This window comes from Myxocyprinus asiaticus, chromosome 26 (assembly GCF_019703515.2).
Source record: "Myxocyprinus asiaticus isolate MX2 ecotype Aquarium Trade chromosome 26, UBuf_Myxa_2, whole genome shotgun sequence".
Classification (NCBI taxonomy): domain Eukaryota; kingdom Metazoa; phylum Chordata; class Actinopteri; order Cypriniformes; family Catostomidae; genus Myxocyprinus; species Myxocyprinus asiaticus.
Window position 1 is genome coordinate 43,414,224 of NC_059369.1, and position 51,390 is coordinate 43,465,613.

The window sequence follows — 51,390 nt, forward strand, 5'->3', positions numbered from 1 at the left end:
TTTGAATGCAATTTGAGTGCTAGCAACACCAAAGTCATGGGTTTGATTCTGCATGTATTGATAAATTGTATTGCTTCAACACTTTGTAAGTCCCTTTAAATAAAACTGCATGGCAAATGCACACACTTGAACATGCACTGCAATAAGGATTAATTTGCATATCTTAATCTATATTAAACAATACAAATAGATATTTTTTCCTTGAGCTGGTACTTGGTCTTTTCATATTCCTTCTAAGTGTTGAGAAACAGTTGAGCTCTGCAGTGCTGTAGGAATGTAGTTACTTGTATTGTTGAAATTAGTTCAATATGATTGTAATATGATTTTTTGAAATATAAGTGCAAATATGCAAAAACATTCAAGGGATGGGCAAAGTACTGCACATGTCATAATCTAAATACCTTTAGTGCATAATGTAAGAAGTGTACTGAGAAACCAAAACTAGTAGCGGAATGGAAAGTAAACTTCTCAGTCTGTTGCTATGGTTGTAAACATCACCTGATACCACAGTAACTGCCCTGATAAGTCTGATTTTCTCTCTTTATCAGCCATGATTAGATATAGGTGTGAAGATGCCAAAACTTTCCAGGACAACCTCTGCTCCTACAAGAGGTGGAGGAGTGTTGTAGTATAAATTCAGTTCTTTCAAGCCTGATCTGTTCGTTCAATTATTCCAAGCCTTTTGCTAAAAAAACCAACATGGAAATTCGTTTTTCAGTTTTGTTTTTTCGAATTCATTTTTAGTTGCCTATCTGTGCTTGACGTTTTACTCAATTGTTTTCTTTAAGCTTCCATCACACCCTTAAATGAATATGCATGGTCAGTTTTGCTTGTCACTGTATAATCTGAACAATCATGAACTACTGTAGCTTCACAGGTCTGTGGTGATAAATCTCTGAAGAGGCCATGAAAAATAAACCTGTCTGCTAGCACTTATGGGTGAGTATAGTAGAACATTCACCAAAAAACTTAAGATCAGCCCTGCATACATTGGCATAGCCAAGGGTGGACCAGGATGGGCTTAGGCCCACCCAAAATAGACTCAGGCCCACTCAGAATATTAGACATTATTCTTTGACTTCAAATATATATTTATAAAATAGTTAAAAAAAAAAGTGTGAAAGAACTGTTTGAATGTGCCGCATCTCTGTTGCTAAGAAAAAATTGGTAAAAAAAAATAATTGGCCGAAAACTTGGCCCATCCATTTTTTTTATTTTTTATTTTATTCCCTTTTCTCCCAATTTGGAATGCCCAATTCCCACTACTTAATAGGTCCTCATGGTGGCACAGTTACTCACCTCAATCCGGGTGGTGGAGGACAAGCCTCAGTTGACTCCGCTTCTGAGACCGTCAATCCGTGCATTTTATCACATGACTTGCTGTGCATGACACCGCGGAGACTCACAGCATGTGGAGGCTGATGCTACTCTCCGCGATCCACACACAACTCACCACACGCCCCATTGAGAGCGAGAACCACTAATCATGACCACGAGGAGGTTACCCCATGAGACTCTACCCTCCCTAGCAACCAGGCCAATTTGGTTGCTTAGGAGACCTGACTGGAGTCACTCAGCACGCCCTGGATTCGAACTCGTGACTCCAGGGATGGTAGTCAGCGCCAATACTAGGCCCCGGCCCATCCATTTTTATTGAGGCCCACCCAAAAGTTATTTCCTGGCTTAGTGCTTGTCTGCAAAGTCAAAACGGTAAACAAAACAGTATGTTTCAGTGTTGCCGTAGTTAAAGTGTTTTAGCTTTTTTGGGCAGTAGACATGGGTAAATGTCATTTAAATTTCAAATACATTATCCAATTACATAATTTACAAAATGTCTGATTAAAATGCTGCCTGCACTTTCTGTGCTGCTGATCTTGTTTGTTTGCTCTGTTAGATGGAAGAAGTTCCTGTGACCAGGGGCAGGATATCTGGCCTAGTGCCCATCAAAGGAAGACCTCAGCACTTTCATGAATCTTCACCTTTGTTTTGCGCTGGTGTCCTGATGCGCAGAGACCATTGATGCTATTGCGTGAAGTCTTATGCAAAGAGCGAAGAAGCTCTTTAAATATGTGAAGCACTGATACATGATGATATATGTTTGATATACTGTTTAATTGATATACAACTTAATTAAATATTGTGCCCAGGGTGCAAATTACACAGTGACTTTTGCGACATTTGTCTAATAAACTATAATAAATGTAAATGACTGTCTGGACGATAATACAACATAAAATCCACAAAATGTAACCTGACATGTAATCTTGTTCTCTTCCTGCACAAAGGTACTTAAAAAAATGTAAAGAGAAAACAAAAGTCTGGTTTGAGTGACTGAGATTAATTGTATGAGGTGCTTGTATTGTGAAACCGAGACTGAGAGCAGAGGTGAGAAGTGGGGGAGTTTAACATGATGAAATGCTGACGGGATGGGTGTAGTTTAATTAAAGCACAGAGGAAGCTAGTATGCTGTGGAATAACAGGGTTCAAAACAGTGTTAATATGAATGCAAACTTTAATATAGTGAAAAAGACACTCTATTAGCATAACATAAATATATATAAATAAATACAAATTTCCAACATTCTTTTGAATGTCCATGTACTAAAATAAAATATTTGATGCCATGAGTGTACCTTCATTTACTATTACTATTATTTTGAATGGCCATGGAAAATAAAGCAATGTGATAACAATTTTACCTGGTCGCAAAAAGTAGTCCGTTAATTTACCTGATGAAATTTCACCTTTTGCTGAACGTTTATGCTTCGCAGAGCTAATGTGTGCTTCTAAATCACTTGCACCTTTATTAGCAACTGACACATAAGTGCCAGCTTTACATGTCATACATTCTGCTTCCCACGGATCTCGACCTGGATGAAAGCATGGGAATTTTTTGTGCAAATCTTCTGTAAATTTGCACTTTCGTTTGGGCATTGTTTCCACTCAGCTGTCATTTGCTGCTACTGTCAAGCAGCTGTTTGATGCCGAACACAATGGTGCTTTGAGCATTCGTGGAGAGACTGGCTATACAGGATCTTCTGATGTACTATCTCCCACACCATCACCTTTCGTATGACTGGAATGTCACACTACATAGAAAGAGAGAACAATCATGTATAGAAAAACTTTGATGGCTTTTAAAAAAAAAAAAAAGGTGTTGGAATCCTATTAGCTAGAAAGCTACTGACATGTAACACAAATCTAAAATTGACTTTTTTTGCCTTTTACAATGTGACAGGACATTATTCTTGATTATATATGAGAAAAATTGAGACAAACCTTTGATTCTTTCTGCTGATCTCAGATGCTGTTTGTTTGAAGTGGTGCTTATAAACTGTGCATGCCGAGTGACCCCACCTGACAATACATCTGTAAAATGAGACCGCCGTCTAGCGGTAGCTGCTTTTATTACACAAAGTTACGTGTAGATCGTGCAAGGCAAAACCAGCGGAAAGGAAGTCTCAAAATTCAAATGAATGAAACAGAAAACACACAAAAAGACGTCAATGATTGCACGCGTGTCACTTGATCCACAAATGCACATTCACTGCTTCACAAGACCATTTTGTGTTTCATTTGGAACATCTTCATTTGGTTGCATCCCCAAACTGTGATTTATTTGAACAAAAGGGAACATTTATATTCTCAAATATGGCTCTATTTGTACAAATAGCTGCATATTCATTTAATAATAAATTACACAGACGCAAGTTGAAAGGCATTTGTGTGTGGATATTAAGATGCATGTATGACATTTACCAAATTGATGTATAAGTGTTTATGCATTTGTGAATAATTTTGATAGTATGTTCATGCCATACAAAACAGGCATATGAAAGGAGCCGGGTGTGTGCACATTTCAGCACATGAAGGTTTGCTGTAGTTGAACAGTGAAATGTGTCAGAGGTGAACTATCAGTGGAGCTGCTTTGTTAAATATGAGCATACAAACATACATGTTAAAGGAAAGTATGATTAATATATAATAGCTAATGCTGTATACTATAAAAGGACAGTTTGAAGAATATTTGTATAATTTATTACATGGTGGTATGCATAAATTGGTTCTCATTCGGCCGATGGTCCACATCTGGAAGCCTCCATGATGCAGCCTTTTTTGATTTTGTACTCCTCCATGAGGTATTTCCTGTTAATTAATCGCACATGAGACATGCATACAGGTGCATCTCAATAAATTAGAATGTCGTGGAAAAGTTCATTTATTTCAGTAATTCAACTCAAATTGTGAAACTCGTGTATTAAATAAATTCAATGCACACAGACTGAAGTAGTTTAAGTCTTTGGTTCTTTTAATTGTGATGATTTTGGCTCACATTTAACAATGCACTGTAGTACTTAATGGGGGGGGGGGTTTCCCCTTGTTCTCCCAATTTGGAATGCCCAATTCCCAATGCGCTCTAAGTCCTTGTGGTCGCATAGTGATTCGCTTCAGTCCGGGTGGCGGAGGACAAATCCCAGTTGCCTCCGCGTCTGAGACAGTCAACCCGCGCATCTTATCACGTGGCTTGTTGAGCGCACTGCCACGGAGATATAGTGCGTGTGGAGGCTTCACGCCATCCACCGCGGCAACCACGCTCAATTCACCATGCGCCCCACCGAGAACAAACCACATTATAGCGACCACGAGGAGGTTACCCCATGTGACTCTACCCTCCCTAGCAACCGGGCCAATTTGGTTGCTTAGGAGACCTGGCTGGAGTCACTCAGCACGCCCTGGGATTCAAACTAGCGAACTAGCGAACTCCAGGGGTGGTAGCCAGCGTATTTTACCACTGAGCTACCCAGGCCCCTACTGATTTTGACCCCCTCTTTGTTCAGGGACACATTATTCCATTTCTGTTAGTCACATGTCTGTGAAACTTGTTCAGTTTATGTCTTAGTTGTCGCATCTTTTTATGTTCATACAAATATTTACACATGTTAAGTATGCTGAAAATCTATGACAGCCAACATTACAGCTTTTTAAAATGATCAGATTAAGCAGACCAATGCCAATATGTAAAGAAATCAGGGGTTATTTTGTCTAATTCAACTATTCACAGTACATCAGCTTTATTTTTACTGTACATTGTTTTGATGTCTGTGGGCTTTTAATGCAAACAAGCAAAACAGTGTAGATTTATAACAAAGACTGTCTACAGTATTATCAGTATTATTTTTCCTAATTTTGTCTCTCTATTTATTGCACCTTCAAAAGCAAGGCAAGTTAACTAAAAGAATTATGCTGGACGAACTTAAGTCAAAATGAATAATACCCAATTACAACTGATTTTACTTCTATAAAGTTACTTTCCTGAAGGAAAAAAATAATAATAATTTAAACAGAAAAAAAAAAATGGCCCTGAATTTAACAGATCATGAAAAGTGATGTACTTAACTGGGATGGTAGTTGGTCAGAGGGGAGGGGTTGAAAAAGTGTAATTTGTGCAGTCATCCAAAAAAGAAAGCCACTTCTGACATCAAGCAAGTAGATGCATTTTTATTCATTACGAACAGAAGCATTTTTATTTCTTTTTTGAGAAAAAAAGTGGACTGAATATTCATTCAAATAAGACAAATAATGTGAATAAGGGTCATTTTTTCATCTCATGTTCACTTTCACTCTTACCATGTCATTGAGCCAGCAACCCTCCTCCAGCGTTGCCAGGTCGCTCTGTCTAATGCATAGATTGAAAGCTGTGCTTATCACCATGTTTGGGTTATCTTGTTCCAGAATATGTCTCACCTCTGATGCCATGTCCCAAACATATATGCAACATACATATAAACAAGCTCAAAGAATTTGCTCAGTGGAGAGACTTTATTGACAGAACACATTATTTTATTTCACGATCACATTATTTCACTTTTGTTAACCTAGGTAAGTTTTCACTATGGTTCACAAGAGAACTTTTGTCAGCGTGTATCAATGTGGATGCTTTCTTTGTTTCATCCACAGAGACCTCCACACCACATGTCTGTTTCAGCTGAAGAGAAAAACACAGATTAGATTTCATGCAGTAATAGCAGATACATTAATAGTATAGTAACTGTATATTGCCTGAAGCAAGTCTTTGTCCATAACTGTGTCTTCTGTCCTCTCTGTCTTTTTAGACTTTTTATGGAAATACCCATCCTCTGACAAGGAAATGAAAAGAATATGAAACTGAATAAATAAAATGAAGCATAGAGAAAACACAGCATTTGTATAGCACATATAGCCCTTTTCAACAATGAACTATTAAAAGGTTGCCAAATGCCAACACAAGACAAGTGTACTATACAAAATGTTGACAGGTCAACAAAACAAAACAGCTAAGTAAATAGTACATAATTTACAGAAAACTTTGGCAAACATTGTATAGCAATAAAATTAATTAACATACATTTTTTTACCATTGCATTGTAATAAAACAAACCTTTGTTTGCAACTTCCATCACTCTCATTTTGCGTTTTCTGTCAGTTTTTTGTTTGGCCTTCTAACAGCGACTTGGTAAAGCCAGAAGGTTTTGCTTGATAGCTTCTTCCTGCTGGAGAACCAGGCCATGATCCTTGAGTAAACTGGATTTCAGTGTTTTACAAAGGTCATGAACAACACAAGGCAGGCAGAGGACTAACACAAAAGTCAGTAGAGACATCTTCTTGAGTGCTGTTTTCAGTGATTGGTGGATTGGTTAGAGCAGCACTGAAATCCAGAGTTATATATGGGCTTCGACAGTACACTGGGCTAAGGTCTCCCCATGTTTTGTCAGAGTGACTAAAAACAGCAAAGAAATTCTTGCATGGTAAGAACATTCTTTTGAAGGACACACATTCACAAGATGGGTACCTTTCAGAGTCACCGAGTTCAACTCTGTACCATGCAGAGGTTGTCTCACTCTTTACCTTAGAAGATTCCTTTCCAAGTACCTCAACATATTCTTTTGAATAGATGGAAGCTGCTTAGATACCGTTTAAGCAATGTTTGACAAAACTCCTGGGTCTGTCTCTCAGGAACGTTGGAACATCTTGATTGTATGTCTTGCATTCACTACTGTAGAAGAAGTTGAGTCTACTGTACGATAGCAACTGTTCTGGGATGAACTCGCATATCATAGTTTCAAGCAGAGATGAAAGACTTCCTGTTCCAGAAAATTTGAGGTAGAAGCTCTTCAATGATTTATTGAGTGCCTCAACTCCATTGTTGGTGGTAACTGCCACAGAGAATCCTTGTGGTACATAGGCCCTACAGCACCACTGTAAAACAAAATAACATATTACTTTGATGAAGGTAGTTGATGCAGAAAGAATGGTACATTACACCCTGTCTACACTGGATGCATGAAAGTGAACATCCTAAACCAGTCCATTTGTCTTGCTGGCAGGAATAGTGCCAGCAGACACAGTGCAAAATAGATTGGGGCATCTATTTACTGTCGGGTAGACTGGATCAGTGACGATAATGACTTGCTTTTGTTGTGTCTGTCTGGTGTTGACAGGGTTTAAGAATTTCAGAGAGAACTAAATGCTGGCCTGTACTTTTACACCAATCTAAATGTACTGTACTGACAATTGAACATGTGGAACACAGAACATGTCCAGTGCAGTACCTCACCTCCTGAATACATAGCCACCTTGTATCAACATAATGCCTGACTTCAAATGACTTGTAAACTTTGCTCTCTTTCAGTCTGTCAACCTCCCTATCACAAGATGATTCACTTGGGGCACTAGCTATCTCACGAAGGTGTCCAAGAAGTTCATTTTGCTCAGAGTGGGACAACTTGTTCTTGGCTGCCAGAAAGAGAGTGCATGGGATATTAAACACTATAAGAATAGGGTTTACCTAGATGTTTCATATTACCAATTTACAGTACAGATGAAAAGTAAATATAAATGAAACAACTAAACACTACCCACTAAGAAAAATATGTAATAGTTTAGTGAAAGTACTTTTGAATGTTGAAGATTTTTTGGAAAACTGTAAAGTAATTTTAAGGTTGTATTGGTTTACTTCTAATGAAAAGTAAAAAAATCAATCAATCAATGCAAAACATACATTATCTCACATATCCAGGATTAAAATGAAAAACAGAGTAAGATGATAAACTGGTAACAAATAAAACGGGGAAAAAAAATTTCACTCCAACTGGACCGTCCATCCTATCCAAGCTTGCTCACGATGGAATGAGCATAAATACTTCTGTGCATTTGGAAATGTATTGTCCAGAGCTTGGTATTCCTGTTGTGAATAATCAAGCATGTACTTCCAATGCAGATTCCATTGTTTCAAGAAGTTAAGAGCTTCAGCTATTGCTCTGGTTGTCTCATTTTCACATATAAACTTAGCAACGGGTTTGTAGCCAACATTAGTTTGAACAACAATGAGAAACAAGGGCAGTGCATATTTGATGGTTCTGTAATTTCTATAAAGTGTTTAACTTGTTGCAAAATCCACTTAATTTTAAATTATCCACAAAGTAACATTATCTAGCTGAATATTTATGTATTTTTGAAATTGTGAGAATCATTTTTTATACTCTTGGAGTCATCAGTAGGAATGTGCTGAAAATTGAAAATTACTGATGAATGAAGTTATGACCTGCCTGGGACATCAACAATTAAAACTTAAAGGGGTCATGAACTGCCTTTTTTATTTTGTACTGTTCTCTGAGGTCCACTTATAATGTTATCAAGATTTTTACATCAAAAAACATCATAATTTAGAAGTAATAGGCTATTTTCTGTCCTATTTTGACCCCCTTCATCGTAACACACCATTTGAATAGGCGTGGCAGATTGTAGTCTGGGAAGTAAACGCCCACTGGTATGATTGGCTAATAGTTTTGCATATTTAAAAAACCTTTGCTTTGCTTCTATGATTAGGTTCCAAAGGACAGCTGTGTGCCCACCGATGTAAACTTCTGCATGTATGTTTGACAGCCTACATCCTTCATAGATGGACGCTGCTGTGATTTAGGTTAAAAACACATAAATACTCAGTGCATATCAAACGATCTGTAATAACAGACAAAGCAATAGTGACCAAGTAACAAAAACAGTTACTCACACTTGTGTGGTGCGACATTATTGTCGGATCCAATATAGTCGGCACAGCATCGTCTTTTAGTTTCAATCTTTCTGAAAATCCTGCGTCGAATTATGCCTTGTTTGTAAAACAAATGAAAGTAAAATGAAGTGAACAAAGGACCAAGTTCTTACTGATGTGGTCTGGAACTTCATTAAAAATAAAGTTCATCCACTCTTTCCTAATGTTGGGATCAGAAGGAAGGCAATGCAAAGACTATGTTTTTCCACAACTTGGCAATGCACAGCGTCTTGTTGTCTTCGGAGCCATCTTTATCGTTTGGTTTCTGCGTAGACCTGCGTTTGCCTCTCTGGTTATTTACCTACTACATGCGTGAATCGGTGGGCGTGGCTAAACAGGCAGTGATGTAGAAGCAGGCGTTGCTCTTCTTCTGCGGAGGCGGTGTTTAGCCACACTATTACGTAATAAAGTGGCACATTCCACATCCTGTCGTTTTGGCAGATTGGCTTCAATATAAGCTGTTTTTAGACTAAAGAGAAATTTTTGAGTTCTGAAACTTACAGGATGTTTTTATAGTACAATGACCTCTTATATGTCAAAAGATCAAGGGCATTTTGATTTCTCAGTTCATGACCCCTTTAATGTTAAACCCTGTCAGAGCACTGCATATCATGAAATATCATATTCGCTACAGGACATGGTTATTATTTAAAACCTGGAAAACACAATTTCAAAATTCCTTTATATTTCCAGGGTTTCCATGACCGTGGGTACCCTGCTAACTGATTTTGTTTAACATGTTCTTAAAAACCTCCCGAACTAAAGGTTTATACATTAATGCTTGAATTTTTTTTTTTTTTTTGCAGTGTTATTCTTTACAAAACCTAACTTTTTATATATATATATAATTTTATAGAAATTGAGGATTTGCACCAGATAGTTTAAGAAAAGCAGTCAACAAGGTTTAAAAAGCATATAAGGTTGAGCCTCATGACATTGCTTGTGAATGAACAGTGTGTGCAGAGCTAGAATCCAGACAAAAGGTATAAAGTTTTTATTTGTTTATTGATTTGTTGATTATTTTTGGTCACTAGTTCTGTACTCCCATTTTTTTCCCATAGTTTTAATGACTTCAATATTAATCTAAAATGTAAAAAATAGTAATAATAAAAAAAAAAAATAGGTGTGCCTAAACTTTTGTCTATAAGTAAATGTATATTTTGCCACTCTCATACAACATACATTAAGCTCATGAAAATGTGTGCTTTAGGAACATACCAACTCATCTGTTTTGGTGTCTTTTTGTAGTTTTTTCCATGCTGGCAAGCATATATCACTCTTCTTTTAACAGAGAGAGGAATGTGTTCTGAATAGTCTTCCAATTTCCAGAGAAATGGGTGTCACTTTTTTTTTTTTTTTTTTTTACTATCATCCGACCTGTCACCAGGAAATGAGAGAGAGAGAGAGAGAGAGAGAGAGAGAGAGAGAGAGAGAGAGAGAGAGAGAGAGAGAGAGAGAGAGAGACATTTATAACTTATTTAAAACTCATTGCACATTCCCTATTCCCTTTCTCTTACTTACTTGGGAGTGGTGGTGGTGTAGTGGACTAAAGCACTGAACTAGTAAGTAAAAGGTTGTTGGTTTAATCCCCACAGCCACTACCATTGTGTCATTGAGCAAGGCACTGTAAGTCACTTTGGATAAAAGCATCTGCCAAATGCATAAATGTAAATGCTCATATTTCATACAAATGGGGTTCAATTGTGATCAAACTGTAAATAAAGCATTGTTTAATGAAAGTAGCTGTCTTATGTGCATTTTTATACAACTTAACATAAATGTTCTTCATAGGCACATGAAAAAATAAAATAAACATTCAGTTAATTTAGAAACTGATAAATTACCAAACAGTGTGAGATGTGCCAGTTGTCCGTTTGTGGCTTTCCAGAAGGTGTTTCAGCTCTTCTTCTGAAGATGTACATATTTGAAAAGATGATGGAAGCCAGTCTGGTGGGAAACAGCAACCAGAGGATATTCATTTAAAATGGTTCAGTACTTTAGTCTACATTTTTCTTTTTTATTGTTTATTCACTCCATTTAGTTCATAGACTGATGATTTAGATGCGTTCATATGCACATATCACACAATGGGGACAGGTCTATCGCTCGAAACCCCTGTAAACACAGACAGGTATTTGATGCACATGTAATTCAGTGGGGACAGGCGTCTAGCTCGAAACCGCTGCAACCACAGACAGGTATTTCCTGGACATGTCATTTTTACATTAAAGGTGCAAAAAATTTGGTACGATTTATCTTTGTTTCATGTTTTACATCACAAAAACCTACTGTTTTAACAGGGGTGTGTAGACTTTTTATATCCACTGTACATGTACTACATGCCAAATTCTGGTTAAACATATTTGTGGAAAACAAACTTTAAACAGGATCTGCAGTTCAGTAAGCTGTCGAGACAGAAACAGGCATGATGTAGTAAATATCTGTGTTTACTATGCTTAACTGTTGCCCAGCAATGAATTGAAAATAATATTGTATAGACAGTACTGTGTATGAAAGACCCATACAGTAATGAGTAAAATATTACTATTACATATAGGTGTTAGTTTTTGAAGAGTGAATATGTTTTGTGAAAGTGGGGTGTTATGACAGCTGAAAATACACTATATAGGTTTGTGTTAACAGTGGTAGACCGTTAATCCGAGGGACACTCCTGTACTGTGATAGCCCGCCTGTATTCCACTATAGTAAGAAAAACACAAGCTGCCCTTGCTCCCAGCAAATTGAATTAAAAATGTTTTGTAAATATCAGTTAAAGACAATGACATGATCATACAGCAATATATTTAACTCCCTACTGAGTACCTACAGGTTTAGGTGAAGCATTGCCCTGCTGACTACTTGATGCAGTTAACCTCATGTTACAAATAACATCATAACAAATGTTCTATAGTCAACTTTTATTAAGTTAATCAGAAGCACATATTTCTTTATGTAATGTCATTAATGTAGTATGTATAAATGTAGTACATTTCATCTGTACATTAATATGTTTGTTATAATATAAAAGTATACAAAGTTTAATTGGCACAGTTTCCCCCCACCAGATTCAGTGCAGTACCTACGACCGTTGGTAGCACTCCTTCTGTCAACTTGACGAAAAAAGACACCATCAAATTTAAGAGAACAAAGTGGTTGTGTGTGATCTGTGTGTAAAAACTTAAGCACATTTAAAGATTGTATAAGAAATAAAAAGGTGTTATTTTCTATACAAGATTCTATACTTAATTGCAATTAATTTGAAATGCAGACAATACACAAGCTGTCATTTATGGTTTACCCATGCAAGACAATCAGACAATCAGAAATATATGAAGATATATAACCCTTGTGTGGTCTTCAAATATTGAGTATTCACCCAGTGTTTGATGGACACACAACATTACTGGGTTTTTAAACCCTTGAGTGGTGTTAATTTTTATGTTATTCACCCAATGTTTGTGGGTCTGATAGAGCCACAACATGTTTGTGTTTTTAACCCTAAGTATGCATGTAAATGAGTTTGGTCCATCTCCTTCCATCTCTCTCCAAAAACACAAATTCTCTCAAAGTTAGTGCAGTGGAAGATTTTCTATATGGTGTTTTGGATAAAAATGTCAAAAGAAGACTTTATGTCCTGCACATAAGTAACCGCCATCCGCATCAGCCCTGGTTGCATCCTTATAACATTGTCAGCCATGCGGGGCGGCGCATTCCTTGGGCCAGAAGACCATTCAGTTTCACCATCCATATTCCTGCTCCTGCAGGCTGCTGATGAGCTTGTTGTAGACAGGCTGGTCCTGGCTGCTGATGGGCTGGTCCTGGGGCTGACTGAGGATCAATCACATCCTCTTCTTCCTACTCACTGTCTGACTCAGAATGGACAGGGTCATGACACTGGTTTCGTGTCTCTATGTTCTTTAACAAAAAATCTATTACAAAAAGAAGGTTTATATTGGACATGCAGTTCCGTATTCAACCACTAGGGGTAAAACGAAAGGTTGTGAAAGTTGTGCACTGTCCTCCTCTATTGAATGATGTTGGTTTCGTGTCTCTTCGTTTTTCAACAAAACAGCTATTACAAAAAGAAAGTTAATTTTGGCCGTGCAGTTCCCTATTCAACCACTAGGGGTAAAATTAAAGATTGTGAAAGTTGCGCACTGTCCTCCTCTATTGAGTGACGTTGGTTTCGTGCCTCTGTCTCATACAGCAAAAAAGCTATTACAAAAAGAAAGTTAATTTTGGCTGTACAGTTCCCTATTCAATCGCTAGGGGACAAACGAAAGGTCGTGAAAGTTGCGCACTGTCCTACTCTATTGAATGTCGTTGGTTTCGTGTCTTTATATCCTTCAGCAAAAAAGCTATTACAAAAAGGTTTATATTGGACATGCAGTTCCCTATTCAACCACTAGGGGATAAACGAAAGGTTGTGAAAGTTGCGCACTGTCCTACTCTATTGAGTGACATTGGTTTCGTGCCTCTATCTCCTTCAACAAAAAAGCTATTACAAAAAGAAAGTTAATTTTGGCCGTGCAATTCCCTATTCAACCACTAGGGGTAAAATTAAAGGTTGTGAAAGTTGCGCACTGTCCTCCTCTATTAAGTGACGTTGGTTTCGTGCCTCTATCTCATACAGCAAAAAAGCTATTACAAAAAGGTTTATATTGGACATGCAGTTCCCTATTCAACCACTAGGGGACAAACGAAAGGTTGTGAAAGTTGCACACTGTCCTACTCTATTGAGTGACATTGGTTTCGTGCCTCTATCTCCTTCAACAAAAAAGCTATTACAAAAAGAAAGTTAATTTTGGCCGTGCAATTCCCTATTCAACCACTAGGGGTAAAATTAAAGGTTGTGAAAGTTGCGCACTGTCCTCCTCTATTAAGTGACGTTGGTTTCGTGCCTCTGTCTCATACAGCAAAAAAGATATTACAAAAAGAAAGTTAATTTTGGCCGTACAGTTCCCTATTCAACAAGGAGTTTAGGGGTAAAACGAAAGGTTGTGAAAGTTGGCACTGTCCTACTCTATTAAGTGACGTTGGTTTCGTGCCTCTATCTCATTCAGCAAAAAAGCTGTTACAAAAAGAAAGTTAATTTTGGCCGTACTGTTCCCTATTCAACAAGGAGTTTAGGGGTAAAACGAAAGGTTGTGAAAGTTGCGCACTGTCCTCTTCTATTGAATGACGTTGGTTTCGAGTCTCTATCTCCTTTAACAAAAAAGCTATTACAAAAAGAAGGTTTATATTGGACATGCTGATTACACACCAAGCTATTACCAAAGAAAAAAAAAAAAAAATAGGAATTGCACTTTCTCCACGGTCCCTTACTTGCAGCTGAGACAGGAAGACCTTTTTCCGGGACTCACATTGCGACGGCTGTCATAATAACGAGTGCAAATAATGAAAACAAGCTTGAAGAATAGTATTAACTTTCCATGTTTTACAGTAATACTGTTTTGGAATATATTTTCTAAGCCGTTTATTGCTGAATGTTTCCGGAATACCAAAAACAAAACTTAACCTCGCTTGATGACAGCAGAGCACACCCCGAGAGGGCGTCACAACATATCTGAAGGGTTGTGCCCAATCCAAACTATAAAACACCCATCTCTCCATCATGAGAATACAAATGAGCAACGGAAGCAAATTAACACGAGACAAATTAAACTTAAAAGGTTTAAAGGACAAAGAGGTATTTAAAGAAAACATCATCTGGGGCAGGAGCACCGATAGTGGTGCTCCTGCCCCGGGTGCTCCTGTGAGGCCAGACATGGTGAGTTATTATGATCAATTTGAATTGCATGAGTTTTGAATATTATGCTAATGTTTAAATACATTTGAAGTTTATATTGAGGTTAAAAATACTTAACTAAAATAAAAAATTAAATTCTGTCATTATTTATACATCCTGTTATTAATTTGAACCTAAAATGTTAATGTTAAAAAAAGTTCATGCCCATGTCCATACAGTAAATCTAATTTCTTACCTTATGATCTTATCTTTCTCTTCTTTATTCTGTAATGGAAAAGGTATCAGAAACAATCTTAAAAACCTGTTGATACGCATTATAACAGCCACGGGCTTGACGTCACTCTGCTTACATTTACAATACAATTTACTGTGCATAAATGTTATTAATATCAAAAACTATACATCTTTTGAAAGGACTAAGTGTTCAACATCGATATCTGGTCTCTGGTTCACGATAGAAATGCTCCAGCAACAGTAATATAGTTATTTGTGTCAGGAGTACAAATCAAAACAGGATGTCGTACCTTTATTATAAAAAGTGATGGCCAGATAATAACCCATGACAAGCATCCAGTGAAAAACATCCAATAGCAGTTTTATTCATTATAGCCAAACAGTGCAGTCTGATTTTGTGATGTCATAAAAGCCTATCGTTTTCTCTGTACACCACCAAGCATTGGCCTTTTGGTAAATTGTTGGTGGACAGAATGATTAGCCAATGAGAAGACAATCCCAACAATGTGCATGATGTAAATATTGCGCCATTATTTCTATTGTGCAATGGGGTTTTCACCATATCCTGTGACGCACCTATCTTTCAACACGGAAGTTGCTTCTGCATCCCGCAGTGTTGCTGACTTTGTCTCTCTGTATGGATCCTCATAGGCCATCTTTCCCCCTGAGGAGGTTCAAGAGGAGGAGAATGTCTCGGAAAGTCAACTGATCGATGAAGAGTCAATTCCAATTCTGTGAGTTTCTACACGTTTCATTTTTGCTTGTTTTGCACAACAGTGAAAAATACAAAACTATGCGATAATACTGTATGTTATATGCTAAAATGTATAGTATATATATATATATATATATATATATATATATATAACTATCTCAATTATAGTATTATTACAAGCACTTATATCTGTTATAAGTAACATTGTAAGATACAGGCAGTACAGTATGCTATCAACATAATCTGTTTGGCCTCCCATCAGTGTAATGTCTGTGTATGCATGGAGACAAAAGATTGTTTTTGGAGGCTGACTGCTGATTTTAACATCATGAAATGGTGTCATATTTCAAAATGGAAAAAAAAAAGGGAATGGTTTAGTAGATGTGGTAAATGTAAAAGTAAGTATAATAGCTTTCTCTAGCCCTCAGATCATTTTGTTACCAAGTGGCCCTTTGGAAACTCCAAGTGGCCGTTTTAGGTTTTGTCTCTAGTAAGAGAAAAAAGCTTGCAGGAACCTCATTTTTTGTTAGATCAAACATGACTTCTTTAGACTTGTGGCTTTGAGAACATTGTATTTCTGGGTTGCTCTGGCATATTAATTGTTTTTGTTTTTTACAAAACATTTCCATTACTATATACTTCAGCTTCTCTAACTTTTTGTTCTTTAAACTTATATTAATTATGAAACTTGCCTCAAGTGTGTTCTTTCAAATGATACCACAACTGTGCCCATACTCCAAAGGGTTCAGGAAAGACAACCATTTAAGTTTGGGTATGTCATTTTCATGGTTTGTGCTCAAAAAGGGTGATGTATCAACAGGTTAAACTATTCCTTTGCTCTTTCTAGAACTACACATCCACAAGAGAAACACACAACTTCAGACTCCAAACACTCATCAGATCCTCGAATATTCAGACTAACTACACATACAGAGTGAGTTCACAACTTTTACATATGAGTTTTGCAAGGGTGTATAAATAAGTAAAACATTGCTAGTCCAGGGTGATCTCATTCATATGTAACGTTTACACCTACATTTTTGTACATGTGGATATACACTGACATGTACAATATTTACCACAGCATCTAAAATGTAACCACTTTTACATATGCTGAGTGTTGTGTTCAGCTCTTATATGTGCTGTTGTTTATGTGTCCACTCGGTGGTAGTACGATACCATACAGTGCTGGGATAAGAAGGAACGAGAGATGTAGAAGAGAGTCTGTTTGCATGATGTTACAGTATTAAGTTCTTACGTCTCTGGCTGCTACTACTGCTACTTAAAACATAACACTGAGCTTTAGAGACATACAAATCTGCCGACTGGTCTGAACTCAAATTCCCAAATAATGATCCCGCTGCATGTGATAAGTTCAATGCACAAATGCAATCCCAGATTTTCTGAACATTTGACCCTAAAGCTGATCAAACTTAAAAGGGTTTACCTTTTAGGTGCTGTCAGTGTGTCTAAGTAAGCATGCTAAATTATACATGTATTAGAATGTGTTTTAGAAACAACTATTTCATTAGTCAGTGAGATCCTTGATCAAAAACTGGAAGACTTTCGGAAGTACAAAAACCAAACTCAGTAAGGGGAGTGCATTACTAAGGCCCAAGAGACAAGTTTAACAATATTTAACATTAAAAGACTACATTATAATAAAGTAATGTGTAATATGGAAAATAACGAGAATACTGTAAATAGTTAATAATATTGTGTTTTATTTTATGCTTTTTCTTATAGATCTATTTCTAGAATTGAATCACTGGATGAAGAAATGGATGAAGCCTTCATTTGCAAATATATTAATACAGAGATCTTCTACATAGACCGTAGTAATCGGAAAAAAGCTTTGAAACAAATATTAAGTACTTATAATAATAATAATAATAATAATAATAATAATAATAATAATTTCAATCTCAAAGAGAAATATCGTATTTTTTTTAATGAACGTTTAGAATGTTCTAAATCTGATAAACAGTTTGCTTTAATGTGGTTAAAGAAAAAAGATGGCCCATTTGACCAGTTTGGACCCTATTACCCTGGAGAAAAAGGTCACATACATAGTGAATATTACATTTTTGAAGAACTACTGAAAATATTGGAGAAAAACAGCCATTCTTATTTAGAAGTATTTATATATTCTATAAATAGCCCGTGTTTAGCAAAGCCCAACGATGTTCCCTGTATGATTCGAGCCATTTCTATAGCAATTATGATTTATCAGAAGTATGGTATTAAAACAGTTATTGGTTTTTCTAAGTTCTGGGGAACATCTGGCTCGTTTGTGAAACTTTTACCTTATTGTCCTCTTGAAGAATATAATTTAGTGTCCCCAACGATTGGTAGCAAAGATAGACTATGTACTGACCAAGAAGACAATAAAGAAGACAAAGTTAACCCAGCGTTATTACAACATTGCTACAAAAAACTTATCCCAGAACTATTACATAAAAAGTTTTCATTGATCGAATATAAATGTAAAGGTGAACATAAATCTAAATGTTATTCCAATCTTAAAATATTTTTTAATGAAATGGATATTAAAAAAAAGATTAATAAAACCGATAAACAAGACCTTTATAAAATTATAAATGATTTATTCAAGCATTCGGATCTAGAACTGACTTTTGATGAGTTTCACCAAAGGGGTCTGGAAACTATTGAGAATTTTAAGCAAAAATTACAGACTAATTTAAATGATTATGATCTTAATGTTTGTGAAAAAATTGGGAATTTAGTGGAAAAGGAGTTTTCGTCTTTGTGGGTTATGAAAGTAGAACATGCATGGAGCGCATTTTTAAATGAATACATCAGTAATTATGCTAAAATGTGTGCTCATGAGCTTTTTCTTAACGACATCAAAAACATCAAAGATATTCAAACTTTTTTTTCCATTGGTTGTGTATAATTCTTTGATTGATTTGACTATTTGCTTTGACACTGTCATAAACAGGAATTGATCTGTTTGATGTTATTTGTCTCTTAAACATTTACTGAATTAAATAAACATGCAATTTGGCTCAATTTGGCATTTTTTTGCTTGATTCTATTCTGACTTATTTGAAATTCTTGCCTTTGGTAGATTATGTTAAGTCCAGTGTGGCTTAAGAATTATTAGACAAAACCACATGCATATCAGAGAAGTGATAGCGGCAGTTTACGAGGAATTAAATCTCTTGCTCTGCAAATTAATGATCTCTTGGTTCGCCCAGGTGACAAAAGATTCAACTTAAACTGGAGATAACATAGAACTCAAGGGAGAATTCCAATTGGAACTTTAATTCTAAAATCAATGAACACCGTCACTATTGTTTATGGACTCGCAACATTTCAAAAGAATGAGCGAATGGTAGCAACTGTAAACAACTGAAAAAGTAGCGATTGAGAATTAAAAACATTGCAAGTCGATGTGTTTGCATATGAGAAGCAAGGCTTGGCAAAACAGGGTGATGTAACAAAAGAAATGTCACTCAGTAAAGAGTACTATAACAACCTATTTTCAAATTTGCAAGGGTGCTAAACACGGTTGTTATCATAGAACACACGTGATGATAGTTGTTTGTGATATACATGTACACATTGGATAATGCAGTTTATTTCTTAAAACACTTGACTATTTCTGCTGTAAGTGTTGCAAGAAACATCTACAATCTCTAGGTTAGAGATTGTAGATGCTTCGGGCATTCTAGACTTTTTGTCTTGTGTAAATCTGAAAGAACTGTAATCATGTTTCTCTTGAAATTGTTCATTAGTTTCAAATTAAATGTGTTACTGTATTGGATATGTTTGTCTATGATGTGGCACACTGTGCTATTTACCATATAGATGCAGTTAAACCATACAGAGTACAAAATTCCATATGACTACCAGTAATTTTACACAATTAGCATTAACCTTCAGTAACTTTAAAAAGACTGAAGAACTTGATTAGGCCTTTAAAATTAAAGAACACTATTTGCACCTTGCATCTGTCCTGATTCTGCCTAGCCCACCCGAAACCTTTCATATTCAAGATTCACATGAGAATACACATTGTGACATCTTAACTCAAGAAAATTAGAAAATTGCATTCAGTTCAATATTGTAATTTCAAAAGCTCTGCAGCTTGAGCATAGATTTGACCCATGTCAGTATGCGCCTGCAGTTCATTGGGTGTAAACTGCAATAGAGGTCGACCGATATATCGTTTTTGCCAATTAATAACAGATTTCTGGAACTATCGGTTATTGGCAAAAATCCGGTGCTGGAGCGGCTGGGAAGGGTCCGCTGTCTTTATACAGTATGAGAGCGGCCTCTAGAGGCGAAATAAAAGCTATCACTTCACTGATGCCTTGTGGTGTTTGTTTTGACATGTGAGACTACACTCTGCATGGAGCAGAACACTTCAGATGTGGATTTAAAACATCACTAATGAGAAGGTATGCATACAGTACACTACAGTACACGTCATGTCATTATAAAGTAATTCATTTGTTGACTAGATGTCGCATTAGTAGAGAACGGCAGTATGTTTGCCGACTGAGAGGACACTAACATTAAAGCTAAACTCAAGCGGTTCGAACAATGTGACAAAAAATACACGCAAGTCCTACCCAAATGTTTAAATGTCACGATTGTTCCCATCTATTACCATCTATTTGCAATAATTTATATCCAGCTGCTCACATTTATGCATACGTTGTCCACCTAAGTTGCATATTTAAAGCTAGTGGCGTGAGAAAGCAAATGAATATCTTCATGCAACCGAGAGAAATGTATAAACAAATCAGAAACGCATCTGATTGCAATTACATTTTTTTATCCTCACTGTAATACGGACTTCAGGTCGAACACATTCTTGCGCTAAAAAAGGCAAGACACAGCGCAACAAATGCAGTTTAACAGAAAGCAGGTGTCTCAATATGCTTTTAAAGTTCTTTTTAATTAGACACATCATCTAAAATACAGCGCTCCTGCATGAGACGCTGAATAAACAAAAACAAAGTGAAACAAAGACGTTCGTCTAGCATGCGTTTACATAGAAAAACAAATGGATAGTTGCAAAAGCGTTCAGTGTGAACAGCCCCTAACAGTTGGTGGAAGTCTTTGGCCGATGCGTCTTGCTCTCTTATAAGCGTTTCTCAGATTATGAGTTGTTTAAATGCTTTGTCAGGAAAGATGTTCAACTTGGAAATATGTGTCTTGAGATCCTCGCATTCAGTTCCAGTCTGTTGTGTATCATCTGATTGAACAGCCCCTGGCCTCTGCTCATAGTCTGAGCCGCGTCACCACCGAGTTCAGCCAGATACCATTGCTATCTGGGAATATTGCTACTCTACATACAACTGTACTGAATAAAAAACAATGTGGTATTTCGCTGTTATTATGTTCCAAACCAGCAGGTCCTAATGAAGTGTCTGAAACCAACGAAGCTCGGTGAGCACAAGTATCTGGGTCCAACAACGGTTCTGGCGGTAACCAGGACGGGGGTACTGACAGATCTGCAACCACAGTGGATACATGCAAGCCACGTGAAGCCTGCTCCTGGGGAGAGCCTGACTATTTCGAAAGCGAACGGTGAAAGTACTGGGGGAGCTGAACACGAAGTGCCAGTGCCTAACTGGGAACTTGAGAATTAGAAGGGACGAAGACATGGATAGATGATGTTGATGCACCACATACCTATGTACCAATCTGTGGTGGAAACTAGCTAACTTTATGGCCAAAAACACAGGAAAGAAAGAATGCTTTAATACCTATAGGAGTAATTTTACTTGTTATAGCATTACTGATTTGTTGTGTGATTCCATGTGCTAAAGCACTGGTCAATAGGACCATTGATAATGCTTTGAATGCTAATTACGCTCTGATAAACCTTGAAGATGCTGATAGAAATGGTTATGGGACACATTGTGAGGAATATGATGTAATGAGTAAAAGATAGAATATAAGGTATACAAGATTTGATTTTTGAATAGCCATCTGAGGAACTTGTCTCTTGAAACAAAAGTGGGCAATGTGAGGAATAGGCCTCAGATGGAACAATGTGACCTTGATGCTTGCTTATCTGCTTTGTATGTTTTCGGCACTGTCTTGAGCACAAAATGTACTTGGCAAGAATGTACTTCTGTAAGCGAGAGGAAACAACCCCATATATGGAGGATTGAGAAAGTTCAAGGTAAATGGTGTAACCAGCCTTGTGTGACAAGAACCACATAAACCCCTTGCTTGCTTTTAATAAATCAAAGAACTGCTTGTGACATTCTGTGTCCGTGTATTTCTTCCCACTGGTGAATTCATCTCCTGATCGAAGAGTGACTGCGAGGAAGGCAGAATATAGCATCTGAATCGTATTTTACTAACAATTTCTTCATTCTCTTTCACTGCCTTTGTTTATGGGTTGTGCCCTTTTGACCTGATGAGGTTTCAGAGCTGGATGCAGAGAGAGCTTAGTTTATAGTTGTTATTGTTCCAAGCAATGTACAGATGCGAGTCTGCACACACAGGATGTCTCTAAGACACCTGTGTTCGTATTTTGCTGAGATTGAGAAATTTACGAGCACTTGGCAAAGATATATGCACAAGCTATTCTGCAACATATCCCTTCCACTTAACCGCAGCTTTCGCACTTCAATAGGTCATAACAATATGACCTGACACCTTGAATTACAACCTCAACCCGTGCAGAACAAGCTGTACCAAAAAAGGAAGTCTTTTTTGGCACAGTCTCAAGAGGGTATAAAGACCTTAACTAATCTTTGATTATCAGACTAACATCTCAACCCTCTAGCTCTTTGCATCTGATCTCCAACTTTGAGACCTCATATTTAAAATATCAAACATCAATATGTCAAAAGAGCCCATATTCAAGATATTCTGCTTCCTTGATATTAGTTAGGCCCGAGTTGGGGTCCGAGTTGGGGTGGAAAATCTCATTTTTAGAGTGGGAGCTGCCACCCCGTGCCACCTTTCTGGCCCCGCCCTCTTGTGAGGAATGTCTTTACTGAGAAACCGTGACTGAGAGCAGAATCGAAAATAAAAGGCCACAGTTGTTAACAATACCACAGATCCCGCCCTGCTGATCTCAGTGCACTAAAATGTGTCCTGACCTGAGCTGACTCCAAGTAAACATCTCCCCACAGAACAGATGGGAGCAGTGTTTCAGTTTCAAATATGGGCAGATGCCCGGATCTGTAATTTCTACCTGCGTCGTGTCTTTCACAATGTTGTGAAACATCAGTTATCTGTACTGTAATTTCTTTATTTAACACTGCTTATTCTGGTGTGATGTTATTTTGTCCTATAAATCAGTTTTTTTTTTTATTTTTAACGTAAAACCTACTGCTAAGGGCAGGTCATCTGGTTCAACCGCTACACGTATTGCAAAACATCGCAAGACCTAAATTCATGCTTTGGGGATTCTAGTGGAAGAAAACCCCTAAAACTTTAGTCGGTAACACTTTACAACAAGGTTGTATTCAACATTAGTAAATGCATTAGGTATCATGAACTAACAATATATTTTTTATGTATTTTATCTTATTGTAAAGTTTTACCTTTTCATTTCTGAATTACTTTTTTCCAGGAATACAGGAAATATCATCTGTACATATGCAAACTTAAAGTGTAAAAAAAACTAAAAACTAAACTTAAAATAATAATGAAATATAAGGGACATATAAGGGAACATACTAATATTATTGGTTAGATTTTCTTTTTTCATGTAGCATTGTATTGTATTGTATGTATATACAAGTATATTAGGCCTGTTGTGTAAGCTAGGGTAAGAGTGATTTAGATTAATTTAACAGAATGTAAAGGCCTCAAATCAATATGCTGTTTCATCCACTGAGAAACTGAACTAAAGTCTGCCATTACCCTTCCTAGAGAGGCATAGGCAGATTGCCATAGAAACGCTTATAATTATCTTTGCTATACACAGGCAATGAGGAACTTACTGAGAAATGAAACAATGAGCAGAATGGAAAGTACCCAGCTTTTTCCTGTGGCTGTAGTGTTAAACCTGATGTCACAGAAACTACCCTACTGATCTCAGTGCAGTGAAACACTCCCAGTATTTGCAGTTATGATTTAGATTCAGGCGTGGCACTGATTCCAGACATAATGAAGCTCAACCTCTGCCCACAGAACGGGTGAGGGAGGGGCAGTTTTGCAGTATAAAACACAAGAGGAAGTTCTGATCTGTCCTTTCTGATCAGCCTCTTGCTGAAGGACCAACAAGGTAAGAAAACTAGTTAAATCATATCTCATATTTATTTGCTTCTCTCTTTATTCCTTGTTTAAAACTGCATTTTGGGTTCTTGAAGCTCAGCTGGTAGAGTATCTTCTGCCAAATGCATAACTGTAAATTCTAAATTGTTTTCTCTATCTGATCATCGCACAATTCACTAATTTTACTATTCCCTATGTCTAAATATTTGGCATAGTCACAGTTTATACATGCTAAACTGACTTTCACAGGGCTATGGTGATACCTCTCAGGGGACACCGTGGATCCTTGACTGGCCCCCAAGCACTGATGTGTGAGTATATAGAACATATCAGCCAGTCTGTCTGTCTGTATCTATACTATAAATATATCATATTGAAAGGTTTTACAATTTAGATCTTTTTGCTCTAGCATCATGAAGGAGGAGGGGTCAATGTAAAACCTGCTGCCAGGGGCAGGTCATCTGGCCCAGTGTGAATCAGTGGGATGACTCATTTGCATGAGTCATCACCTTTGTTTTGCTTTGGTGTCAGGTGTCGCAGGGGCCAGCTCTTCAATGCTGCGATGCGAAGTCTGATGTCTTATAAGTCTCCTGTGAAGTCTCAAGCCAACCAGAAAACAACTTGCCAATGCACGTGATGCTAAAAGCGAACCAAGAAAACTCCCTAATACATTGTTGAATCATTCATATATAATGCTACAAATGTGAAACAAGTGAAGATGTGTTTTTCAATGGTGAAACCTTTGGTTTCTGCGTTGCTTGGTTCGGTTGGTCCGGGGCCCAGCTGAGAAAACAAAAAGCCCCGGAACAAAATTTAAAAAAACAAAATAAAAATAGCAAAATACGTAACAAAATTTCATATTGTGCTGTGTCTATTTTTTGTTTATTTTTTGTGTGCTCCATTTATTGCAATTGTTTATATAAGTATGCTTAATACTTAATTTTTTTTAAGGTATGCAAGTACAGGTTTGCTTTAAGATACAGATATAGAAAGTTAAAAAATCAGTAGACGAAAGTATATGTACAAAGTAATTCCAGTATTCCAGTGCTACTGTTTCATTGCCTGTCTATGCTTAGCTTACATTTTAATAGTGTTGGGCAAGCTACTGAAAAATGTAGTTAGCTAAGCAATCGAGTATTCTACTGAGAAAATGAGCGAAGCTGAAAGCTTCTCTTTAGAGAAAGTAGCTAATTACACTACATCTTGCTACATTTAAGATACTTAATTTTTTATAAATATTATATATATATATATATATATATATATATATATATATATATATATATATATATATATATATATATATATATTATTTGTTTCCATACATAATTACCAAAAAAACCCCACAAAAAAATCTCCAAAAGAAGTACAAGAGTAAAACTATATTGTACAGTGCCTGGCAAGGAACAGATTCGGTTCACTTATTTGGGTTCACTGAAGTGTGTTGAGGCCTCCACAGATACTGCTGCCTTGTGACATTTGGAAAATAGAATAATATATAAGAATAAAAACTATACAATCACTTATCTTTACCATTTATTAACAGTGGGGATTTTGATTCACACAGTAACAGCCTGAGATATTTAAAGGTGAACCGCTTCTGATCGTGCTAAGCCGTATGAACGATTCTTTTAAAAGAACTAACTCAACAGGGGTCTGGGTAGCTCAGCAAGTACTGACGCTGACTACCACCCCTGGAGTCACGAGTTTGAATCCAGGGTGTGCTGAGTGACTCCAGCCAGGTCTCCTAAGCAACCAAATTGGCCCAGTTGCTAGGGAGGGTAGAGTCACATGGGGTAAACACCTCGTAGTCGCGATTAGTGGTTCTCGCACTCAGTGGGGCACCTGGTAAGTTGTGCGTGGATCGCGGAGAGTAGCATGAGCCTCCACATGCTGTGAGTCTCCACGGTGTCATGCACAATGAGCCACGTGATAAGATGCGCGGATTGACGGTCTCAGAAGCGGAGGCAACTGAGACTTGTCCTCCGCCACCCGGATTGAGGTGAGTAGCTGTGCCACCACGAGGACCTACTAAGTAGTGGGAACTGGGCATTCCAAATTGGGAGAAAAGGGGATAAAAAAAGAAAAAAAAGAAAGAAAAAAGAACCAACTCAAATTAACGATTCAATCGTGAATATGATGCCATTTTACTGCCATAAATATGAGCGCAATACTAATGATCACATGCAGAATATTCCCAGCAAACAATTTTTGGTTCCCAGAACATAGATTTTAAAGATTTGTTTTTGGGTATCCAGGAAAGTTTTATTTACTGAAATAGAACGTACTTTTTAGGTTTGCAGAACATTATATTAACGTTCCCCTAACATTCATACAGTAGATAAAAATGTGCAAGAACATTGTATCATTAAAAAATAAATTGTAACTGTAAAAACTGATCAATTTTTGGTAAATTCTCCAAGTTGGGGTCCGAGTTGGGGTGGAAAATCTCATTTTTAGAGTGGCAGCTGCCACCCCGTGCCACCATTCTGGCCCCGCCCCTGTGAGGAACGTCTTTACTGAGAAACCGTGACCGAGAGCAGAATCGAAAGTAAATGGCCACAGTTGTAACCAAAACCACAGATCCCGCCCTACTAATCTCAGTTCACTAAAATGTGTCCTGACCTGAGCTGACTCCAAGACAACATCTCTCAAAGAACAAATGGTTGTGGGAGCAGTGTTTCAGTTTCAAATACGGGCAGACGCCTGGATCTGTAATTTCAATAAGAACATTGTATCATTAAAAAATTAATTGTAACTGTAAAAACTGATCAATTTTTGGTAAACTTTTCCACTTGATAAAAACAGGTGAATTTCTTCCACCACTATCATCTGCAAATTGAACAAAGAAATGAAAAGGGCAACGTAAGTTAGATGGACATTAGATTAATCAATTAGATGAACAATTAAATAAATAACCTTCTACTACTGTATGGGTCTGTAATATCATGAAGTGTGCGCACGGCTGTGTCATGTGGTTACGCGCAACAGCAAAAAATATAAAATAAAATAATAATTTTCAGTACATATATAAATCTTCTTAAAAAATATTAGTTAACATGAGAAGCAAACATGCATTACATATTAAGACTTGTTTTGTGTATTTTGTCATAAATCTTTACAATTTTAAAGACGAAATATATGCAGCTTAAGTTACAAAATAAGTTAAACACATCATCACACATGATATGGAGTGGTGGATAAATTAATGGATAAATTCATTTACATCTATTCGTTTTTTACCCACCCATTTGCGCCGTCGTGAGTACACCTCGGGCCGAATTAAGGCAGCCAGAGAAACACTGTGGGTTTTATTAACATGTAAGAAGTACTTTACCATTAATATGTAAGATTTGCTGAAATATGGGTAACACTTTATAATAATGGTCCATCATTAATAGGTAATTATGCAGGAATTAATGCAGAACAAATGCATTAACACTTTAGTTACTACTATGAACTAATATGGAAGCACGATTAACTAATCAGTAAGTAATAGTGAACTGATGACTGAGGTAGTTCACTGTTAGGTAATCAATAATTACTGAATTTGATTAGCCTCATTGAGAACTACTAATTAACTATGGCTAATTAAAAAAGAACTACTCATTACTTATTAATCAAAACATTAACATGTGTCTAAAATGTGAGTGATTATGTTTTTATTTTGAACATGATCGTGAAATGTGCCTTCAGAGAAACATGCGCCTCATGTGTGTTCTTTGCTGGAATTAATTTATGAACGTAACAGCTCTCTAAATCAAAGCTACAGTGTGTGGTAGAGTATCACAGTCAGCTTACCTTACAGAAATATAGGGATGTATGTGCCCAACCTGTGTATTCCTTGGGACATCTCTTCTGTTCATTACAAATTATTAACTTCGGCATGTTAGATCTTGCTGGATATATCATTACTAATGGTAACCCATTAGTAATGAGTCAGTTGTTACCACATAAATATGAGGGAATTACTAATGATCTGGACCAATATTTTAAAGTGAATAAAGCTTGTGCGGACCTAAGGCGCGTGCATGTATTAGATGCAGAATATAACCTAAAAGATATAGTATAGTATATAGTAAATATAAAACATAAAAACATAAAACATAATAAACATAAGAGAATGTTCTGTATAAGTTATATTTAGGTTATCCAAAAAAACCACCCTGCAACGTTCTGGGAATGTTAGTTTATGGTTATGAAATAAAGAATTAAAGAGAACATTCTCAGAATGTAAGGAATTGGTTCCCAAAAAAATAACTAAATGGGAACCATACACTAACGTTAGGGGAACGTTGTGTGTTTGCTGGGTTACAGCCGCGCTTTAATTGTGGCACAAATATAACTCCATAAAATAACAGGCAGCCAGCCAATCACAACTGACTGCTGAAAAAAATTAAATAACCAATGATAATTGAGGTTACAGTCAAAACAGCAGGGGCTCACCCCACCATAGCCAAAATTAAATGGTGTTAGCATGAGCAGCAGAATGATCTTGCTCGCACAGTCAGACGTTTCCTCAAGTGCAAGAGCTTAATTGCATGGCAGGAGATGTCATGTGATGGTTTAAAATTAGCTTGTGGGTTTTTCCTGTTTCCTAACTTGGCTGTAATGTACCGCACATGAAGGTTTTACAATGTGTGCGCAAGTCCTGTGTAATCTATCGTGTGCATGATCGTTAATAATGCACTCATATTTATGGCAGTAAAATGGTAAGAGTGGTATTCTCATTTTCCATCCTACTGAGAGTTCAGTGACCCCAAGGATGTAGATTTAACTCGAACATTAGGGGGGGTTGGAGCGTGAAGCATTTACATATTTCCATTGATCATGGTACAAATAATGGGGGGGGGGGTTTGTACTTGCTTGTTTTGATTATTGGGGGGTGTAGGGCTTTATTGGTTGTTTAGATCAGTGTTACTATCAGAAATAATTAATAATTATTTCTTTAGTTATTAATTAATATTTTAATTAATTAATTGAATCTAATTCATTAAAACCTCATATGGGGCTCCAGTAAATGTAGTGCGCTACGTTTAGGAGCAAGCTTGTTTATTAGCAATAATTAATAATTATCAAAGATAATTATTAATTATTAAAATCAATAGAACATTGATGAGAATCAATGTTAGCTTTTTTAAATCCTTTAAATCAACAATTATCAAAGATAATCGTTAATTGTTAACATCGATGAAACATTAATTAAAATTAACACTAGCTTATTGATCATTCAAATTCAACAATCATCAAAGATAATGATCAATTATCAAAAATCAATAGAATATTAATAAGGATTAACAATGACGGGGCACCACCCTGGAATCAGGGACTAATAACCAGATAGTATAACAGTCTCAATATTAGATTGTTTTCTTAGGAAAATCGACATCCGAAGAATATCGATTTTCGGGAAAAAAACAATGAATGAAGGCTTGAATCTGAGCACTGACATCCCGTCAGCATGACACAGGCGTATAGGCGTGCAGTCAATAAACTTCCGACTTACAACTACAAACTAAACAGTGATATGATTAGATATGAAAATCAAAATAATCCTATAACACATGAGGGTGTGTGTGTTTGTGAGGGGTTGCGCATGTGTGTGTGTGTGTGGTTAGTACGAGAGAGAGAGAGAATGAAGTGACGGCCCTAAAGCCGATTTCGCGATCATGGGAGAGAAAGCAGCTGTTAGTTTATCTCTCAGAGACGTGGTGGACAGCTCGTAAACAGTCCCGCATTCTTTGACTCTTTAATGGATAAACTCAGTTGCCGGTCTCACCCGCGATGGCGAAAATGCACAACAGTCCAATTTGGTTGGACCACAATACAGCAAATCTCATTCGTGATAATTAATACCCTGAGTATTAATAATGAGCGGACATGGCGGTCTGTAAACTGTACAAGCAAAAACCTTGAAACACAAGAATAACACACTATAATATTCTATCTCTGCCCAGACATAAACCTCTTACTTGAACCGCATGAGGATGTAGAATGTGTGTTCCTCCGTCTTTTAACTCCGACCCGGTTCCTTGAGGTTCGTGTGATGACGGGAGGCCGTTTCCTCGCTCTGTTGGCGGGCACAGCTGTTGATTCTCGGCGGGCTGGCAGAGAACTCAGAAATGTCGACTTGATTGTAGATGGAAGAGAAATCTTTAATCTCTTCACTTCTGCAGGCAAACGGATGAAGATGCGGATTGCTCGGCGGTCTCCTTCGGATCCGTTAGAGTGTTCGGTTGAACACAGAGTAATCTCAACTCATCCAGCGAGATGGTGTTTGTATGGCCACAGTTTCAAGTCGGACGTTACTTCCATGTGCCAAGAGGTTGCACCTGAGAGCAGCGATGAGCTGCATCTACACTCGGCGAACTAAGTTGCTGGAAGCAAATCCCAGAAGCATTTCAGAGGTATTTCTACTCCTGATGATGTCATGGTTTGAGGGACGTTCTGTTGTGTGCCTCATCCAATAGGAGTTGAGAGTTCGATCCTTTAGTGAGCAAGGCTTCGTGGGATTTGTAGTCTGTTTTGGACTCCCTTTATTTGATTTTGGCACGATTTTTATCAGTATAATTTATGACCTGGTATGTGGGGGCCTGAGTTAGGTTTTACGACTGTGTTAGGCCTGCCTTTGTCTTCTATCTGAATACATGAGGCCCAACAGGGGGTTACCGTTTACAAGACCTGTGCATTAGTCATTCTAAAGAACGGCATGGCAATATGGCTTAAAGTTTGTGGGTAAAATCAGAATGTTAGGGTGTATTGACTAACTGAAACATTTGTCATGAGCCTGTTTGGTTATATATTTTAAAATTAAAATTTGTAAATGTTTACTCAAATTTGGTGAATCTTTGGTTGTCTTTTAAAAAAATTGGATGTCCGCAAATATTAAAACAGCAAATTATGTTTTATTTGTGTACGAGGGCATTTAAGGTATAATACAGTTGCCCCCCTACAAGTATACCCGGCCCCACCCTGGCCACCCCAGTCAGAATGGTCTAGAACTGCCCCTGCTACCAGAGCTTTGCCAAAACAACGTTAAGTTGTATGTAAACATTGTTTAGTAATATTCATGCATACTCCCCTCTGTTGTAAATATATTTGACATTAAGTTGTCTTTATGTTGCAAGAGTTTGTTTTTTGTCTTTGCAGTTAATACTTTATTTGGATTTGGATTATTTATGTGTGAACTCAGCATCTCTCATTTGTTGACTGCTAGCCAAAAGTGTGATTGCAGATAAAATACTCTTAAGAACATACACACAAAACTTGTCTTATATATATATATATATATATATATATATATATATATATATATATATATATATATATATATATATATATACTCCATGCCACTAATCTGTAATTCTAAAATGTTGTCCTCTATCAACAGATCCAGTCCTACATAGAGGGTGAGGATGAAGAAGATGATTGGGGTACTGGTATAAATGGATGTCTGCCACCATTGGTCTACATCATTTTGATGAGAACAGTGCAAAGATGTTGGATCATGTTGATGAACTTTTGTGTCTTGTACATTTTGCATATATACAGTGAAATTCTTTTTAGCGCACATCCCAGCTAAGCTGGGGTCAGAGCGCAGGGTCAGCCATGATACAGTGCCCCTGGAGCAGATAGGGTCAAGGGACCAACAGTGGCATCTTGGTGGTGCTTGGGGTTTGAACCCCTGACCTTCAGGTCATTAACACAGAGCCTTAACTGCTGAGTGACCACTGCCCCCAAATGGAATTGAGAAGTTCAAAATGACACAGTTTCTGTGGATACACCTCACAACACTTTGAACTGTCATGAGGAATTCATCCATAGAGATACTTGAACTACTTTTGCTGTATAACTGCGGCAGGGTCGTAGCAGTTTGCTTTGAAGTCTGTCTGAACAGCCCAGAAGAAACCATTGGGGAAAGCATATACAGAGATTTGTTGTAGCCTTGTGATTGAAGATCTGAGCTGTTTTCCCAAAGTTTGGACCCTCACCTACTTTACATAGAGTATAATTGGGGAACTACTATGGTCACTAACTCCCCTCAGTCAACATTGTGCCCTTCAGCAAGGTTCATTATTTCAGCTTGACTGACTGTCCCTGCAATTGGTCTGCTGTTGTTACTTTTAAGATAAGCATACACTAAATGGCAAACAAACAGATAGTGGCTGAATGGGCGTTTACATTTGAAATTTTCTTTGAATACAATAGATGCATGTTAGTCATTTTGGGAGTGAATTTCCAGTTCTCCTTGTAGAGCCTATACTGTATGTTGAAAAAACATTTGTAAACTTATGTTGCACTTATGCTGTTATTGTGGCCTCTCGAAGCATTATATTACGAAATGCTGGATATTCATTCATATAGAGATTGTGCTGGCTCTTTCTCAGGGAAACAGCTCCACTTGTGTCCAAAAATGTCTTGGGGGGGGGGGGACTTTTTAAGAAAAATCACAAACCATGATTGGTTTTCCCCATAACAGAGTTAAAATATGTAAGGCCAAATAACGTAAACATTATGAAATTCTGATACTGTAAGACAAATGTACCTCTCTGTGAACCATGTGGTCAACAAGACTTTTATTATTTCACTTCCCAAATAAGATGACAGAAAGATATCAGAGCATAACAGGGCTAAACAGAAAGTGTGGGACAAATACAAATCCTATATTTTCTCAGAAAATGCATAAAGTATTTTAGAAGAACTGAAAAAGCTACCTACATTCAAAAAATATTTTAGCCTATTTTTAAGATTTACACATTTCAGTTTCATCACAAAATTCTATCAAATTGATTTGTATTTGTATTTAAAAAAATAAAAAAATAAAAATAAATAAAATAAAATAAATTACATACAGTATATTCTAACATGATGAGTGAGTGAAGCCATAATTGTGTGTGGTCCTTTAGCATCAGAAAGAAACAGCCAAGGCACCAAGTGAACATCCATCCAGCAACCAGACAAACCATACACAAATAGAGTACAATTATGGCAGCTCTGTTGGGTAGCGCATCAAATCATGTCATTTTTACAATTATGAGAAATGCCATAAATATTTTAACTACCAAAGTAACATAAGTGACTGAAAACAAGTGGCAACATGATCCTTAAATAACTTCTCACAGTCTGTCATTTTCATGTGTTACGTTAAAGAAAGGTTTAATGACGTAATACAGTGACAATCAAAGCTAACTGGCTCGAAAAGTAACGTCTTGGTTACTGTCATAACCTCCGTTCCCTGATGGAGGGAACGAGATGTTGTGTGGATGTAGTGACACTAGGGGTCGTGCTTGGGAGCCCCAAACACCTCTGATCTTTGAGAAAATGCCAATTAGTATTGGAGAGTGGAATTTGCATGCCACTCCCCCGGACATACGGGTATAAAAGTAGCTGGCTCGCAACCACTCATTCAGGTTTTGTGCTGAGGAGCCGAGACAGGGTCCTGGCCATTTCAGCGGGCAGTTCAGTGGTGTGGCAAGAGAGACACAATGTCTCGTTTCAGAATGGGAATAGGCCGCGCCAGCCGCCTCTTCTCTCTACATTTTCTCCTTTTGTTCTATCGCAAAAGTGAAAAAGTCTTTTTTCAGCTGGGGCCTTTTGCATTTTGTATTCGAGTCGGGGAAGGTGTTCTTTCCCGAGAGGAAAAGACACCGCGGAGACCACATCCTGCTCGAAGGGGAAGTTGACATGTGGCAAATAGGACACATGGGCTTATCAGCTGCATGTGGGAAGGCACCAAGGTAGGTCCTACCCTTGAGGGGATGGAGCTCTACAAACAAGGCGACCGGGGGCAGATGGAACTCCGCCCAAGGGAACAGGGAAACTTTACCGCAGAAAATACATCGCAGGGGGTTATGGAGGTAACCAGCACATGCGGAGCACCTACCCCAGTACAGGGCATACTAGCACACGTACTGGGCCAGCCTCGAATTCCTCCGCCGAATTCGCCAGCCACAGGGCTAGGGAGGAAAGACATCCAGGGTCCACCATCTCGTGAACTCGCATGAGGGAAAAAAGTGCACGTCTTCCCTTCCAGGAGGGGAAAGGCGCTATACGCAAGCGATACACCCGGCCGGCTGCCCCGCAAACTTACCTGTTCGTACCTGACAACACACGGGACGAAACCGGCTCAACCCTGAAATTGTAAAATCTCGCGAAAGTATTGGGTGTTGCCCAGCCCGCTGCTCTGCAGATGTCTGCTAGAGAGGCGCCATTGGCTAGTGCCCAGGAGGATGCCACACTCCTCGTGGAGTGGGCTCGTAAACCGAAAAGGGGGGGGCATGCCCTGGGCCTGGTATGCCAATGCAATGGCATCCACGATCCAGTGGGCAAGCCTCTGTTTGGAGACAGCGTTCCATTTCCGCTGTCCGCCAAAGCAGACAAAGAGCTGCTCAGAGTGTCTAAAGCTCTGTGTTCGATCCAAGTAGATGCGCAAAGCAATTTAATTTAGGTATAAAAGTTCAAAGGCCAACCATCCACGTGGGCTCCTATTCCTCACTGGTGTCACTGCATTCAACGTTATTTGCAGAATTCAAAACGCCCCTCTTCTGGGCGACCTATCAGAGCTGCTCACTTCTGCGCTGCCTTGAAGTGCAGTATCCGTAGGATTTGCATGCCCTTGCATGATCTACCAGAGCTGCTAACCCTTGCACTCCCTAGAGGTGCAGTATCCATAGGATTTGTGCGCTTCAACTTATTTACAAGACATATTTAGTTGTCTATTTCATCCAATCAGTCATTTAATTCAGTTCAAGACTGGAAAGGCCTAAAAAGAGTTACCACCTGGGCCAAACCTGGCAACAGTCCTCACACCTCACACCATTTAAGTAAAAATTTGCTTACCTCAGGTTTTTGGTGCACAGCAGCTTCCCTTGGCCCTGTGCCAGTCCCTTCGTGGTCGCCAATTTTATGTTGTGGAGCGTGGAAAACTTTTCTCCCCTGTCTGTAAGAAAACTCTCGAAGTCAGGAGTTCCAGGTGCCAAAGGTTAGAGTTTATTGAACAATCCAACAAACCCGAGAAGTCAGCTGAGATCTGACTCTCTTGGTCAAACCCTCCTTTTTTATACAGTTTGTTATCTAGCATTACCTCATGTCTATGCCCTCTTAATATTTTTTGTATCCAATGGATTCTGTTTCCCACCATTATTTCACAGAGCCTCTGACCTCTTTTTAATGGTGGGAACCTGGCTTTTAGTCCATTTTAAAAAATAACATTTTAAATTAATTTATCATGAAAATATACTTTCTGAGTGAATAATACATCACAATCTGAGCATAATATAGTTACTTTTGATTATTGGTTGTGTTAATCTTTAACTTTTGCTGTGCTTCCCAGAGTTTTCTTGTATCATTGTATCATTGTCTCTGCTACAGCTGAGGACACAGAGTGTTTCTTGTAACATCAGCACTGTCAGTAACCTCATATGCCCTCTCCTGGGTCACACAAAGTCCAGGCTATTCTATATTAGTACTTTTCTACATTTGATATATAAAAATCTACTATATATTCAACAAATTTGATGAAGTACGCATACAATTGAACTTGAGGCTGTATCTCTGCAATGCTTTGAGGGATTGGGATGAAACTTGGTACATGTCATCACCATTTGGCCCTGATGTTACCTGCAGCATTTTGGCACACTGCCCCCTACTGGTCAGGATATAGAAATATGGCTATTTTGGTTACAACTCTTGACCGCTTTCCTGCATGATAACCATCATGCCCAGATACTACTTGAGTAGTTTCAGAACAGTGCCACATACTGGACAAAAATTCTAAGAAGTAGCTATTTTTTAAAATAAATAAATAAATAAATAACTCTACTAAGAGTTTATAAGCCAAAATAGCCATTTAAATCTTACTGACCCCAAACTTTTGAACTATATATATATATATATATATATATATATATATATATATATATATATATATATATATATATATTTGCATTGTGACTTTATGTTCATGACAATTAAGATAATTTATCCTCTAATTCGCATGACTGTAATGCAAAAATGTATTTCATTACAACATTTTCATTACAGTAATGTGAAAAAAATAATAATTAATTTAAATTCACCATGGTATTATTTATTGCCTTTAAATTTATTAAAAAAGCATTATAATTTATATTTCTTCACAATAAAATGTCATTTACAGTCATTTAAAAAAAAAAAAAGTGCACATTACATTTAATTTTAATAAAAACTCAAGCAAAAAAAAAAAAAAAAAAAAAAAAACATGTATATGTTTTCATGAGCTTAACCAAAAAAATAAAGTATTTTTTTTTTTTTAATTTTTTTTTTTTTAATTTATGTGATTGTATTTTTTGCCTTAATAACTTCCATGTGTTTTGTCAAGATAAGAGACAGCAGAGACAGTCCAGACCGGCCAGCAGGTGTCATTGTCAGTGAGGCGAGATCCGTCCTGCTTCTCTGGTTCTGATGGGAGAAAGCTTGTTTTGTCACAGACAGCTTCTTATGACCACTGCAGCCAGACCTCCAAACATGGTGAGTTATGAAACATCATCACGAATCCAGTACTATTATGATTAGAGATGGACGAAAAGAGATGGTTTTGTACAACCAATAAGCAAAAGTATTTTTAATTAATTTAATAAAAATATAAATTTAAAATATGTGATCACCGTTTCTCACCTATATATATATATATATAATTATTATTATTATTACTATTATAACTGAGCCCTGGGCTTGGCTGATCACTATTTCGCACCAATATATATAGAAATAATAATAAAAATTATTATTATTCATAGTATTATTATTATTAGTATTATTATTATTGAGCACTGGGCTTGGCTGATCACTATTTCTCACCAATATATACAGATTGAGGGCTTAATTAAATCTTTATTTCTCAGAGATCACTGCATCAAGGAGCCAGTCCTCACAGGAGATGGATGCACCAGCGGGTGGGTGTTCCTGTTCGCGATCCTCAACACCCTCCCCGTGTTGGTATCCGCCTCCCCGACCCAGCCACCGCTGGGGCAACATCCCAAAACATCCCAAAATGCAGTGTTCCAAAACGTGACCAACCAGCCTTCACCTCCTCCCCAGCAGAGCCTCGACCCTGCCGCTGTGAGCAGCCTGCAGGAGCAGATCCAGTCATTGGGCTCAGAGCTGAGAAGTTTGGGCCTGGCATTGAGGATGATGGTGGAACAACAAGGCCGACTGGAGAGAGAACAAGCCCAGCAGACTCAAGTCCAGAAGCAGATCCCCAGCACTCTGCAGGATCTCGCATCCAGATTCGAGCCTTTGCAGTCCACATCTGCTTCAGCATCTTGTTGGTTGGTCTCCCCTGCGCCCTTCGGCAAGACCGCAACCAGCCAGGGTGCCTATGCTCAGTGCAGCCAAGCCCAGACGCAACGAGATCCACGATTCTGGTCTCAAAAGCATCGAGGTGTTCTCCCTGGACCAGTTCAGCCCACCCACCATGAACGGGTTTCAGCAGTGCCCAACCTCCAGCGGGCCCCCTATTACAGGCGCGCACACCAATGTTCACACAGACCTACACGAAAACATACTCGCCCAGAACGCTCCTGTATGCACAGCCGCACACAGACTTCTTTACAGGGATGGATAGTAAATCAGTAGACATGCCCTCCACCAGTGCAGATGGATCATTCCAGGCATGCGGCCCTCCTAACCAGTCCTCTAGTCATCCAGTTTCACCGCATGAGCCTGAGCTGAACATTATTGAGGCGGAGAATGTCTGAGAAATGACTGAAATCTGGATTTCAGTGTCCAAATACTTTGGGCTACAGTGTATTTTATTGTACAGAACTCTTTTAGCCTCCCAGAGAAACAAAGAAACTTATACCAAGTAAAAGAAAATTCCCCTGTTTTCCGTTTTATTTTATTTAATACAGTAATTTTGCCTTTTTGTATAAAAAGGAAATAAATATCACAGTAGACATAGTTTGTGCTGTTATCTTTGTATTTTTGAATTTATGTTTATTTAAGCACAGGATCAAACCACAGTATCTATAGAAATGTGTAGTAAATACAGTAATTGGTTGGGAAAACACAAACCTGAAAACAGTTAATTGAGTAACACAGTATATGATGCAAAAATTAAGATTGGTATTTATGATCTAAATTCATTGTCACTGTGTTGCACATGCAGACAGGTGATGGATTGAATTTATATTTATGCTGTTCTTATTTCTAAACATAACATGCTTATAAAAAGTGTAATGTTTTAAGAATGAAACTTTAGTTTGACTATTAATGGTCATTGTGTTGCACATATTATTTTTATTTACAAAATAACTGTGTAGCTTTTTTTTCTGATATTTTTGCCTTACCCCGAATCACCAGGGTAAGCCTATAATAGTTGTTTGTATTTTAGAGCTGTCGGGCCGGATTTCGAGGGAAACTGAATACTTCCGCGCGTGTTTAGGACATATGGTAAATAAAGTACCGTCGAGCTACTGTTACATACGGTGGAAGACGTAATAGCAGCAGATGGAAGTCACAACAGATGAAGGTTGAACCAAAAAGAGTTTGCAAGCAATAAGGTAAAGGGATAGTGCTGGTAACATCAGCTAGGCTTTTCAGAAATACATTCAGTTTGCATAGCAACACATTTGGCGTGCATTGACTAGGTTCACAAAACAATGTTTATGTTGATAATGACAATGATAATCTCTAAACCAGATGCTATATAGTATATAAATAGTCTACTAGCCAAATTATAATAGTTTCCACCATTTCATATGATCTGATATGAATAGCAATCGTTATGTCTAATGTCAGTGTTATTAAACTTCTGTAACATTCAACAAGTCAAAGCAACAGTGACATTTAATATGGGTTGCTGTCAGATCTGACCAGCAGGGGGTAAAACTGTCTCATGAAAGAGGGTCGTAAATCTTCCAGACATATTGAACAAATCACTGTAAAAGAATATGATTGACAGTTGTTTTTGTTTAAAAGTGCAGTGTCTATATACAAGCTTTACCCAGTTGTTTTTTTAATATGTAATTGTAGTCTTTAATGCAGGCATGGTTCAACTGTAATGTTTAAAGAATTAAACTTTTGTTTTAGAAAAATATTTTATTTGATCATAAATGGTATATACAAATATATTTAGTTGAAGGTGTTTAAGTACAGAACATACATTAAATATATCATCCTATCATATAACGTAATATAATATAAAAAACTGAAATTATATTGTGTTGAACAACCCTATTGAATTTCTCATTTATTTACAACTGAAAAGAACTTTTTCATTTATCTGCTATAGCCAGCAACAACATTTTTGACTGAATGTATTGGGACAAACACTTAAGAAGAGACTCATCATTGCTCATTTCATAAAGCGTCATGGTGTTTATAAAGCCACCCACAACAAAACCACAAGCTTTACTCTTCTGCACAATGAAAACCACAAATACTCCAACATGACAGATGCTCTTCAGCATGACCCATTACGATTAAGATTAAAAAAATTAAGTAAACTTTTATTTAAGAAATTGAACTTCTATTTAAGTTCATTGATACAAATTCAATTCAATTCAACAAGAAGCAAAAACTTTTTTGTTTAGTGATAATATATTATCGCTGCAAGCTGCATTGCACTCAAAAGCTCGTTTATCTGTTAATATGCTTTTGCTGTCAGTTAGCTATAGATAGAAAGCACTAATATTGTTCAGTAATGTGATGCAAAATGATGTATAAGAAGTATAAATGAAGAAATGAATTAGAGACACATATAAAATCACTTTGAGGCCACTGAATTGGGTCACATAAAATTTTTTATTTCAGAATGTTGTACGTAAACAAATGTTTTCTGACAAAGAACTGTTGAACTAAACCGAGAGAAAAAAATATTTTATATTTACTTGTGTGGAACTGATAAATTCAGAACACTTTTTTCAATGAAAAACATTAGTACTTGAATGGTTTCTTGAATAGAGCACAGTTCAGGTCACTTCTTCTTCCAGAGCTTTTCAAAGTGTACACAGTGTCACACCAGAGATTTTGCTGATATGTTTTTGTCCTGACAGCAGTGACTTTAAACGTCTCATATGGAGGAATCAGCACCTCTTTCTCATGAGGATATTTAGAATATTTTGTCAGCTCAGCACTTTCACAAGTGTAGATTTCAAAACAAGATTTAGTTCCAAAATTTCGTGCTACATTAGGATTAAGTGAAGAGGATGCAAATGAGCCGAAACGAACCTCTTTGTTCAAAACATACTTATTAAATTCAGCTGTAGTCCCACGATAAGTTAAATAGCATTTATTTTGTGTTTTCTTCAGAATCTGTATCGCTTCTGTTAACAGAAAGTGAAGTGCATACCATTTGTATGTCTTGTGTTTGTACTGGTTTTTACCTTTACGAGTGTCAAGATTGAAATGGTGATATACATTAGTATCACTGTACACATAAATGGCGGTTAAATGATTCCTTGTTAAGTGATCTTTTGGAAACTTGACAATGTTTTCACTATTTTGCCAATAATATTTAAATTTAGCTGAGTTATTGATCTCCTTCAGATATTTTGTCTTCACCAGATGTGCCATTTTCTCTCGACAGCCGTAATAATAGTCATCAACAGAATTCAGTTCCATATCCAATGGAAATATCTGTCCTGCAGCTGCTCTGTGATCCTGTAGCAACAGGAATCATAATGATCACGTCATCAGTATTCATGTCTGTAATATTCATACTAGAATACAAGCTTACCTGTCCTAGAGCAGCTAAAATGAGAAGAAGAGCTTCAGTGATCAGCAGCATCTTGATTTAGTCAAATCTCTCAGATGCTCTAATAGATATAGTGAAGCACAGATGCTGAAAGACAAGAAACACAACAGAGTTTCACAAATACTAAATCTATCCCTCCAATAGCAATATGTCTCACAATTAAACTGTTCACCAACTTCTTAAATAATATATATTTAAATTCACATAACTAGTATTTTCTGACAGATAGAAGTTTTTGAAATAATCTCTTAAACCTGAGATGTTCACTGATATATTGACCTTTTACTTTAACTCCAAACTTACCTGAAAATACCGTTGTCAATTTTTGTGAGATTCTGAGTTTTGTTTTTGTTATTTTTCAGGAGTTCAGGAGCAACGACGAGAGGTGAAGATCAGAAAAGTCATTCGCTCACAGCCAGATGACAACGACTTTTCAAACTAAGAGATGAGGAAGGTGCCTTTTTTATGTCGCTGATAATGTGTGTGTGTTTTGAGAAATAATAGCTGTCTCTTTATGTGTGGTTTCATACTGGCCAAACTTTAAGCTCCTGTCGGTCTAAGGTGAATTTTTCAACCTGATTTCTTGAGAATTCATAATAATTTTACGCAATGGTGAATTCACATGAAATCCTTGATGAAAATCTACAATCTAGAAACATTAACAGGATGTGTATTAAGCAGCTTGTATGACTGCATATGAGAACAATTAGACACGCATATACAGTGCATCCGGAAAGTATTCACAGCACTTCACTTTTTCCACATTTTGTTATGTTACAGCCTTATTCCAAAATGGATTAAATTCATTATTTTCCTCAATTCTACAAACAATACCCCATAATGACAACATGAAAGAAGTCTGTTTGAAATCTTTGCAAACTTATAAAAAAAATAAAAATAAAAAAATCACATGTACATAAGTATTCACAGCCTTTGCTCAATACTTTGTTGAAGCTCCTTTGGCACCAATTACAGCCTCAAGTCTTTTTGAGTATGATGCTACAAACTTGGCACACCTATTTTTGGGCAGTTTCTCCCATTCTTCTTTGCAGGACCTCTCAAGCTCCATCAGGTTGGATGGGGAGCGTCGGTGCACAGCCATTTTCAGATCTCTCCAGAGATGTTCAATCGGGTTCAAGTCTGGGCTCTGGCTGGGCCACTCAAGGACATTCACAGAGTTGTCCCGTAGCCACTCCTTTGTTAACTTGGCTGTGTGCTTAGGGTCGTTGTCCTGTTGGAAGATGAACCTTCGCCCCAGTCTGAGGTCCAGAGCGCTCTGGAGCAGTTTTTCATGAAGGATGTCTCTGTACATTGCTGCATTCATCTTTCCCTCGATCCTGACTAGTCTCCCAGTTCCTGCCGCTGAAAAACATCCCCACAGCATGATGCTGCCACCACCATGCTTCTCTGTAGGGATGGTATTGGCCAGGTGATGAGCGTTGCCTGGTTTCCTTCAGATATGACGCTCGCCATTCAGGCCAAAGAGTTCAATCTTTGTTTTTCATGGTCTGAGAGTCCTTCAGGTGCCTTTTGGCAAACTCCAGGCGGGCTGTCATGTGCCTTTTACTGAGGAGTGGCTTCCGTCTGGCCACTCTACCATACAGGCCTGATTGGTGGAGTGCTGCAGAGATGGTTGTTCTTCTGGAAGGTTCTCCTCTCTCCACAGAGAAACACTGGAGCTCTGTCAGAGTGAACATCGGGTTTTTGGTCACCTCCCTGACTAAGGCCCTTCTCCCCCGATCGCTCAGTTTGGCCGGGCGGCCAGCTCTAGGAAGAGTCCTGGTGGTTCCAAACTTCTTCCATTTATGGATGATGGAGGCCACTGTGCTCATTGGGACTTTCAATGCTGCAGAAATTTTTCTGTACCCTTCCCCAGATCTGTGCCTCGATACAATCCTGTCTCGGAGGTCTACAGACAATTCCTTGGACTTCATGGCTTGGTTTGTGCTCTGACATGCACTGTTAACTGTGGGACCTTATATAGACAGGGGTGTGCCTTTCCAAATCATGTCCAATCAACTGAATTTACCACAGGTGGACTCCAATCAAGTTGTAGAAACATCTCAAGGATGATCAGTGGTAACAAGATGCACCTGAGCTCAATTTTGAGTGTCATGGCAAAGGCTGTGAATACTTATGTACGTGATTTCTTTTTCGTTTTTTATTTTTAATACATTTGCAAAGATTTCAAACAAACTTCTTTCATGTTGTCATTATGGGGTATTGTTTGTAGAATTTTGAGGAAAATAATGAAATTAATCCATTTTGGAATAAGGCTGTAACATAACAAAATGTGGAAAAAGTGAAGTGCTGTGAATACTTTCCAGATGCACTGTACATGTTTTTATAGAGACTAAAAAGGCTTTTACTCCATATCTGAAAGAAAACATACATCCAATATATATCTGACTCATCTAAATTTAAAAAAGCTTGACAAGAAGGTGACAAGACAACAGAAGGTAATTTGAGATGGTAAAATTCAATTAGCATTTAACTCAGATTGTGAAGTAAACACAGAAAGGATTCAAGTTTCGATGTGGTTCTGAACAAAGGGCTTCATTTAGGCTGATTTCATCAGAAAGTTTTGGGAACGTATCTTATTTTAAAACTTGTTGTTAAGACAAGAAGAGATCAGAAAGATCTCTTGTATGGCACCGTGTTCATGCTGGAAAGAAGTGACCTGAACTGTACAGTTCATTAGAAATACTTTAAAATGTATGTTGCAATCTTCCAGATAACAAAATATACTTCTGTTATTTCTCGCTATCATCAGCACTCATCTGTTTTCAAAAGATAACAGTGTTGAAATGAACATCTTTAGTTGCAAAAACATGACTTTTGATCAAACCTACCACCAAAGTTCCAGCTCATTTTTGTTCTTGCTGAGCAAAACCTTTCCCTATTGGGTGAACATTTGGGCCACCTGAGCAAAAACATCCATTATACCAAACCTGTAACATTATGCATGTTGTAACTAGCAACTTTAAAGTGCTATTTCTATTTGATTTGACCCTTAAAAGTTGAGAGAGCGAATCTTCTCATTGTCTTCCAGCTGTCGCCATGACAGTGCATGTCCACTGGTGCAAAGCGAGTGGAGCAGATGGACGTTTTCAATTCATTCCTATAGGAGTTGAAAAAGCATAGAGAGCGACAGAGAGCGTTCAAAAGATTAGAAACACTCAAGTTTACACAAATAAGGTGCGGAAATCGCCGGGCAGCAGCAAACAGCTTTGAGGTTTAGGTAGTGACATCTCTCTAGCGTTTAAAAATTTAGTGAGTAAATCATATTGTTTATTCATTGGACACTTTGCAGTTGTTATATGTAAATATTGCAGTTTGGAGGTGTATTTCTTTGTGACTAGGCAGGCTGCCCAGCTAATGAATATATGTACTAAGAACGTTTTGCTAATGTTCTAATTAAGTTATGAAAACGTTATTTCTGAACATTCAAAATGTCCAGTTTTTTTTAATTGTTTTAAAAACGTTTTTCTTGGTTGTGCGAACTTTAAGGAAACATTCCATTTCATCATTCTTCAAACATTATGGGAATCTTACTTTTATATGTTCTCTGAAAATAAAATAAAAATAATAATTAAAAAAAACATTCTATTAATGTTACTGGAAGAACTTTTGTTCATAAATTTGAGAGAACCTTGCCAGAACGTTAGCTAAAGTTCTGAGAACGTTTCCTGTTAGCTGGGTGGGTTTAAATATTTATTAAAATGACACTGTATCTTTTCTTTGGGCATTCAGAAACAAAGCTTGCATTTTTTTAACTGTAATCGCATGTATATATGATGATTATATTGGCAGTGTGCTGAAAAAAACATACAATAAACACACACATCCCAATGCGGAGGCATTGTACAGTAGGCCTCGTTGTCAGTGGCACTGTGTGAGATTTGCTGCTGTAGTGGACACCCACCATTAGAAAAAAAAACATTATTCTCTATAGGTTTGTATTCATAAATCACCAGAGAGGCTGATGGGTATTGAAATATTAATGATTTCAAATGTTCTAACCAACATAGGCCTACAGCCGAACTACATTTATACACATGGATGTCCAACAAACATAAAGGGAAAAAGAGTCATGAAGAAAGAAAACAATCTTCACTTGTATGAAGTGTAATTCTCTTTTATCAAATGTGTTCGTAAACATATGATAATCCATCTATATTTATTGTAACACTTAAAAATATGGTTCAATTTGGTTACATTTGTTAATTCATTGATCTCATGAACTAAATATTAACAACATTTTTAAAGCATTTATTAATTTAGGTCAATGTTCATTTATAAATAGGCCTACTAATTGTTCATTCATGTTCATTAATAATAAACTAATGTTATTTTACCTAACTTGAAATGTAAAAAATCAATTAGTATATGTATTAATAAACATGAACCAAGATTATTAAATGCAAATTAATAAAAAGATTAATTCTTTAGATTTAAAGATTTATCTTCCTTTTATTTTCTCTATTGCATTAACTAATGTTAACATATAGAACATTGGTGCAAAGTGTTACAATAGTTTATATAAAGTTCTAAATGCAAATTTGTGAGGAGCCTGATTATTCTGTCTAATTTCAGTTGTCAACAAAAATGATGCATGTAAAATAAAATCATGTAGTCCTAAAAAAAAAAAAAAAAAAAAAAAAAAATATGTAAAATTTATTTAACAAATTTAAGTGGATTGAAATATTAAGTAAACTGAACAAGCAGCAGAAATAATTTTTTGAGTGTATTTGGAATATATATCTCATGCTGCATTGTATTCGATTGGTCATTAGTTTAGCATGCAGTTAATATGCTATTGCTGGCAGTTAGACAGCAAGTACTAATATTGTTCAGTAATGTGATGCAAAATGATGTATAAGAAGTATAAATGAAGAAATGAATTAGAGACACATATAAAATCACTTTGAGGCCACTGAATTGGGTCACTTAAAAACAACTTTATTTCATTATGTTAAAATTATGTAAACAAATTGTTTTCTGACAAAGGATTATGGAAGTCAGAAGGAAAAAAAGTTTATATTGATTTGTGTTGAACTGATGTACATTAAAATCATGTAAATTAAACACTTTTTTTCAGTGCAAATCATAGTATGTTTTTATGGTTTCTTAACTAGAGCACAGTTCAGGTCACTTCTTCTTCCAGAGCTTTTCAAAGTGTACACAGTGTCACACCAGAGATGTTTGTCATATTTTTTTGTCCTGACAGCAGTGACTTTAAACTTCTCATATGGAGGAATCAGCACCTCTTTTATGTAAGGATACTGAGAATATTTTGTCAGCTCAGCACTTTCACAAGTGTAGATTTCAAAACAAGATTTATTTCCAAAACCTTGTGTTATTTTACGATCAAGTGAAGAGGATGCAAATGAGCCAAAACGAACCTCTTTGTTCAAAACATACTTATTAAATTCAGCTGTAGTCCCACGATAAGTTAAATAGCATTTATTTTGTGTTTTCTTCAGAATCTGTATCGCTTCTGTTAACAGAAAGTGAAGTGCATACCATTTGTATGTCTTGTGTTTGTACTGGTTTTTACCTTTACGAGTGTCTTCATTAAATTGACGATAGATATATTTACCAGTGTACACATGAATGGCGATTAAATGATTCCTTGTTAAGTGATCTTTTGGAAACTTGACAATGTTTTCACTATTTTGCCAATAATATTTAAATTTAGCTGAGTTATTGATCTCCTTCAGATATTTTGTCTTCACCAGATGTGCCATTTTCTCTCGACAGCCGTAATAATAGTCATCAACAGAATTCAGTTCCATATCCAATGGAAATATCTGTCCTGCAGCTGCTCTGTGATCCTGTAGCAACAGGAATCATAATGATCACGTCATCAGTATTCATGTCTGTAATATTCATACTAGAATACAAGCTTACCTGTCCTAGAGCAGCTAAAATGAGAAGAAGAGCTTCAGTGATCAGCAGCATCTTGATTTAGTCAAATCTCTCAGATGCTCTAATAGATATAGTGAAGCACAGATGCTGAAAGACAAGAAACACAACAGAGTTTCACAAATACTAAATCTATCCCTCCAATAGCAATATGTCTCACAATTAAACTGTTCACCAACTTCTTAAATAATATATATTTAAATTCACATAACTAGTATTTTCTGACAAATAGAAGTTTTTGAAATAATCTCTTAAACCTGAGATGTTCACTGATATATTGACCTTTTACTTTAACTCCAAACTTACCTGAAAATACCGTTGTCAATTTTTGTGAGATTCTGAGTTTTGTTTTTGTTATTTTTCAGGAGTTCAGGAGCAACGACGAGAGGTGAAGATCAGAAAAGTCATTCGCTCACAGCCAGATGACAACGACTTTTCAAACTAAGAGATGAGGAAGGTGCCTTTTTTATGTCGCTGATAATGTGTGTGTGTTTTGAGAAATAATAGCTGTCTCTTTATGTGTGGTTTCATACTGGCCAAACTTTAAGCTCCTGTCGGTCTAAGGTGAATTTTTCAACCTGATTTCTTGAGAATTCATAATAATTTTACGCAATGGTGAATTCACATGAAATCCTTGATGAAAATCTACAATCTAGAAACATTAACAGGATGTGTATTAAGCAGCTCGTATGATTGCATATGAGAACAATTAGACACGCATATACAGTGCATCCGGAAAGTATTCACAGCGCTTCACTTTTTCCACATTTTGTTATGTTACAGCCTTATTCCAAAATGGATTAAATTCATTATTTTCTTCAATTCTACAAACAATACCCCATAATGACAACATGAAAGAAGTCTGTTTGAAATCTTTGCAAACTTATAAAAAAAAAAAAAAAAAAAAAATCACATGTACATAAGTATTCACAGCCTTTGCTCAATACTTTGTTGAAGCTCCTTTGGCACCAATTACAGCCTCAAGTCTTTTTGAGTATGATGCTACAAACTTGGCACACCTATTTTTGGGCAGTTTCTCCCATTCTTCTTTGCAGGACCTCTCAAGCTCCATCAGGTTGGATGGGGAGCGTCGGTGCACAGCCATTTTCAGATCTCTCCAGAGATGTTCAATCGGGTTCAAGTCTGGGCTCTGGCTGGGCCACTCAAGGACATTCACAGAGTTGTCCCGTAGCCACTCCTTTGTTAACTTGGCTGTGTGCTTAGGGTCGTTGTCCTGTTGGAAGATGAACCTTCGCCCCAGTCTGAGGTCCAGAGCGCTCTGGAGCAGTTTTTCATCAAGGATGTCTCTGTACATTGCTGCATTCATCTTTCCCTCGATCCTGACTAGTCTCCCAGTTCCTGCCGCTGAAAAACATCCCCACAGCATGATGCTGCCACCACCATGCTTCTCTGTAGGGATGGTATTGGCCAGGTGATGAGCGGTGCCTGGTTTCCTCCAGACATGACGCTTGCCATTCAGGCCAGAGTTCAATCTTTATTTCTCATGGTCTGAGAGTCCTTCAGGTGTCTTTTGGCAAACTCCAGGTGGGCTGTCATGTGCCATTTACTGAGGAGTGGCTTCCGTCTGGCCACTCTACCATACAGGCCTGATTGGTGGAGTGCTGCAGAGATGGTTGTTCTTCTGGAAGGTTCTCCTCTCTCCACAGAGAAACACTGGAGCTCTGTCAGAGTGAACATCGGGTTCTTGGTCACCTCCCTGACTAAGGCCCTTCTCCCCCGATCGCTCAGTTTGGCCGGGCGGCCAGCTCTAGGAAGAGTCCTGGTGGTTCCAAACTTCTTCCATTTATGGATGATGGAGGCCACTGTGCTCATTGGGACTTTCAATGCTGCAGAAATTTTTCTGTACCCTTCCCCAGATCTGTGCCTCGATACAATCCTGTCTCGGAGGTCTACAGACAATTCCTTGGACTTCATGGCTTGGTTTGTGCTCTGACATGCACTGTTAACTGTGGGACCTTATATAGACAGGGGTGTGCCTTTCCAAATCATGTCCAATCAACTGAATTTACCACAGGTGGACTCCAATCAAGTTGTAGAAACATCTCAAGGATGATCAATGGTAACAAGATGCACCTGAGCTCAATTTTGAGTGTCATGGCAAAGGCTGTGAATACTTATGTACGTGATTTCTTTTTCGTTTTTTATTTTTAATACATTTGCAAAGATTTCAAACAAACTTCTTTCATGTTGTCATTATGGGGTATTGTTTGTAGAATTTTGAGGAAAATAATGAATTTAATCAATTTTGGAATAAGGCTGTAACATAACAAAATGTGGAAAAAGTGAAGTGCTGTGAATACTTTCCAGATGCACTGTACATGTTTTTATAGAGACTAAAAAGGCTTTTACTCCATATCTGAAAGAAAACATACATCCAATATATATCTGACTCATCTAAATTTAAAAAAGCTTGACAAGAAGGTGACAAGACAACAGAAGGTAATTTGAGATGGTAAAATTCAATTAGCATTTAACTCAGATTGTGAAGTAAACACAGAAAGGATTCAAGTTTCGATGTGGTTCTGAACAAAGGGCTTCATTTAGGCTGATTTCATCAGAAGGTTTTGGGAACGTATCTTATTTTAAAACTTGTTGTTAAGACAAGAAGAGATCAGAAAGATCTCTTGTATGGCACCGTGTTCATGCTGGAAAGAAGTGACCTGAACTGTACAGTTCATTAGAAATACTTTAAAATGTATGTTGCAATCTTCCAGATAACAAAATATACTTCTTTTATTTCTCGCTATCATCAGCACTCATCTGTTTTCAAAAGATAACAGTGTTGAAATGAACATCTTTAGTTGCAAAAACATGACTTTTGATCAAACCTACCACCAAAGTTCCAGCTCATTTTTGTTCTTGCTGAGCAAAACCTTTCCCTATTGGGTGAACATTTGGGCCACCTGAGCAAAAACATCCATTATACCAAACCTGTAACATTATGCATGTTGTAACTAGCAACTTTAAAGTGCTATTTCTATTTGATTTGACCCTTAAAAGTTGAGAGAGCGAATCTTCTCATTGTCTTCCAGCTGTCGCCATGACAGTGCATGTCCACTGGTGCAAAGCGAGTGGAGCAGATGGACGTTTTCAATTCATTCCTATAGGAGTTGAAAAAGCATAGAGAGCGACAGAGAGCGTTCAAAAGATTAGAAACACTCAAGTTTACACAAATAAGGTGCGGAAATCGCCGGGCAGCAGCAAACAGCTTTGAGGTTTAGGTAGTGACATCTCTCTAGCGTTTAAAAATTTAGTGAGTAAATCATATTGTTTATTCATTGGACACTTTGCAGTTGTTATATGTAAATATTGCAGTTTGGAGGCGTATTTCTTTGTGAATAGGCAGGCTGCCCTGCTAATGAATATATGTTCTAAGAACATTTTGCTAACGTTCTAATTAAGTTATGAAAACTTTATTTTTGAACGTTCAAAACGTCCAGTTTTTTAAATTGTTACATGCTGTTGTTACTTTTAAGATAAGCATACACTAAATGGCAAACAAACAGACAGTGGCTGAATGGGTGTTTACATTTGAAATTTTCTTTGAATACAATAGATGCATGTTAGTCATTTTGGGAGTGAATTTCCAGTTCTTCTTGTAGAGCCTATACTGTTGAAAAAACATTTTTAAACTATGGCTGCTTGGTCCAAGCTCTGGTCTAAAACAGTTGATTCCACAATCACAGCACTTATGCTGTTATTGTGGCCTCTTGAAGCATTAAATTACGAAATGCTGGATATTAATTGCTGAATGCTGGCTCATTCTCAGGGAAACAGCTCCACTTGTGTCCAAAAATGTCTGGGGGCAAAAAAACGTCTCGGTTACTGTTGTACCCTCCGTTCCCTGATAGAGGGAACGAGACGTTGTGTCAATGTAGTGACAATAGGGGTCACTCTTGGGAGCCCCAAACACCTCTAATCTTTGAGAAAAGGCCAATGAGAATTGGCGAGTGGAATTTGCATGCCACTCCCCCGGACATATGGGTATTAAAGGAGCTGGCTCGCAACCACTCATTCAGGTTTTGTGCTGAGGAGCCGAGACAAGGTCCCGGCCGTTTCAGCGGATAGTACAGCATTGTGGCAAGAGGGACACAACGTCTCGTTCCCTCCATCAGGGAACGGAGGTTACAACAGTAACCGAGACATTTCCCTTCTGTCACTCACTCGACATTGTGTTGATGTAGTGGCACTAGGGGTCCCTATAGAAAAATGCCACGACAGCTGGACTGTGTTATGTGAACTGCCAATGCAGGAGCAAGCATGCTGCTGCGTGCATAATAGCAGGTGCATCAGTCCGCATGTAACCTCCCCCAATGCCCCACAAGACGTCATGTAGTTCCCCACACCCCAGAGAGGGGGAAGCAACGTAACTAGCATGGGGGCAGGCTGTGCAAGCCGTGGCCTTTTCTCTCTATGTTTTCTCTCCACAGAGTATTAGATTCAGCTGGGGTCATCTAACGCTATTACACACACCAGGGAAGGTGTTCTTTTCCTTTCCTATTCTTTCAAGGGGAAAAGACCCCACGGAGACAACATCCTGCCCGAAGGGGAGGTAACATGTGGCAATATGTCACGTGGGCTCACCAGCCGCCTATGGAAGAGGCAGGAGCTCTACAAACACAGCGACCGGGGATAGAGAGGGTTCTGCCCAAGGGAGACGTGGGTCTGCCGACAGGCAGACCATACTGCGGAAAATACAT

The 51,390-nt window shown here is 37.6% G+C and overlaps 3 protein-coding genes and 1 long non-coding RNA gene across 8 annotated transcripts; 2 read left to right on the forward strand and 2 right to left on the reverse strand.

Annotated features, from left to right (window-relative positions):
* Positions 1–5,722: 5,722 nt before the first annotated feature.
* On the reverse strand, positions 5,723–10,446 carry LOC127416788 (uncharacterized). Its single transcript, XR_007893172.1, has 3 exons — positions 10,307–10,446; positions 6,419–7,236; positions 5,723–6,137 (listed from the first exon to the last, which is right to left on the reverse strand). It is a non-coding gene; the product is annotated as an uncharacterized LOC127416788 (long non-coding RNA).
* A 4,245-nt stretch (positions 10,447–14,691) lies between these two features.
* On the forward strand, positions 14,692–24,862 carry LOC127416786 (uncharacterized). Of its 2 annotated transcripts, XM_051656336.1 has the most exons (7): positions 14,692–14,858; positions 15,723–15,805; positions 16,634–16,720; positions 17,533–20,213; positions 23,923–24,016; positions 24,256–24,317; positions 24,416–24,862. In XM_051656336.1, exons 1-4 carry the CDS (start codon positions 14,703–14,705, stop codon positions 18,701–18,703), a joined length of 1,497 nt encoding a protein of 498 aa, XP_051512296.1. In that variant the 5' UTR covers positions 14,692–14,702; the 3' UTR covers positions 18,704–20,213; positions 23,923–24,016; positions 24,256–24,317; positions 24,416–24,862. The 2 variants fall into 2 exon arrangements, 1 of the variants encoding a protein (XP_051512296.1); XR_007893171.1 differs by lacking the exon at positions 17,533–20,213 and having other exon boundaries at positions 14,693–14,858.
* An 11,541-nt stretch (positions 24,863–36,403) lies between these two features.
* Positions 36,404–38,100, forward strand: LOC127417156 (uncharacterized). Its single transcript, XM_051656899.1, has 2 exons — positions 36,404–36,513; positions 36,888–38,100. The coding sequence occupies exons 1-2, from the start codon at positions 36,448–36,450 to the stop codon at positions 37,461–37,463; spliced, it is 642 nt and encodes a 213-aa protein (XP_051512859.1). The 5' UTR covers positions 36,404–36,447; the 3' UTR covers positions 37,464–38,100.
* A 1,670-nt stretch (positions 38,101–39,770) lies between these two features.
* On the reverse strand, positions 39,771–47,455 carry LOC127417048 (NAD(P)(+)--arginine ADP-ribosyltransferase 2-like). Of its 4 annotated transcripts, XM_051656735.1 has the most exons (4): positions 46,976–47,455; positions 46,655–46,759; positions 46,459–46,578; positions 39,771–40,530 (listed from the first exon to the last, which is right to left on the reverse strand). In XM_051656735.1, exons 2-4 carry the CDS (start codon positions 46,703–46,705, stop codon positions 39,922–39,924), a joined length of 780 nt encoding a protein of 259 aa, XP_051512695.1. In that variant the 5' UTR covers positions 46,706–46,759; positions 46,976–47,455; the 3' UTR covers positions 39,771–39,921. The 4 variants fall into 4 exon arrangements, with proteins under 4 accessions (XP_051512695.1, XP_051512697.1, XP_051512696.1 ...); XM_051656737.1 differs by lacking the exons at positions 46,459–46,578; positions 46,655–46,759 and adding an exon at positions 40,724–40,828 and having other exon boundaries at positions 39,771–40,647; positions 46,976–47,420; XM_051656736.1 differs by lacking the exons at positions 46,459–46,578; positions 46,655–46,759; positions 46,976–47,455 and adding exons at positions 40,724–40,828; positions 41,045–42,675 and having other exon boundaries at positions 39,771–40,647.
* Between the last annotated feature and the right edge of the window lie 3,935 nt (positions 47,456–51,390).

Excerpts from the sequence above, each read along its gene's own strand:
- LOC127416786 (XM_051656336.1), top strand. The coding sequence starts at position 14,703 with ATGAGAATACAAATGAGCAACGGAAGCAAATTAACACGAGACAAATTA. Across the intron at positions 15,806-16,633 it reads GAAGAGTCAATTCCAATTCT|AACTACACATCCACAAGAGA; the intron begins GTGAGTTTCTAC and ends TGCTCTTTCTAG. Across the intron at positions 16,721-17,532 it reads AGACTAACTACACATACAGA|ATCTATTTCTAGAATTGAAT; the intron begins GTGAGTTCACAA and ends TTTTTCTTATAG.
- LOC127417156 (XM_051656899.1), top strand. The coding sequence starts at position 36,448 with ATGGGAGAAAGCTTGTTTTGTCACAGACAGCTTCTTATGACCACTGCA. Across the intron at positions 36,514-36,887 it reads CAGCCAGACCTCCAAACATG|AGATCACTGCATCAAGGAGC; the intron begins GTGAGTTATGAA and ends TTTATTTCTCAG.
- LOC127417048 (XM_051656735.1), bottom strand. The coding sequence starts at position 46,705 with ATGCTGCTGATCACTGAAGCTCTTCTTCTCATTTTAGCTGCTCTAGGA. Across the intron at positions 46,579-46,654 it reads TTTTAGCTGCTCTAGGACAG|GATCACAGAGCAGCTGCAGG; the intron begins GTAAGCTTGTAT and ends CTGTTGCTACAG. Across the intron at positions 40,531-46,458 it reads TGAAGACAAAATATCTGAAG|AAGGAGATCAATAACTCAGC; the intron begins GAGATCAATAAC and ends ACAAAATATCTG.